Here is a 72,089-nt window from a genome sequence, read left to right as displayed (position 1 = left end):
GAGCTCAAATATTTGAAAATATATACAGATATGAATTTGAATTCTAATTTTAGTACCTTGCTATTTTTTAAAAATATTTATTTTATTAGGTGTAGATGGACACAACACAATGCCTTTATTTTTATGTGGTGCTGAGAATCGAACCCGGGTCCTGCCCATGCTAGGCGAGCACTCTACCGCTGAGCCACAATCCCAGCCCCAACCTTGCCATTTTGTAACACAACAGGTAGTTTTTAAATTAATTTAGAAATCATAGTTTTCTTTATTTCTATTAGTTTATGCTGTATTGAGAGAAATACATCCATTTTAGCTTGGCAACTTAGAATTTAGTGTAAGGAAATCTGAAAGAACTCCCTAGATACTTCTGTTCTAGAACATCAAAACATTGCTTTATATTGTGTGTATGTATATATATACACTAAAATATTTACATATATGATTATATGTATTTAATGTGTACATAATTCACAGTGTTCTTTGAAAATTGCATAGTATACATTGTAAGCTAACAAAAAAGTATTTTTTTATTCCTTTTCACAAAAATCCACTTTTTCTTATAGATGCACATCTGAAAATAAGATGGAAGTAGGTATAAATATGCACTTTTGTTTTAAAATGCCATTTTTAGGGAAAAATATAAACTAGACTGATCTCTTATTAATATTGAATTAGCATAATATTTATAAAATGTTTTAAGGATAATACAAAGTTTACTAAAGTTTTCACTGTGATGAGACTGGAATAATATTTCTGCAAAATAGTTGAAATTCTAATGTTATATTTATTGTAGGAAAATTATATATTAATTACATTTCTAATGATGGCAGATAAAAAAACTACATAAAAATTACTGTCATCCTTAATTAAATGTGCATTCATTCTGAACTTTATTGAGATGCTTATGCAGTTCTACTAAAGAAACAGGTGACAATGTCATGGAGAAGAATTTACCTACAGCTTGTTGTTCTGCTGCAAGGTGCTTAATGTCATGCCTGTAAGAACTTGAACACCAATGTGTTCTACTGTTTAACTTACAATGCATGTACTCATCCATAAGATGTCACACGTTTTTTTCTGTAACTTCTGGCAGGATTTTTAGAATCCTGCCCGTGAGGCCCCCAGCCGTAGCCACTCCCTGGACCAAGACCCTCCAAGTGCCATCAGCCCCTTGAGTGAGGCCTGCAGTGAAGGACAGTGCCCTCCCACAGCCTCCACAGGGGAGGCTGGTGGGAGAGACCAGAAGCCCCTGAAAGGGCCCAATCTGTCTCTATCACCTGCTAGAGACTCAGGGCCTGCTCAGCAAGCGGGGTCGTCCAGGCTGGGGCAGGAGGCTCCTTCTTGTCACCCTGAGCAGGGTTCTGCCCCCCAAAAGGGCTGTGGCCCACTGTCACCACAAACTCATGGCTGTTTGCCTCCAGGGTCTGTCAAGGAGATACTTCTGGAGCCCCCCTGCCCAGCCCAAACAAGCCCCCTGCCAGGCTCTGAGAAGGAGCCTGGCAGCATCTCTCGACCTGGGGGGCCTTGGACCAGCTCCTCCAGCTCCCTGGAACCAACCTGCCCCACAGGCATGGAGTCCAGCCCTTCTCTGGACACTGGCAGCCTGTCTCGGAGGCTGACCATTCCCCTGACCCAACACCCCCCTTACCAAGGCCTCAGGAGCAGGCCACCACCCAGAAGTTCTCCCTGGGGTACCGTGGGGGCTATGCGGGGGTGGCGGGCTATGGTACCTTTGCCTTTGGTGGGGATGCAGGGGGCATGCTAGGACAGGGTCCCTGGTGGGCCAGGATGGCCTGGGCCGTATCCCAGTCCTCCAAGGAGCAGGACGAGGCTGCAGTGGGAAGCCCTCAACCCCAGGCCGACTTGGGGCCAGTGCCTGAGACCAGAGGGGCTACCCTGAGGGCTTCCCCAGAGCTGACCTCGTGGGAGCAAGATGGGCAGGTGTCCCTGGTGCAGATCTGGGACCTGTCAGGGGATACAGAGGCTGCCGACACTGTGTCCTCAGACATTTCAGAGGTGGATCCTGCCTACCTCAACCTCTCTGACCTGTATGACATCAAGTATCTCCCATTCGAGTTCATGATCTTCAGGAGGGTCCCCAAGCCCTGGGAGCAGCCAGAGCCACCCTCTCCTGAGGCTGAGGCTGGGGAGGAGCTGGCAGAGTTCCCTGAGGCTGCGTGGCCCTGGCCAGGGGAGCTGGGCCTTCGAGCTGGCCTGGAGATCACAGAGGAGCCGGAGGACCTGGAGGCACTGCTGGGGGAGGCTGCGGCCAGCAGAAAGCGCAAGTGGTCCCCCTCCCGTGGCCTATTCCAGTTCCCTGGGAAGTGTCTGCCACTGGAGGAACCCCTGGAACTTGGGCTGCGCCAGAGGGTGAAGGCTTCCATGGCTCACATCTCCCGGATCCTGAAGGGCAGGCCGGAAGGTAACCTCCTCGTCCTATCCCCTGGCACATCCCTGCCCCTTAGGATCACTCACCCTTTCGTGCTCAGGGTCCTGCTGGGCCCCCCCCCCCTCTGGTGCTGTTGCCCCTACCTCCCAACTGCACCCACAGCTCTACCTGAGTCCTGGGGGCACCTCTGCTGACCTGAACCTGCCTTACTGGGCATGTGAGGCCATCCTGGAGACACCTGCAGGGAGGGCACCTGGGGAGAGGGCAGCCAGGATCCCAGGCCTCCCCCACTGTAGACCCTCTGACCCAGGAGTCTTATGGCCCCACCCTCAGTGACCTCAGACCTTCTGAGCCCAGTCCTGTGGCCCCAGATCCTCCTGACTCCAGGTCTCTCCTGATCTCACAGCAACTCGACCCTAGGCACAGCTGACCCCAGCTTCCCTGACCCCTGAGCTGCCTGGAAGTCCCAACTCCAGAGCAGCCTCTGTGACCCCCACCCTCCTGACCCCAGCCTGACCCCAGCCCCAAGCAACCCCCTCCTGCACTGTAGGCCTTAGAGCCCCCAACAGCCCACTGCTGAGGGAGGTGGGAAGCAGGTCCAGTTTGTCTTCACACCCCAGTCCCTAAGACCTGGGCCTGCCAGGAGGACAGGCAGTGTGAAATGAAATCTGATTAAATAACTGCACATGGAAGTAGCAAGTATTAGGTTTCAAAGATCTCAAGCAATATTAACCCACAAATTCTAAATGTACTTCTGATTGTGGAATCCCATTTTAATTACAGCATAAATTAACAATCTAAATAATACAACTATCATAAAGCTAATACGCAGCTCTGAGTTAAAAGAATATAATACCACAATCTATTGCATTATCTGACATGAAAGCAAAAACATAATACAAATTTAGGCTTTTCTATCAAAATTACAAGAACTAAACTTTCTATCCAGAAGAATCCAAAGACACACAAAAGCATCTGGATTATTTTACATATGAAGTATATGGAAAAAAGTCTCTCGCCAAAGTAGTAAGAAACAACTTCTAATTTCCTAAGAAACTTGTATTTTACATTTGTTTTTTTCCTGAATCACTTACCCAGCCACAAAGAAACTCAGATTAGAGAAGTTAAAAGATGTCCTTTTCAATAGCCAACAGTCACCAAAGACCATAACAAAAGAAAATAGACATAAGTATTCCATGCTATTGTGCACAAGCAAGCCCAAAGTTTTACTGCTTCACTAGTTAAATCACTAAATGTTAAGCATTATTTCATGAACTTAAATTAAATCTGGTATATAAAGAGAAAAATATACCATAAGTGAAACTTACTTTCTATTTCACAGAAAGATTCTACTCCATCTAAAATAATCCTGTGACCTTGTGGAAACAATCTTGGGTTAAACACGTAAAGCAGATTTCTTTATCAAATGCACCAGTACATTACTTCTCTGACAGCATTCAGTATGTTTACTATGCTCTCTAGATGTATGTTCATACACTGGTTTAAGCCATTTGCAGAAAATCAACAGAAATCCTTAAAAATGTTTGACCTGACATGCAATTTTAAGACATGTGAGTTTTAAATTGAAAGAGCTTTACATCTTTCGTAATGGGAATAATCAGAATTTTTATTCTGCAAGTTAAATGATTCTTCCATAGAGCAAATTTAACTTGACTTCCTTAAATGGCTACAGATCTGACACACCATTTAGAAGGCTAAAAGGAAACACTGATTTACTTCTTCTCTAAAGCAATACTGTTCAACAAAATTATAATGCAAGTTACACACATAATTTTGAATTTTCTAATAACTATGCTAAAATGGATGAAAATACAACTTTTAAAACACTTATTAAACATGTCAAATATTATTTCAACATGTAATAAATATCTTTAAAATATTTATTCTTTTACAACTTGTACTAAGTTTTCAAAATCCGGTATGCATTTCACACTTATAACATATCACATTTTCAACTAACCACAACCTGGTCAATAGTCAGAATGTGGCTAGTGGCTACATTATTGGACAGTACACTTTTTAAGTAATATTTTGAGATCTGATATACTACTCTGTTTATAGTTAGTTCACTTTCATGTCTCCTTTTTGAACTGAAAGGGCTGCGGCTACAAATATAAGCAAAACTGTTAATTCACTGGATAAATCAGGATCAGATCACCTTATCTGAGGATCTGGTTAACACACACAATAAGCAACAAATGGATTATGCCTTATTATGTCTCAAGTAGACTTCAGAGATGCTTCTGATGAACACGAGAACATACTTTGTAGCAAAAACTCAGGTTAAGCACCAAAACATTTTTATATCAAATCTTAACACTGCCTTAATTCTAGCATCCCTTCCCTCTCATTCTTGAGCACATACTTCTATGCAAATTACTTACAATATTGCTCTCTAAATTTGATAAGATTTATCAACTCTACAGTCACCATTCAAAAATAAACAGGACACTATATAAGACAAAAATGAACAAAATGAGAAAAAATTATCAACTAGCTACTTTTAATACAACTTATGTCAACCAATCTTAAATTATTCTGAGTTCCACTGAAAGTGATTTTTCTCACAATTCCAATTAATTTACTGCTAAGGATTTCCCCAAGTCATTAGGACATTTGCTTAAAATGTAAATAATTTCAACAATGTGTTTTCTAGAAAATAACAAATACAACCATAGATTAGCACATAAAATTTGTCCTTAAGTCAAGTTACTGAATAAATCAAACAGAAACAACTATACTCTTGTTTAATGCTTTTACATTTTTATGACACCACATTCAGCAATTTCTAAATTTGGAAAGTCAGTTCAGATTGCACACAAACAATAACTTTAAAACTTAAAACTTTACAAGTTTCTACAAAATACTTGTGAATAAATATATTCCATAGAAATACAACAGAAAAATCAACACCACTCAAACAAATCTCAGCAAGGAGCACAAGATCAATACATTAATAAGTACTGAATATATGATACATGCTAAAGAGTATTTTTCTCCTAATTTAATTTAATTCACCAGACAATTTTTGTTTAATGCACTTGCAAAGCTGCAAGGAAGCAAATGTAGCCTGGCTAGCCTCTTCTGCTGCACTTATATACAAAGATAATACATTCATCTCCTGATATCTTTCCACAATTTAGAAATCAAAATAGCAAAATTTTTTTTCTTACCTGCAGTTAGGAGGAGGATTAAGGGTTATTTCAGCCAGCTCCTTCTGAATTCTGTTAGTGAAATGGGAACAGACAAAAAGGATTTGAGATAGTCTACAGAATAACTGGCAAATCAGACTGCTCTCTACCGCCATGCAGGTAAATGGAAGGCTGGTTTTGCCTTCAGTAATGCTAACATGACTGCTTCCTCTTTGTTCTCAGAGGCATAACCCAAATTCCTTAGCAGAAACTTTGCAGCTTTTTTCTCACTTGCTACTGTAAATAGGTAAGTCGTTTCCACCTGATTTGAGAAAGTCCTCCACTACTACTCAACAAAAGGATATAAAATCTATTTTAAAACTCTTTTTACCAAAGAAATTCTCTTTTCAAGCTTATATGCAAATGAGACAAAAAGGGAGGAGGGAAAGCACTAGAATATTTTTTACAATGACTTCAAGCCACTTTTGCTGTGGTAAAAATAAGCAAGCTATTGCAAGAGCATATTAATAGTTTTGTCAATATTTTATCTGTTTAAAAAAGGTTTAAAATTTACAAATACATTTACCAATGAAAAACTTCCAAGGACTATTTTAGCAATCTTATTTAATCATTTCTTTTCTCTGATCATAGGTACAGCATGTAAATTTAATAATCTTAGAGGAAAGAGGGCCTTGAGGTAAGGGGGAAAAGCATTTCTTTGATTTTCTTGAAATTTAAAATGTTTTCAAAATTGTTTAATGTTACTCTCCACAAGATTACAACACACTGAGAAGAATTTTAAATTATTTCAAAGACTGCTGCTATTCAATATAATATTCTCAAGTTCATTAGTGTATGAATAATGGTACAATGATGGTAAAAATGTATAGAAAAATAAGAACATGAATCACTATAAAATTCAATAATTGATCAGTTTTTATATTTTCTTTTTCCTTTAGTTGCTATCATTGAAAAATCAACAAAACATCAAAACTAGGTAATGCTATAGATACATTTTATGTTTGATTACAGGAGTTCTACTCCATACGATCACTATCACTGATGGAGTCCCATTGATGGAATCATTTTTTTTTTTTGCCATCATAGAAAGTAAAAGTCAGCAGGAAACAAATAATCTTTCACTTACACTCAACAAAACGTTTTTCCCGCTGTTCATTACTATGTCAAGAACACCTACAAGTTTTAAAGATGTGCAAAGACAAAGTTTTCAACAGCAAAGTGACACCTGAGATTGTAAATGGCTATTTTTCAGTTTTATTTGCCCTCACAAGAACAAGGAGGAATAACTATAATATAACTACAAAAAAATCATACCTATTATGCAGTTAAAGCCTTGTTTGTAGAACTAAGCAAATTTAAAATCTGCTTTCAAAAAAAGCCAAGGCCTGACATTCAAAATTTTTTAGCAAATATAAACTTTTTTGATCATTTCCTTTCATGAAAAGTGACATTACTGATCTCTAGACGTGCCAATTTCACTCAAGAGTATAACTCACAAAAGGGAACATCCCCAATGTACCATCTAATTCAGTTTCACCAAATTTTCCTTGCCAACTCCTTAAACTGTCAGAATGAGAGTTCAGTCTCTAGGACTCTTCCTGAAGTTACCAAAGAACAGGATAAGTTTGCTTAGAAGCATAATTTTAGTGAGGACATTTTCATGCTCCCTAAATGATGAAAATTCATTCAAGTACAAATAAAACTGATCTTGAAGTATTTCTGGAGTATTGTTTTTGATGTAAAAATACAAGCATCCAGTTGTTTGGAAGAAAATCTGACAGTGTTACCTTTGCTAGAGAGTTTGGTGCTCTTCTTCTGCTGGGTGGCAGAAGGTCCTTTCTTCTTGATCTTCAGGCTCTGGAGCAGCAGGGTCTTGCTGGTCCGCATCTGAGCATCTGAACTGCCTCTGCTGGTGCTGGGGCTGTCATCATCAGACTTTTGCTTATCACTGGCCATCTTGATGAAGTTATCACTTGGAAAACTTTTTTAAAGAGGAAAAAGAAAGAGTCAAAAAATGTTAATCTAATAAATCAATCAACAGCATTTCCTTACCTTAATATCCCCAAATTGTATCTTTATAAAAAGGCTTCAAAAATGTTCACATTTAATGTACGGCAATATTACTGGGGAGACGATGAGTCTTACAATGCCAGCATTCAGGGATTTACCGAACTCAAGTTAGAAAATCCACTCACATTTTTTTCCATCCCTTGAACAATCTATCAATTGTCTACTTTCTCAGAAGGTATGAAACAGATTTGCCAGGGAACTTAAGTCAACGAACATTAACAACATATGACACACTGTAAATAACAGATTTTGCTCAAAAATGTTAAAAAGTCACTACACATCTAAATATTCACAGACTGACATGGGTTAGAGCTACCAAATTCCCTTTCCCAGAGGAAAACATACCCTGTTAATCGCCCATATGCTTATTTAAGGTGAACATTCCTCTTCTATGCACCTAAAACCTTTAAACATAACACTCAAACTCAACTAACAAGCTGCCTAGCCTTTTCTATGGCCAGCAGTGAAGATTCAAGCGGCCAAGACCCAGCTGCCACTCTGGGAAAAGCAGAATCCAAACTGCGCTTTATGCACAGCTCCCCACATCACCAAGGTTCCTTGCTCAATCTTTACATCACAGGTGACATTTTATCCAAAATTAATGAAAAGGGGGAGGTAAAAAAAGTTTATTCTTTAAGGGGCTAAATTTGGTCATTTAAATTGGTTGAAAAAGTTTTTAAGTTATTGTAAAATTCATTTTAAATTGAGAGACTTTAATGTTAGTAAGAAGTGGTTTTGTATGTTAAAATCTTTTCCCTCCTGTATTCATTATGCATCTTAAGATATGGTAATATACATGAAGAACTATATTTTTAAAATACTTAATTTAGTTTGAAATTATTGTAAGAAAGAAAAGATCTAAAAAGAGATCAGTGGTTTAAAATTCCATAGTGATAATGAAGTTGGAGGGAACCTCTGTACTAAGTGGATTTTAGTCTAAAGACAGTGGGAAAGCTACACTCAAATAATAATATTGGATAGCATTCAATTTATTTTTGAAAATTCATAGCTTGAGACATATCTGAAATATTTGGATTTTTCTTTCATGTTTTGATTTTCTTTTTGTCAATTTTTACATCATAGTTTAAGATGTGGTTTCATGTAAGGATACGCAACAGTTTTGTATAATACATGAAGCACTGAAGATCTGGGTGGATCTAGCTCTTTTACTTGATGTAAATTTTGAATCTGAGTTTCAGTTCTAGTTTTGCTGAATAGCTAGTGGCCTTGAGAAAGTCTTTTTGCCTTTTCAATTTTATTTTTCTTTTTTTTAACATTTTAACATTTTTAAGGTTTTTTTTCTTTTTTTTTAATTGGTTGTTCAAAACATTACATAGTTCTTGATATATCATATTTCACACTTTGATTCAAGTGGGTTATGAACTCCCATTTTTACCCCATATACAGATTGCAGAGTCTCATCAGTTACACTTACATTGATTTACATATTGACATACTCATGTCTGTTGTATTCAGCTGCCTTTCCTATCCTCTACTATCCCCCCTCCCCTCCTCTCCCCTCTTCTCTCTCTACCCCCTCTACTGTAATTCATTTCTCCCCCTTGTATTATTTTTCCCTTTCCCCTCACTTCCTCTTGTATGTAATTTTGTATAACCCTAAGGGTCTCCTTCCATTTCCAAGCAATTTCCCTTCTCTCTCCCTGTCCCTCCCACCTCTCATCCCTGTTTAATGTTATTCATTTTCTCATGCTCTTTTTCCCTACTCTGTTCTTAGTTACTCTCCTTATATCAAAGAAGACATTTGGCATTTGTATTTTAGGGATTGGCTAGCTTCACTTAGCATAATCTGCTCTAATGCCATCCATTTCCCTCCAAATTCTATAATTTTGTCATTTTTAGTCCCAATAGTTAGTTAAATGTTCATGGTTATGTAAAAATACTTCCTTGCCTGAGAAAATTTTAAAGTGGTATCATTTATATAAATTGCCTTTCTAAAGCAGTATTTATCAAAATACTTCTAAAAGTATAGCATTAAATAGTTAACTATAACCTGCCACTTTAATTGTAAAGTTGGTCCTCTAAATTATGCATTTAGAAAAGTAGAAAAACTTCATTTCTTTTCATTAAATGTCTGAGGATGTTTCAATGCACATCATGATTTCACTAGCAAATGAGTACTAGATGAAAACTTTCTCTAGATAATTAAAATATAAAGCTCTGAGATTTAAATAATTTATCAGTCCTAAAATACTATGCTTGAGCTGTGTACAGTAATCAAATAAAAATAAGGTGATACTACTTGAACACAGTAGGACAAACAGTTGTTTAAACAACAGAAATATGTTGTCTTACAGTTCTAGATACCAGAAATCTGAGATCAAGGGTCAGCAAGATGGATTCCTGGTAAGAATTCTGAAGGACAATCTCTCCAGAGCTCTCTCTTAGCTTCTAGGAGCCCCAGGAATTCTTTGCCTATAGATGGCCATCTCAATGAGTCTTCACAGCTATATGCATATCTGTCTCTCTCTCTCTCTACCTCCATCTCCATTTATCTCTACTGATATAGATACATAGATGGGTGTGTCCAAATTTCCCCTTTTTCATAAAGATACTAGTCATAATGGACTAGGGCCCACATTAATAACTTAACCTTATTTATAAAGACACTATTTCAAAATTTAAGATCACATTCACATACACTGGGAGTGAGAATTCCAATGTATGTTTTGGGTGAGGGCCACAGTTTAACCCACAGCAGGTTCTAACTAAATATCATGAGATCCCATAATCTCTTTGCTTTACCAAAATTAACAGAAAGAGTACCCTTTACCATTGTCCTAAAGATATGTAGGAGGCCATCAGTCCTGTTGGTGAAGCTGTCATCTATACAATAAAGCTTTGGAAGATGTTTAAAAAAAAGGGGGGGGGGGTAAAAGCCCAAGGAAAAACAAACAAAGCACCAAAAACAGCAACAAATTTCTGTGCCCTCATAGGGGAGCCCCGGCGCCGCCAGCGGCCACACACCTCTGCAGCCCTTTGCGGACAGAGCTCACCACGATGGCAGCCAATTAATGGGAGCAGGCAGGCGGCCCACAGCGACTCAAAGACACCTGGGGCGCGGGCGCCCCGCAAGAACTAAGCCGCCGCCGCGGCCGCCGCCCCGACTACCCCCACGCGGACCTCAGCCCCGCCGCCCTACCTTGCCGCCTGAAGGAGCCCCGCTGCCCTGTCTCGGGGGAAAGAAGCCGCTGCCGCCGCCGCCGCCGCCGCCGCCGCCGCCAACCCCACGCGAACCTCAGCCCCGCCGCCCTACCTTGCCATCTGAAGGAGCCCCGCTGCCCTGTCTGGGGGGGGGGGGGGAAGAAGCTGCCGCCGCCGCCAACCCCACGCGGACCTCAGCCCCGCCGCCCTACCTTGCCCCCTGAAGGAGCCCCGCTGCCCTGTCTCCGGGGAAAGAAGACGCCGCCGCCGCCGCCGCCCCCGCCCCCACGCGGACCTCAGCCCTGCCGCCCTACCTTGCCATCTGAAGGAGCCCCGCTGCCCTGTCTGGGGGGGGGGGGGAAAGAAGCCGCCGCCGCCGCCAACCCCACGCGGACCTCAGCCCCGCCGCCCTACCTTGCCCCCTGAAGGAGCCCCGCTGCCCTGTCTCAGGGGAAAGAAGCCGCCGCCGCCGCCGCCGCCGCCGCCCCCCCCCCCACGCGGACCTCAGCCCTGCCGCCCTACCTTGCCGCCTGAAGGAGCCCCGCTGCCCTGTCTCAGGGTAAAGAAGCCGCCGCCGCCGCCCCCACGCGGACCTCAGCCCCGCCACCCTACCTTGCCCCCTGAAGGAGCCCCGCTGCCCTGTCTCGGGGGAAAGAAGCCGCCGCCGCCGCCCCCGCCCCCACGCGGACCTCAGCCCCGCCACCCTACCTTGCCCCCTGAAGGAGCCCCGCTGCCCTGTCTCAGGGGGGAAAGAAGCCGCCACCGCCGCCACCGCCGCCAGCCCCACGCGGACCTTAGCCCCGCCGCCCTACCTTGCCGCCTGAAGGAGCCCCGCTGCCCTGTCTCGGGGGAAAGAAGCCGCCGCCGCCGCCAGCCCCACGCGGACCTCAGCCCTGCCGCCCTACCTTGCCGCCTGAAGGAGCCCCGCTGCCCTGTCTCGGGGGAAAGAAGCCGCCGCCGCCGCCGCCGCCCCCGCCCCCACGCGGACCTCAGCCCCGCCGCCCTACGTTGCCGCCTGAAGGAGCCCCGCTGCCCTGTGGGGGGGGGGGAAGAAGCCGCCGCCTTCGCCGCCCAAAACGCCGCCGCCGCCTTCGCCGCCCTCGCCGCCGCACACGCCGCCTTCTTCGCCCACGCAGCCGCAGACGCCGCCAGCCCCACCCGGACCTCAGCCCCGCCGCCCTACCTTGCCCCCTGAAGGAGCCCCGCTGCCCTGTCTCGGGGGAAAGAAGCCGCCGCCGCCGCCGCCGCCAACCCCACGCGGACCTCAGCCCCGCCGCCCTACGTTGCCCCCTGAAGGAGCCCCGCTGCCCTGTCTCAGGGGGGAAAGAAGCCGCCGCCGCCGCCAACCCCACGCGGACCTCAGCCCCGCCGCCCTACCTTGCCGCCTGAAGGAGCCCCGCTGCTCTGTCTCAGGGGGAAAGAAGCCACCGCCACCGCCGCCGCCGCCAGCCCCACGCGGACCTCAGCCCCGCCGCCCTACCTTGCCGCCTGAAGGAGCCCCGCTGCCCTGTGGGGGGGGGGGGGAGAAGCCGCCGCCTCCGCCTTCTTCGCCCAAAACGCCGCCGCCGCCTTCGCCGCCCTCGCCGCCGCCGCCTTCTTCGCCCTCGCCGCCGCACACGCCGCCTTCTTCGCCCACTCAGCCGCAGACGCCGCCGCCAGCCCCACCCGGACCTCAGCCCCGCCGCCCTACCTTGCCGCCTGAAGGAGCCCCGCTGCCCTGTCTAGGGGGAAAGAAGCCGCCGCCACCGCCCCCACGCGGACCTCAGCCCCGCCACCCTACCTTGCCCCCTGAAGGAGCCCCGCTGCCCTGTCTAGGGGGAAAGAAGCCGCCGCCGCCGCCGCCCCCGCCCCCACGCGGACCTCAGCCCCGCCGCCCTACCTTGCCCCCTGAAGGAGCCCCGCTGCCCTGTCTAGGGGGAAAGAAGCCGCCGCCGCCGCCGCCGCCAGCCTCACGCGGACCTCAGCCCCGCCACCCTACCTTGCCCCCTGAAGGAGCCCTGCTGCCCTGTCTCGGGGGAAAGAAGCCGCCGCCGCCGCCGCCAACCCCACGCGGACCTCAGCCCCGCCACCCTACCTTGCCGCCTGAAGGAGCCCCGCTGCCCTGTCTCAGGGGAAAGAAGCCGCCGCCGCCGCCGCCCCCGCCCCCACGCGGACCTCAGCCCCGCCGCCCTACCTTGCCGCCTGAAGGAGCCCCGCTGCCCTGTGGGGGGGGGGGGAAGAAGCCGCCGCCTTCGCCGCCGCACACGCGGCCTTCTTCGCCCTCGCCGCCGCACACGCCGCCTTCTTCGCCGCCGCACACGCCGCCGCACACACCGCCTTCTTCGCCGCCACACACGCCGCCATCTTCGCCGCCGCACACGCCGCCTTCTTCGCCCTCGCCGCCGCACACGCCGCCTTCTTCGCCCTCGCCGCCGCACACGCCGCCTTCTTCGCCCTCGCCGCCGCACACGCCGCCTTCTTCGCCCACGCCGCCGCAGACGCCGCCTTCTTCGCCCACGCCGCCGCAGACGCCGCCTTCTTCGCCCACGCAGCCGCAGACGCCGCCTTCTTCGCCCACGCAGCCGCAGACGCCGCCGCCGCCGCCGCCAGCCCCACCCGGACCTCAGCCCCGCCGCCCTACCTTGCCCCCTGAAGGAGCCCCGCTGCCCTGTCTCGGGGGAAAGAAGCCGCCGCCGCCGCCGCCGCCGCTGCCAACCCCACGCGGACCTCAGCCCCGCCACCCTACCTTGCCGCCTGAAGGAGCCCCGCTGCCCTGTCTCCGGGGAAAGAAGCCGCCGCCGCCGCCGCCCCCGCCCCCACGTGGACCTCAGCCCCGCCGCCCTACCTTGCCGCCTGAAGGAGCCCCGCTGCCCTGTCGGGGGTGGGGAAGAAGCCGCCGCCTTCGCCGCCGTCGCCGCCTTCTTCGCCGCCGCGGCCTTCTTCGCCCAAGACGCCGCCGCCGCCTTCTTCGCCCAAGACGCCGCCGCCGCCTTCTTCGCCCAAGACGCCGCCGCCGCCTTCGCCGCCTTCGCCGCCTTCGCCGCCCTCGCCGCCGACGCCTTCGCCGCCCTCGCCGCCGCCGCCTTCGCCGCCCACGACGACGCCGCCTTCTTCGCCCTCGCCGCCGCACACGCCGCCTTCTTCGCCCTCGCCGCCGCACACGCCGCCTTCTTCGCCCTCGCCGCCGCAGACGCCGCCTTCTTCGCCCTCGCCGCCGCAGACGCCGCCTTCTTCGCCCTCGCCGCCGCAGACGCCGCCTTCTTCGCCCACGCCGCCGCAGACGCCGCCTTCTTCGCCCACGCAGCCGCAGACGCAGCCGGAGACGCCGCCGCCGCAGACGCCGCCGCCGCCGCCGCCGCCGACGCCGCCGACGCCGACGCCACCGCCGCAGACGCCGCCTTACTTTGCGGCAGGAACGAAGCTGCTGCCTGGCTGATGCCCACAGGAACCCCAGCCCGCTGCCTTACCTCGCGGTGGAAACGAAGCTTCCCGCTGCCGACCCTAGCTGTCCCCCACGTGGACCCCAGCCCCGCTGCCTTATGTGGCGGCAGGAACGAAGCTGCCACCGCCTTCCCGGCTCCCCATATCGCTCCACCCTGCTCCCCAGGAGGCCCCTAGCCCCGCGACCTTACCTGGAGCGTGAGTAGTTTCACTTGTTTGTGAATAACTACCCCCACAATAGACTTTTGTCATTTAAGAGTGCTACAGGAAATCTTTGCCTGTTTTTATGTTTAGGATTAAAGTTACAAGGAAAGTGTGAGTTTCTGCATAGGTGCACTCATAGTTATGTGCCCACCACATTCATTCACTGACTGCAGAACCATGTCCTGTGCATCAGACAGAAAATATGTGCAATATGTATCTCAGCAAAGCTAAAACCATCACCCATCACAGACTATTAGCTACTGAGAAAGTGTGGGAATCAGGAATGTTTATATTCTAAGGGTCTCCCTATCATATGTAATATATAAATATATATGTGATTTCATTAATTCTAACATGTGCCTTTTATCATCTCTAAAATCAAAATGTACCATCCAATAAATGATGTTTTCAATCATTCTTAGCCAGGCAGCAATTGTGACGCAATTATCATTGCCTGGGACTGCATGAACTTGTCCATTGCTCTTTATATTGTGATGTATGATAAAAAGCCAAGACCAAATAAGTTATTTCAATAAACATAACAAAAATTCTAAGTAACAAAAATATTATTACAGTTTAATTGGTAGTGATTTTTCTTTTATAATGGCACATAAAATAATGTTGCATCTTTGAATTAACTCTTTAATTTGATATTATAATTTATGCCATTGTTTAGCTGACAACAATTTTTCTTAGAGGCAAAATAATGATTATTTTATAATCAAACTTTCAATTTCATGTCATACGGCAAAAACACATACTAATTTTTAAGACTAGTCATTTATCAAATTGTTGGCTACGTTAAAGAACTCAGAATTATTCATATAGTTTAATGCATTTATCTATTAAGCTGGGTGTTAGACATTACAAAATGTTTATACTAGATCTGGAAAGATGATTATAGCTAATAGTTCTTAAGCACTTACCATATGTCAAGCACTATTCTCAGTTCTGTACATGTTCTAGGACTTAATCCTTTTGCAACACTATAGGGTTAATATTATAACTATCCCCATTCATTTTATATATTAAGAAACTGAGGCACGAGAGGCCAAAAATTATCGAAAGATACATAATAAGTGTGGAGACAGGATGTACATTAAGATTGTCTGACTGCAGAAACTCTGATCCCACTTAGACACTATAGTCACAAATAAAAATATACCAATTAAGTTTAAGAGTAGTGCCATAATGGAGTTAGATATAAAGTTCAAGGGATGTTCAGGAGAAGGATCATGTAAGTTAGTTTGTAACAACATATTTGTGTATAGTTATCTAATAAATGTCTTATTAATGAGTCTATAAATCATCAAGAGGCAGGGACTTTGTTGGTTCATTGTTGTATGGTAAGCTCTTGACACAATACATAGCACTTAATTGTTTTCATTTTGCCTCAGGGAGTGAGGAAGGCTAAAGAGAAGTAATATTCGAGGAGACACTCAATGAACATGCTGTATGGTTTTTGTAAATTTAACAATATGTTTGAAGCCTGTATAGTAAGCAAACATGTTGGCCCTGCAATTTCAATGCTCATAATTCATCCTAGAAACTATATGTAGTGCTGAGAATCGAACCCAGTGCCTCACACATGCTAGGCAAATGCTCTACTACTGAGCTACAACCCCAGCCCCCTCATTCTAAGGAAATAATAAAAATTAAGGCTCACAAACTCTAATACTTTTGTTCCAGTTGCTATTAAGGCTAGGTTTGTTAATGTAGTAGTGCATAGAATAATATACCTTTTCCCATGAATAGATGTCTGAGAGTTTGAGAAAGAAGGCTGAATCAAATAGCTTTTGAATTAGCTACATATTTTAGTGTACATGTTATATCTGTTCTTATAATACCATAGATAATGGAGACTAAGTTATACTGCCAAATGTATTAGGCATTTCATGCACCAAAAAAATAAAGCCAAATCATTATCTCATTATAACTCTGCTCCTAAAATTACCTTATTTGTTTATGGAATTCTGTAACAAATTTATGTTTGAATCATTGCACCCAAAAATCCCATAGTACTACTGACTTGGGAAAGGGGATTGGGAGTGTGCAGTAATAAGGTTTGAAATTTATAACTTGCCATGTTAGGCTGTAAACCTAGCCAAGTTTTTTAAAAGACAATTTGAGACACTAATAAAACTTCTGCCAAAATAATCTTTTGCAGAGCCAAAATAACTTTAGATATGATAAACTGGCCCCAATACATGAACTTATGAAACAAATTGGCTATCTGTAGTTCTGATATTGCTCTTTGCTTGAAAAGTATATATGGGAGAAAGCAATATTTTGTACAGCAAGTGGCAGAAATTCAGTCAGGCTTCCAAATAATGATAATTTATATTCATATAGAATGTGTAACTTCTAAAGATTCTTCACAAAATTCTTTATTTGGTTTCTATGGTTATTTAAAGAAGTCACTTCACTTTTTTTTTCACTTCACTTTTTGGTAATATTCTTTCTTTTTCTTTTTTTTTTTCCAATGCTGGGGACTCAATCCCAGGGCCTCATGCATGCTAGGTAAGTGCTGTACCACTGATCCACATCACCAGCCTGATAATACTCTTTATTAAATAAATTTTTATAGCTCAAACAGTGTGATAATAAGGTAATTTGAGAGAGAATTTATGATTGGTTGTGAGAAATGATCACCATGCTGTCAGGAAATATAAGGTAAGTCACTATAATGTTTATATCTGAAATTATTGCTGTTTCTAATTAGCATATTTATCTCTGCCTCAGATTCTACATCATTATCCTTCAAGACTCCACTTTACATATCTCCTTAATGTTATATTCTCTAAATAGACTATTGGCAACCACAATAATAAACACTGCATAAGAGGAAAATTTTACCTCTTAAAAGGAAAGAGTTGTCTACTGGGACTTGATGTGAACAAATGAATATTCATTCAAATAAACATCTATTACTTCTGCAAGCCATTGCAATAAATCAGTTTTAATAGGCTGTACAGAGATGAATATCATATCACCCTCCCTCACCCCAAATCAATCTCTTATAATGGGATCCCTTTGTTTGGATTTTATATAATACACACTACATGAAAATACACTGTAGTTACTTAGCTCAGGCAACCTACAGAGCCTGTGCATATGCTTCTGATATCAGTCCCTAGTGGCTGTTTGCAATTATTTGGTATTTGCAACACACAACTTAGGTGAGTTTATTAAGTTTTGTGGTTGTTAAGGCTGCAATATTGATCCTCATTTGCAGTGTCTTTTTAGTAAGCAGGTGCATGTTCTTGTAGCAAATTGAATACCTGTGCACACACAGATAAATGTATGTATATGCAAACTCATATATATATATATATATATATATATATATATATATGTGTGTGTGTGTGTATATATATATATACTCACACACACACTCACACACACATATATAAACTTTGCTTTACTAGAGTGATTACCTCAGATTGAGTTATTAATTCAAACATTATTTATATCGGACTAGGCATGGATTGCCAGGTGCTGCTTGGAATTTTCCTCAAACAACAACCTTACATGACTGTTATTTGAATATGCTCACATAGTTAATGTACAAATATAATTTATTAGTATCTTATGTTCTTCAAAGGAATTAAGAAGTTTTATAATTCTATAAACTATTCTTCTTCAACCTACATTATGGATGTTTTGTGACATAAGTAGGTAGAGTAAGCCATTAGCCTTTGGAGATTAAATTCAACCTTTATCCTTTCTTGCCTTCCCAGACTTGAAGTAATGCAGAGGAAATTTCTATGCCTCTAATGATTCCTTAATCTGTCTGGCAACCAGCTCTCATCTTGTGGGCATGTAGAAGTAGCACTCAGTCACCAGTCCTTATGAGTATACAGAAGGCGCTTAGACCACTGGAGATTTCAAAGGGTGTAGGAGCGATGAGTCAAGAACCAGGTACAAATACCTAGTATTTAATTTTTATTGTACCACAGAAAGACATTGCCATTGTTTTTTAAAGGTTTGCTGCCCACCATACATCTTTTGTCCCTGGTTTCCTTTTATACTGTCTTCCTTTATATTTTATTGATTTTTTATAGTGATATGCTTTGATTTCTCTTTCTTTTCCATATCTTTATTGTGATTACACTCAGACTTACCTAAAATATTATATAGTTATAACAGTCTACTTCAAGCTAATAAAAAACCTCAATTGCATTTAAAAACCACATGATTAATCCTTTCCATGGACTTTATATTATTAACATCATAATTTATATCATTTTGTTTTGTGTAGCCATGAACATATTTTATACAGTTGTTTTTAAGACTTTTGTCTTTAACTTTTGTACTAGAATTGAACAGCAATTGCCACAGTACTGTTACAATGTTATATTATTCTGCATTTATCTATGCATTTACCTTCAATAGAAAGTTTTATACTTACATATGCATTGATGGTGCTATTAAGCTTTGGTTTGTTTTAACTTGAAGAATTTTCTTTTAACATTTCTTGTAAGACTGGTCTTGTAATGATAGACTTCTTCAACTTCGTTTGGGAATCTTTATGTCTTATTCAACTTTAAAGGACAGTTTTGTCAGATATTATATTCTTGGTTGTTGCTTTTTACCTTTCTGCATTTTGAAAATGTTCCACTGCCCTTTTGTGTGCAAAGTTTCTGTTGAGACATCCATTGACTATCACAGGGAAGTTTCCTTGTATGTGATATGTCACTTTTCGCTGAATGCTCTCATGGTTCTCTTTGTGTCTGACTTTTCACAATTCAATTGTAATTTCTCTCAATGTGGAATTCTTTGGGTTCATCTTATTTAGATTTCTTTGGATTTCATAAGTCTAGTTGTTCCTTTTTTTAAAAAATTTCAGAAGATTTTTTCCCCATTATTTCTTTGAGTAAGTTTTTGGGTCTGTCTTTTCCTTCTTGGACATTCATTGTATATATTGGTCTACTCAATGGTGTAGTCACCAAGCTTTCATCATTCTTTTTCACTTTTTTTTTTCTTTTTATGCAATTGACTGGGTAATTTCAAATGACCTGTCTTCAAATTCAGTGATTCTTCAGCTTGATCTAGTATGATGTTTTGATGCAGACTAAATTTCTCTATTGAATTTTTCAATGGAGTTACTGTTTTCTTTAGAGTCTAGACTTCTTTTAGCTCATATGTATCTTTGCTAAAATTTTCATTTTCTTTATGCATTTTTCCAAGTTAATTTTGAATACTTTGCCAGGTAATTTATATATTATGTGTCAGTAAAATTGGGGTCTTGTAGTTTCATCTTGTTCCTTTTGGAGAGACATGTTTTCTTATTTGTTCATTTTCCTTGTCTCTTAGTGTTAGTACCTGCACATTAGAAAAAGCAACCACCTTTTGCAGTCTTCATAAACAGGATTTATATAGAACAAGACCCTCAGTAGGAAGACCTGCCAGGGACCTTTCAAACTCTCTATGTATGTGTCTTTGCTGGATTTAGTTGTATAAATTCCCAGTTAAGGAAGTTATTTTTTTTCTATTTTTTTATTGGTTGTTCACAACATTACAAAGCTCTTGACATATCGTATTTCATACATTAGATTGAAGTGGGTTATGAACCCCCAATTTTACCCCAAATGCAGATTGCAGAATCATGTCGGTTACACATCCACAATTTTACATAATGCCCTATTAGTAATTGTTGTATTCTGCTACCTTTCCTATCCCCTACTATCCCCCCTCAAGGAAGTTATTTTTATGTTTGCATTTCTTTATTTCTTTCCTTCATGAATTCACAATCTTCTGCTGCTTCTGGTTTCCGTCTGTGGTACCACTGGTTTTCTGGTGCAGCAGGACCCCTGGACTCTTTTGAGGTCTCAGAGGCACACAGACATCTAGATTATACCAGGTCTCATTCACACTCTGAAAACAGTGAGACTGAAGCCAGTTCTGAATGTATGGCATATTTTTCTTTCTTCTCTCTTCATTGCAGAGATGAGCCAGGCTCTGGGATTCTCATTGATTGTTTTGTGCTGAGCCAGGAGAGGGTGGAAGATGACTGCATAGTAGTCCAAACTTTGCCTTTATTCTCAGTGACCCTCATGTATCTAGAATATGTCTTGTCCCATCAGTGCTCTTAGATAGGTGAGATAAAGTCAGTCCCTCAGATAGCTTCTGAAAATGCTGGAACATTGCATGCTTGATCCAGCTCTTCCCTTGCAGGGAAAAACTGATATTTGTTTATTTCTTTACCCCCTTTATTGAACAACAAAGACAGGATATGATAATTACTTACTTGATAGTCCAAATTGCCACCTTTTCCCCCCTGTGTCTCAGGTATCTAGAATGTTCCAGGTCCCATCAGTGCTCTAAGACAAACAAGACAGAAGCCAGTCTTTCGGCAGCCCCTGAAAAAGTTGAGAACTTATACATACAGTCCAATCCTTTTCCTCCTCAGGAACTGGAATTTGGTGGTTTCCATCTGCTTGCTTTTCAGTTCTACTGAAGTTGAGGGGCTGAGGCAGGTGCATACTTGCTACCATCTTTGTTCTCAGTGTCTCCAAGATGTCCACAGCATGCCAGCTTCTCACTTGCTTCAAGGTAGGTGAAAAGGAACCAGTCCCTTGGGTAGAATTCAGTCCCTGAAAAATTTGGAATGTTGGACACGCAGTCCATCCCTTTCCCTCCCCATGAGGAACCTGGGATTTGGGGGTTTCAGCAGTGAACTCTGCACTGAGCCTTGGGGAGGTTAAAGGGCATACTTGCTTAATAGATATCCTTCACACTGTTCTTTTTGTTCTCAGAGACTCTCACCCAGGGTTCCTTTCTGTTAGGTCAGATTCATGCAAGAAGTAAAGTACCCAAGGGTTACCCTTGGGTAGCCCTTAGGAAAGTCAGAAAATTGGATTTGGATGTACAGTTCAGACCCACCCTTCCCTCCTCAGGAAGAAGTTGATGCTGCAGTTTCCTAGTGATCCTCTGACACTGTGCTGGGAAAGGACTTATGTTGTTAGGGTTTCATGGGTTTTGCTACCAGTTTCAATGTGGCTATTTTTATGCTTCTCACAAAATAGGATTCTTCATTTTTCACAAAGAGGCTTGATCCGTGTTTCTTTGAATCTGTGTGTCCAAGAGGGAAGGAAAGGCCAAAGCTTCTCATACCATTTCTCTGAGGTCACCTCCCAGTTTTTCTTTCTGCTTGGCTTTCTTTGCTTTCCTTCTGCCTTCTCCCTGCGGAGCTGTGTTTCCTCCCAACACTGTCATGTTACTGGACTAGTTTGCCTACCTTATTGCATCTAGCATAATCAAATCTCATGAAGATCTGTCACAGGCTCATATTCATGTACATGTTTATGAATACTCATCTATCTGAATTTGGCAGTATTTACAAATATGCTTTTCTGCATTTTCTGACTCAATAACACATTGTGGGAATTTTTTTTTTTTGAGTTACCAAGTATGGTTCTATTGTATAGTGGCTATGTAACATTCCACTATGAAAGTGCACCATTATTTTCTTCTTTTTCCTACTGAAGGTAATTACCTTATCTCTACTTTTTCCCAGTACAAATATTTGCATATGTGTTTGCAGATACTGAGGCTTTTATTTTGATGGGAATTTTCAGGAGTGGAATTTCTTAACCAAAAGGTTTTTTACCACTACACTTTCCTAATATCCTCCTTTACTGTATTTGCAGGGAAATGTGTTGTTCTCCTGTTCACATCCTCAAATAGTCCCTGTGACTTTTCTGAGCTCCAGGAGTTATTTGGCTGCACACCTCTAGAGAGGATTCAGTAGTCATCAGTTTCCAATTTCGAAGGTGGAACAGAGCAGGGCTATTGCTGACAAGTCAGTTTCTACATTGGGGCTCTTGTCCTTGTTCTTACTGATGGGAAACTCAAGCTGAGCCTGTGCCCACCTGGCCATCCAGTGAGAGCCATCACAGCAGGTGAGAACTCTGTATGGTCATCAGTGTCCTTACTCATAAGTCTGAAAGCAGTCATCTTTGAAATAAATTTATAAAATGAATCAATGAGATATTTATAATCCCACTAGAACTAACTATAGATTCTGTTTCCTTTTAAATAAGAAGTTCTAGGTTGCATGTGGTGAGTCAGCATGACATAAGTCTGTCTACATGAAAGTATGGTTGTCACAGAATTTAAAATGTGACTCCTATCTGAAGTTGAGGGTTGGTAACCAGAAGTAAACTTGAAACACTAGAAGACATTAGCCTAATCCTGGGTAGTCTTGAGAAAAATAGATGTGTCTCTTTTACCTGTCTTTCAAACCTACATACTCAAGGATTATCAAAATACAGACAGTCTGGTACTTAGAATAGTTTGACTTATGATTTTTTCAGCTTTATGATGATGCAAAAACCGCATACATTTGGTAGAAATCATACTTTGAAATTTTAATTTTGATCTTCTCCTTGCCATGCAGGTTTATTGCAAATGCTGTCTTAGTACTAGGCAGCAGAAGCCAGCTTTGTCTCCTAGTCAGCCCTGTGATCACAGGGGAAACAACCTACACTAACACCTTGCAGTGTTCTGTGAGTTCAGTGGGTTTTTTGGATACAGGCATTTGATAAATTAAATGAGATATTCAATGCTTTATTATAAAATGGGTTTTATACTAAAGGCTAAGGTACGTGTTCTGAGCACGCTTAACTTAGGTGAGGGTAAGTTATAATGTTCTGTAGATAAATTAGGTTTGTTAAACAAACTTTCAACTGTGATATTTTCAACTTATGATGGGTTTACTGGGAGGTAAAATCATTGTAATTTGAGGAATACCTATAATTTAAGATATATTTCTTCCTCTTCTGTCAGAGCAAGTACCTCAGATGAAGGCTACTTGTTTTAGATGCAACCTCCTATACCTGTAGAGTATAATATCTTTGAACATTGGGGATAATTTTTCATTTGAGCATTAATGACAATTTGAACTCAACTTGAACAAGGGAATGTCACTCCATGAATGTTGAATATGGAAAGAATGTCTTGCTTATTGGTTTGAAAATCTGGGAGTGAAAATAAATTTTCTTTTTCCTTTTATAAACCAAAAGTTCTTGACCACCAGCATGGTGAGTTCCCTTGTGAACTAAACTGAAGGCACTAATTCAGTCAGTGTTTTGCCTAAATCTTGGTTCATTTAGCATTACAATCTGTATGCAATATTAGCTGGAACTGTTGTTTTCTCATGGATACAGGTTACCATGTGTGTGTGCGCGCGCATGCATTTGTGTATGTGTATACACACATATTTATATATCTGTGTGTGTGTGTATGTATGTATATATATATATATATATATATATATATATATATATATATATATCTTTTTTGTTGGCCATCACTATTATTAAACACTTTTTTTTTTGTTTTGGGAGGGTGGCACTGTAGACTGTGAACCCAGGGCCTTGCACATGCCAAGCGAGTGCTCTGTACTGAACTACACTTCCATCCAGGTTGAATGGCTTTTAAACTTCTACAATGTAATATATACTATTTTCTCCCCTTAAACAAAATGAAGATAAATCTCTCCTGGTATTTGATGCTTAAATTTGATATAGATGAAAAATAAGACTGAATACAAATTTTTTACCACATTTTTAAGTTAGAAGCATTACATGGAAAGACAATAAGAATTTTTTTTCCATTTAGAGTTCTTCTCCTAGCTCTAGGGTTACACAGTTTCTTTCTGAATTCTATTTCAGAGTTAATATCATCAAATATATTTTAAGCATCTAACCTAAATACTCTTATTCTTGTTTTAGCTCTTCTAACTCTCTAGAGCAGGATCTATGATTTTGGGGGGTCACATTAGAAATATGACCTACATAAGAGAATTATGAGTCCCCCAAACCAAGTCACTAGTGAGAGACAAGCAGAAAGGAGAAAGCTGGTTTGAAGATCATTTGTAGGACTTTATGTGCTCATTGGACAAGGAATACTAAAATATGATAATTAGATGTAAATTGAACTTCAACAGGAAGTAAGACCATATTTTATTTGGAGATTATCTCTCCACTGGGCTATTAAATGACATCTGGCTGGGCATGGTGGTGCATGCCTATAATCCTAGCAACTTGGGAGGTTGAGGTAGGAGGACATGAATTCAAAGCCAACTTCAGCAAAAGTAAGGTACTAAGCAACTCAATGAGAGCATAACTCTAAATAAAAATAATAAAAAATAAGGCTGGGATGTGGCTCAGTGGTTGAGTGCCCCTGAGTTCAATCCCTAACCCTTGCCCCAAAACATGAAAAATAAAAGATAAATAACTTCTGTTTCTATCCTTATAAAACTGTAACCAAGGAGTGGGGTAGCTGGGTTAAATGGTGGTTTCATTCCAAATTTTCTAAGGAATCTCCATTTGCAGTCAGTCCCACCAGCAATATATGAGTGTACCTTTTCCCCATATCCTCACTGACACTTATTTGTATTCTTGATAACTGCCATTCTGACTAGAGTGAGATGAAATCATAGAGGAGTTTTGATTTGCATTTCTCTAGTTACTAGAGATGTTGAACATTTTTTCATATATTTGTTGATTGACTGTATATCAGCTCCTTAGCCCATTTATTATTGGGTTATTTATTTATTTTTTTGGTGTTGAGTTCTTTATATATCTTTATATATCCTGGAGATTAGTGCTCTATCTCATGTGTGTGGCAAAGACTTTCTCCCACTCTGTAGGCTTTCTCTTCAGATTATTGGTTGTTTCCTTTGCTGAGAGGAAGCTTTATAGTTTGACTCTGTCCTATGTATTGATTCTTGATTTACATTATTGTGCTTTTAGGCAAAAAAAAACTTCATTCTTCATACATACCAGAAACATATTTGAGGTTTACAAAAGAGAACTGTCCTTTTTTGTGCCTGATTACTAAATATTGTGCTGTTGTTAAAATGTCCTTTGGCAAAAGTTGGTCACATGCTCAACTCAGATTCAAGGCCGAGATGTAGTCTGTGCCTGTGTTTGGAAAGATCTGCAGTGTCACATCACAAGGGTGTGAAAGGATGGAGTGGAAATGTGTATCTGCCTATGGTCATTGTAAGCAGTTTATATCCTGGTCATGTATGAAATCAATCTTATGATTTTGTGAGAAGCAAAACTTTTTTTCTGATAAAGAGAAGCATTGAAAATGTACCTGTCACAAATGCATGAGAACTAGTAGCATGTACTGCACTTACTGACTTGTGGTTGAAAGTTAGTTGACTTTGAGAATAGACTCCACAGTATTTGGTCCTGTTGAAATGTTTCTGTTGACTGTTATCCTTCATCTTTTCCTTTACTATATTAGTGTGAGATGGACATTTTATTTTGACTGAATATGGAAACAGAAGTGTGTCTATACTTCTTTAGGTATTTGCCCAACTACTGTGAACATGGGGGTAAATGTTCCCAGTCTTGGGACACTTACTCTTGCACCTACACTCACATTTGCTATGTGGGAACCACCTGCCAGTCCTGTAAGTTCCACTACCCCCTGCCTCTCCTTTCTATTCTGATGTCCCATTCATTATTTGGTGCATATGTGTTTGTGTCTGTGCACCTATGTACCAGAAAATAAGAAGCAATAGTTTTTCACAGACTCATTTTTGGCTGGTTTAATTTGATCAATTTTATTTCCCAATGATATTAAAGTAGCTTTAAAAATTAATAGTATCAAATACAACAGCATAGGGAGAAAAAAGTTTAAAAAAAGAACCAGCAAATGGAAAATAAGTGTGGTAAAATAAAATATAACGGGAAGTTAAAAATAAATAAACTGCAACCAGAACACACAGTGAGATATCTTGTTCTATTCCTCAATCTGAGCACACATATAGCTCTCAGTTCTTGTCTTCCAAAGACAAGGTGTGGCCAGGATGTCAACATGAAGTTGAATGAGGAACACCTCAGAAGTACCAGATAGGGTGCAAATGTGGCAGTAGTTCTCAATGATGAAGAGAAAACAGGGAAACTTTCAGGTCCTGTCCAGTATTGCTCTTGTTTGATGGTGAAGGAGATGGAAAGAATTAACACATCTGCAGAATTTACCATATGCCTTCCCAGTTTTAGTCCTCTGCATATTTTAACTCCTTGAATCCTCAAAACAAGCATAGGAGGTAAAGTCATTATTACTTACACTTTGCACATGAGGGAGGAAGGAGGCTGAAGAGATTGACAGTGACTCATAGATCTGAACCTGGAGCCAGGGATGTTAACTGCCACCCATCTTCTTCCTCAAGAATTATTCTATCAGTTTTCAAGCTAACAAAACTTTATTGACCACTAATTATTAGCTTCTAGAAGCATATGACCGAGCCCCTGAAATACTCATGATTTCTAATTATTAACTTTTATTCTGTTTGTTTTAGAATTTTTGTTTATTTCTTTGTTTTAAATTTGTGTGTCACTCCTGATGTTTGGAGTCCTGTCTCTACAGCACTTCCCTTCTTCTTTGGTCTTTAGAGGAGGAGCATGACATTTCAAGACTGCCTCCTTCAGTTTCTCCTGCTGGGGGAATACCACCATTGTACCATTAAAAACCCTTCCACGGACCTGGTGCATTAGTACATACCTGTGAGAGAATAAGACAAGATGACACTAAGTTCAAGGCCAGCCTTGGCAACTGAACAAGAGCCACAGCAACTTAGTGAGATCCTGTCTCAAAATAAAAACTATACAGGACTGGGGATATAGCTTAGTGGTGGAACAGTTTTCTAGTATGTATAAGGCCCTGGGTTTAATACCCAGAACTGGGGGGAGAAACCCAACTATTCCATGTGAATGAATTCTATTCCCATATAAACTGTGAGATGTAATGCAGAACTTTGTATGAACTGAATCCCAGGGATCTAGTGTCAGTTTGGAATGAGACCCCTGGGTTTCCAAATGTGGGAGTTCCACAGAGAAGCAAAAGAAGGTGACTCACCCCACTACATATCCAGTGATAAGTTCCATTTGTATGTCCACTTACTTTTACTTTTCTAGGTAAGAATTTGCTAAGGAAATCCTCACTTAAAAGAGACCCTCATTGATATACAAAATTACATATAAGAGGTTGTGAGGGGAATGGGAAAATAAACAAGGAGAGAAATGAATTACAGTAGATGGGGTAGAGAGAGAAGATGGGAGGGGAGGGGAGGGGGGATAGTAGGGGATAGGAAAGGTAGCAGAATACAACAATTACTAATAGGGCATTATGTAAAATTGTGGATGTGTAACTGACGTGATTCTGCAATCTGCATTTGGGGTAAAATTGGGGGTTCATAACCCACTTCACTCTAATGTATGAAATATGATATGTCAAGAGCTTTGTAATGTTGTGAACAACCAATAAAAAAAATTTAAAAAAAAAAGGGACTGGGGGCTGGGGATGTGGCTCAAGCGGTAGCGCACTCGCCTGGCATGCGTGCGGCCCGGGTTCGATTCTCAGCACCACATACCAACAAAGATGTTGTGTCCACCGAGAACTAAAAAATAAATATTAAAAATTCTCTCTCTCTCTCTCTCTCTCTCTCTCTCTCTCTCTCTCTCCCTCCCTCCCTCCCTCTCTCTCTCTCTCCCTCTCTCACTCTATCTTTAAAAAAAAATAAAATAAAAAAAATAAAAAAAATAAAAAAAAAGGGACTGGACATCTGATCTCGGAAACTTTGGGCTAAGGATATGGCCACAGTCGCAGAGTTAGAACTGAGATGGTTTCTTTTACTCACAGGCTCTCCCATCACAGTAGAAAAGTGTTTTAGACAAAGCAGATACCTACTAAATGTGTTTGTTATCAGTAGCTGATCTAAACATAAATCCATGTAATACTGAGGAAAAATGAAAACTTGACTGATAAATGTAAAGGATCTTCACTCTATGGCCCATGATTTGGTTTGTTAACTGATTCAGTTTTATTGTGATTCTTCTAATGGTACACCAAAATAAAGTTGGATAATGCCAAATCAAAACCAAGTGATCCTGGGGCCATTATTTTTTGGTGGAGTACAGGACAGGGATTGGAGTTCCAAGTATAAAATTAATGCATACATAAATTCTCGTTTAGATTAATTTTTCCCAATCATCCTTCCTCTCCCTTTGTTCTTATAGGCAATTTGAACCCCAGCCCAAATGTGTGCATGCATCACTCTGGGCTATTGTCCTAGGTGGTTATTAGCATGTTTGTTTATTCATAGAATGTAAGTGGCCAAAATTCAAGCATGATGGGGAAGGATCCATGTTTTCTGTACTTCCATCAGTTGGAGATGGTATTAGTTGGACTCTTGATTTGGAGTTCTCTGATTTGACACATTGGATCATTCCTTTGTCCTCCTTATTCTGTGAGATGAGAGAAAAGAAATTTCTATACACATCCCTGGGTCATTCTTAACTATTTGAAATGAGGGGAATATATAATGTTAAACTATATATATATATATATGTTATATATGTGTACATATATAATATATGCAGATACATATATTTATGCATATATAAATACACAGTACTATATAAATACATACTATGTGTGTGTGTGGATATATGTTTATATGTGTATATATACACATCTGCCTATACATACAGAGAGACAGGGAGAGCAGTCACTGTGGAATGGCCTAAGTTTGTATCCTCAGTCCTACTAGAATCTCTTGTCTTGATGTCACTTGCATAACCACTGCCCAAGTCTGTCTGTGTGGACACCTCATCTGATGCTTTTGCATTTCTTTCCTGGCAGCTATGGCCTGCATTTGAGGTTTTCCAAAGTGTTTTCCCATCAAGGTAATGTGTGACCCACACAGGAAATGGCATAGGTTGACTATTCATTTAAAATTATGCTAAATATTAATTAGGTTCACCATCTGGAGATTTTAATCACTTGCCTTGTACATAACAAAGATTTATTGGTTGTGAATCAGGATAAATTAAAATGAAAAAGACAAAAATATTTTTAATTTCATTTTTTGATAATCATTTGCAAAGCATTTAAGAAAGTATCTTTTTAAAATGAACTTAAAATGGCATGAAGAGTCACTGATGTGTACAGTTCAACTCATTGGAAAATTTGTTTTAACATATAAATTGTTTTAAGTAAGCAAAAGGTGTAATTACTGAGTAAAGTGTAAAAAAAAATCAATCATCAGTAGATAAAAACAGTATTTAGGCAGGTTAAGCCAAAACACTTGAGATCCTTGGACTAGACTAGAATAAGTCTAATTTGCTTGATTTTGAAAATAAGGATGTGTAGGATTTTGATCAGTGATATCCCCAAATCTTTCACTCTGTGCCTCTGAATCATCCTGCTGCATAATTGAGATGAAAGGACACTGTCCTAGAGAAGACGTGACCAAGAATGATGCAGGATGAGTCTTGTGGGAGAAAAGTTCCACTCCATGAGCAACATGGAGGGGCCCATTTTCTCAAAGCCCTCTGTAACACTGTGTCTTCTTTGTAGCCCTGTACAAGTGGTCATCTGAAGCCTACAAGCACAGCAGAAATTCTTCAGGCCTCTACTACATTGATTCAGATGGAAGTGGCCCTCTGGGACCAGCTCTTGTGACAGGTATGTTAAGCTCTTCTGTAGTAGTTAAATTCCAATGAGTGTTTGGTGTGTGCAAAACCAAAATTAAGAAAGTCAAGCATTTACTTAGTTGACATGCTTGTTAAATGTGCATTGTGATTGTAATGTAATGGCCAATAAATATTAAGAAAATGTTGGAAAACAGTTAAAATGTGGTGTTGAAGGACAGTTTTGGTGGGTATTTTATTATTGGTTAGAAAGTTTACTTCTGTTACTGTTGTTTTGATGCCAACACTGTGAGCACTTTGGTTAATAATCCACTGATATTCCTTTAAATATTACCTTGTATTTGATGTTCTCCTTTTAAAGTTATTTCTTTACCTCTGAGAGTTGACATGTTGATTGCAATCTGTTTTTGTTTGTATTTCTTGGATTCATGATATCATGACACATTGAATTTTTTGAATTTCAATATTTATTTTATCCCCCAGATTTAGGAAGTTTATAACCACTATTTCTTTTTTTTTAAGAGAGAGAATTTTTTAATGTTTATTTTTTAGTTTTTCGGTGGACACAACATCTTTATTTTATTTGTATGTGGTGCTGAGGATCAAACTCAGTCCCACGTGAATGCCAGGTGAGCACGCTATTGCTTGAGCCACATCCCCAGCCCACCATTATTTCTTTAAATAAAAAAATGTGGTGTTCAAAAGATTGTGTCCTTATTTTCGGCAAATGTTCTTTCCTTGTAAAATAATAACTGATATCTTTGCTTATTAGTCTAAAAGGAAAATGGATAAAAGAATTTTATTACATCAATAAATGTGAAAGACTTCAGAGAATCTTTACTATTTTTTTTTCTATAGTGATGGAATGGAGATAGAGCTTGCGACTTCACATGTGCTAGGCAAATGCTTTACAGCTGAACTTCATTCTGAGCCCTCTATTCACTTTCTAGATTTATGAAAATGTCCTCTTTACTTTCTTTTGAATCTTTCTAAAATATTTTATTTTATTCTCTGGATTTATTGAGGTATAACTGACAAATAAAGTGATATGTACTTAAAATATACAACCAGACATTTTGAAATGTGTAAACATGGTGAAATGCTTGCCCTTGTTAAGCAGTTAGCATAGTTATCACCTTATGCCTTTTATAATTCTTTATTTCATTCTTTCTTTTCTTTGGTGAGACAATTGAGATTTACTCTCTTAGTAAATAGCACCTAAACACTACAGTGCTGTTATTATAGTCATCATACTGCATATTACATTATCAGAGCTAATTTATTCTTCATATCTGAAACTTTGTACCCTTTGACCAACATCTCTCCATTTCCCCCTTGCTCAAGCCCAGAAACTGCCACTCTACTCTGGGTGTCTTATTTAGATTCACATAAGCACATGAATTTTCTGGAAGATAATAAATATTTCTAAATCATACATACTTCATGTAACCATGTATTCATGTGCAACAATGAGTAAGTAATACCTAAAGAACCAGTTATAAAATAATTGTGTGGTAGAGAGCAATAAATATATGTTGTACAAAAATTCTTCACTCTTCCTATTTGACATCTGCTTCTACAAGTACAGGAGCTCAGAAGGACTAAATTATCAAGTCTAGTGGATGACAACTACCCTAACTTAATTGGTTTGAGCCATTGCCTCTCTGAACGTACAGCTCTTGTCCATTCCTCTGTAACTGTATCTGTGTGTTCCTCTCCTCCTCAAAATTCTTTTTTTTAAAGATAGAGAGAGAGAGAGAGAGAGAGAGAGAGAGAGAGAGATTTTTAATATTTAATTTTTATTTTATTTTATTTTTTAATTTTTTTTAATATTTATTTTTTCAGTTTTCGGTGGACCCATCATCTTTATTTTATTTTTTATGTGGTGCTGAGGATCGAACCCAGTGCCCCGTGCACACCCGCTTGAGCCACATCCCCAGCCCCTAATATTTAATTCCTAGTTTTCGGCTGACAGAACATCTTGATTTGTATGTGGTGCTGAGGATTGAACCCAGTGCTGCACACATGCCAGGCGAGCGCACTACTGCTTGAGCCACATCCCCAGCCCCTCAAAATTCTTTCACCAACCCAAAAGGATCAACCCTTCTTTGGGAAGCTGTTTCTGTATTACCCTAGTGGTATAGAAACAGGTACTTTAACCTCTGCAGAATTTGACACTGCACATTCTGAGATAATGTTCAGAAAAAGATCAACTCTAGGTGATACTAAGGTAATTATAAGTTAGCTATAATTTGGTATTCCTATTATTACTACTCTTTACTGCCCTGATAGAGTTGCAATTTTGTTTTGCTGTTCTTTCTTTCAACAACAACAAAAAAAAAAATGCCACAGCCTTACCATGAAATGAGACTGTTGAACAACAAAGTACAAATGCTCAGAACCTGGCTAGGTTGCCTTAATAGTATAACATGTCTAGAATGATAACTTTGGATCTTTAGGTGCCTCTTGACCCAGTCCCTTCATTTACTAAACATGGAAACTGAGGCTCAGAGAAATTCATATTTTTTCTTTTCTAAGATTATAGACAATAAGCCATACTTTTCTATTGACAAAGACATGGTGTTCTGTCCATATCTAATTTTATAAGTGTATACACAGTGCTCTCTATCAACAAATGGTTTTGCTATAATGCCATATGGAAAGTTGAAATTCAAAGGGTGACACTAATAATAATACCATCTGATGTTAACTGAGAATTTGGGATATGACAGGCCTGGAAAGAGATCAAGCACATAAGAGACTGTCTCAAGAAAGCAGAAATCCTTCTAAGTGTAAAAGTAGACAATCACATGTATGAATGAACAGACCCTCATAATTTTTTTCAAAGTGAAATGACTAACCTTTGAATGTCCATGAAATGAGGCTGTACTGAACAGAAAGCTTTTGCAGGAGAGAGCTGATGAGTGATAGGGATATCTAGGTGCATCTCATAGCATCTACTTGTGCTGAAAATATTCAGGTAAATCATGGAAAATCTTAAGACTTCAGAACTATGACAAGAAGGGCAGTCCTTGAATGGCCCTAATATAAATACTAATTTAGAAGGACCCCATGTGTGGGGACATGACAGGTGCCACCCCTGTGCTTTCCCAGGGTTCTGGGGTCCGAGCTGGGATCTGAAGGCTATCACTTAGAGCCTGAAAGCTATCACTAAGAGCTGATGCCCTTCAACTCAGTAAGGCACAGATACCAAATCATTCTTGGATTTAATAAATGGACAATGTGGTGGGGCCCAGTAGCTCTGAGATTTAGGGCAGAGACAGGAATTGGTTGACCAGTGACTTTATGTGCACATGAATGTACATGATCTAGTTCTATTTTCTATTTCCTCCTGGGTTTTTGTCATATGAAATATAGGATAGGGCTTAGTTGGAGAAGGTACCTAAGAAGTCCTCAGACCTCTGCCATCTTTGAACATCTTTACTAATTCAGAAAGCTCAGTGACTAGCCCTAGGTTGCCCAGAATTATGTGGTGGAGTTGAATTATTTTGTTAAGTTGGGCAAGTAAATTTTTCTAGGCCTCCATTTTCTCACCTGTAGAGTAAGAGTTGAGCTGAATAAAGGATAGCATCTATCTCTAGCCTGTGTTTCTCTCTGAATAGGAACATAGTGGAAGAACTTCTGAAAAAGGTGGTGTGGGGCTGTATTTCTCAGAGGAACAATACTGGAACCAACTTTTCCTTGTAGATGCAGGATAGCTACTAGTGATTTTATTATTGAGTCTCTATTAATGATTCTGAACGCAAGTTTTTGACCAGTTCTTCATCTTAAGATAGAATATGACAAGTTACATCATCTGAACACACTGCTGTCCTAGCCTTCTCTAAACTTGTACACACCTTCCCCATCAGAGGAAATGTAGGCAGGTGGCTTCATCTCCAAAGAGGTAATGTGTAGAAATATATTGGGCTTCTTTTCTTATATACTTTTTCTTGAATCAATTCCCAAAGTGACAGAATCAATTTCCAAGATTGACAGATCCATCAGTTGTAAAGACATCCTATTTTTTTAATGAAATATTTCTTCTTTATTTTGGGGTAGGTGGACATGAGCATAGCAGGTATGCTTTGAATGTATGTTTATCTGAATGCAAAAAATAAACATGTTTCTTTGTCATCAAGCCACTTTTTTTTTCCTGTAAATGTTCCTTACATAACTTGAAGGTTTATTACTCAGTGTAGAAAGTTTCAAAAATAGGAAAGCAGACATACTTTAGCAGAATAAACAGAAACCAATGGGGCTGGGAATGTGGCTCAAGCGGTAGCGCGCTCGCCTTGCAAGCGTGCGGCCTGGGTTCGATCCTCAGCACCACATACCAACAAAGATGTGTCTGCCGAGAACTAAAAAATAAATATTAAAAATTCTCTCTCTCTCTCCTCTCTCACTCTCTCTTTAAAAAAAAAGTTTTAAAAAAAAAAAGAAACCAATGGATGTTGTGTGATACATCATCAGTGTTGTTGTTTGTATCTGGCTTAATCAAACCAAACCGTCAAGTTAAATTAGCTGTAAGTTTATTTGCCTGAACTTTAGAGGGTGGATTAGGAGCCACCAGAAAGGGGCTCCAGTGAGTTGGAGGAACATGTTTTCATGTGGTGGGATTTAAGGATAGTTCAAAAATCCTTTAAAAATTTGTTCACAGTTACAATTAATTTCTTCAGTCTTAATTTGCTATTCAGATTACAGAGCAGCTATTTGTTGTTCCAAGGTGTTTTTCTCTTTAATTATTTGGTCTGTTTGCTCATCCTTGAAAACTAAGAACAAATTATGTGATCTCAAAGTTCTCTGATAGGTAATATTTTTTTTGAGATTTGTGAAAGTAATGTGTTGTGGAAATGGTGTGTCTTACTTGGGGTCTTTTAAATAATATCACTAGAAAGGGCAATCATTTGAATTATGATTTTTTTCAGAAGAATAGTTTGAGAGATTATTATCAGTCTTCTCCTCTTCTGTACGAAGGTATTTTTACATTTTAACCATGCAAGATCATAAATTATCGCACTGACCACTAGTCTATATGATATGTTTCGGCACATCATTTTTTTATATGTCAAAAACCATGCAACTAAATGACAGTATGGCATTGTAATTGATGAGCTCCTAAGCCTCACACAGTCTTCTCCCTATTTTCTTTTACACTGGTAAATCCTTCTGCAGGTGGGGTAGGTAATCACAGAAACTAAATGCCTAGCTCACTTAATACAAATTGCCCAGTAAAAATATGACTAAAGGGGAAAAAAGTAACTATGGAATTCAAGTGGCTATGAGAATGCTCACAGCCTCCTTTAGCCAAGAGAGAGAGAGTGAGATAATTTTATATTCAATTTTCTAATGCAAATTGAATATAAAATGGACATTAGTCCTGCTAAGTTCAGTTTATTCCAGTTCTTGCTAGTTTTTGGATATTTTGTAACCTTGCTCTTCACAGGCTTTGAGCCAAAGTTCTTTGCCCTGGCCATTGGAGTTCTTGGATTTCTGACTGTATTTGCTGCATTTTAGGCCTGTGTAAACAGCAGTGTTGCTGAAAGATTTGTCCCTTGCTACATGGTATGGAACATGAGCCAGGCATTGGGCCTCCACATCAGGGGCAGTGTCCTGTGGGGACTTACCAGAGGGATCCTTGCAATATTGTTTCGGTGTTTTAATCTTGTTCATGTAAAAGTGATAGCATTGTATTTGTTCATATAGCAGCACAAACTCTGCACAGCTATTTTGTGTCTTCAGTAACTTGGAATGTTTCTATATGGAGAAAAACTCATCATTTTTACCAAGTTCACATTATACAGAGGTGGTCATGTGACTTGGTATTATAGACAAGAGTTAAGGCAACTTCAAGACTCCTTTATACTGCTGAAATATAGGCCCTTTATACTGTGTAAGCTTTTATAGGTTTATGATATAAGATGAATTGGGGGGAAAGTGAGAGAAGTCAAAAGTTTTTTCTTCTGTAAACGTTTTGGAAGGCATTTTAATTTTTTGTAATTTTTTAAATTAAGAAACAGGAAATATATAGGTAATATAACAGAAATCTGTCAGAATTTTGCAGCTGATGTTTGTGTCCCTATGGTTATTACCAGGAATAGATATATTAGATATTCAAATGTCTCGTGTATTTTAGTGTTGGCCACAGAATGAGTTGCTGATAGATTTTTGGTCAGTTTTAGTCAAAAAAAAATTTATTTTAGGGCTGGAGCAGTAGCTCAGTGGTAGAACATTTTCCTAGTATCCACAAGACCCTGAGATTAATTCAGCACCTCAACATAATTACTTTATATTGTGTTTCATGATCATATAGCCTTTTTGTTCCTTAGATGTATCTGTTATCCATATATTTGAATATTCCAGAAAAAGATACTCACTTCATAAAGGACTATGATTATTAAAGAGATAAATATTCATAATTTGGGGTATTAGATTACAGAAATTCAGAAATGGACCCTTTTGTAATGGTGATTAAATTGTCAAAGAGATTTCACCAAAGATAATTACTGCAAATATATGGTAATGTAAATTTCAAATTTTAATATTGATATCTTAAGAATTCCAGTTATGTTGATCTTAATCTCAAAGAGATCTGATGATTAAAAAACCTTAATTAGGATAGAGATGCCTGTGATGTTTATATTCATTTCAGCCTAGTCATGTTCTACTTCCTCCCTCCCCACCCCTTTCTGCCCACAAGACTCTGAATGAACTTGAGTGCAGCATAATGGCTCCCACCTGAGTCAAAATCTCTCATGGGAGAAAGCCCAGAGCCTGTGATTTTCAATTACATGGCTTACAGGGACCAACTCCAGGCTGTAATTAACCAGGTGGAGCACTGCCAACAGGAGCTGGTTTTCCACTGCAGGAAATCAAGACTTTCAGCTCACCTTGGTAAGTCATCAGCCATTGCAGACTTTACTTCCCAGGAGCTTTCAGGAAGCAGCTGTAGATTCATGAGACTCCTGTATCCACAGCACGAAGGTCACAGCCTGGAAAGAGCAAAAATGCTTTTGCCTGGGGACAAATAGCAAGGGCAATAGTTGCTCCTCTTTTCTGAAAGCTGTGAGTGGTCTGAAGTTTCTTCCCAGCCTCATTTGAGAAACTGAGTAATAAAGACCTTCTGATAAGGCCCTTGTTATGCAGTGTTCATGCACTATGAGGGGCAGTGTTGCCTCTCTTGTGTTTTATCTCAGAAAATATTGCTCACAGAATGGCTTAGTTATTTGAAGGTGATTATTCCATGAGATTCTCTCTCAGACTGAATGCAATTAGTGTTCTGGATACTTGGTAATTAGAGAACAGAGTTAGTGTTGTATAGTTCTTTCAGGACTCCAGGTAATTCTGTGGATGCCTGATTATTTATTTTTAGTCTAGCCTGTAAAATTCTGTTATGAGTTTTATATCTTCTTTCTTTGAAGACATCCATTTTGTGAATATGTCAAACCCTGCTGCCTTGATGAAACCTCTTTGGTTTTCTGGAGGCTGGTCTGTGTTCTCTGAGGTCATATTTAAAGTCTGTTACTCAGCAGCTTGAGTTTGGTGCATCCTAGGATCTTTATGAATTTTTAAAAGTAAGATACCCATCTCTCTAAGATTTAGTAGTGTAGCATCTATAAAGCATGTGAAGTAAATGCTGCTTATTCACAGCTCTTCAGTGTGTTGGATTTATAGTTACTGCTGGGAGTCTTAGTACTTATTGTTAGTTCTAGGAGGCTTAGTACTTATTGTTAGTCAATTGCTACCACATAGATCACTGAACTAAGATTGTATATTCCCAGAAGAATGAGAAAGTTGGCTCCTCGAGAATAAATCAATGCTGTAGAACAATCAAAGTTGGGTCACTTAAACAGAGAAAATGAGGTAAATTGAGTAGTTTTTTTTTTCCTGAATATTAGTTAACAAATAACAGTCAAAAAGAAAAAAAAAATCACCCAGTGAGTCAGGGAGTCAAATTCATGTATCTCCCACATGTAATCTATTCCATAAGTGGAGCAGTGCCCAGATAGGTAAAAAATTACTGCATGAAGGACCAGTGTGTTCCTAGTGATTTGCAAGTGTTTGATTGTTATTATTTCTATGTACATATTTAAAACAACAAGAGTGACAACCAACTATTTTATTGGGCTTAGGAGAAAATATGGACAGAGAAAAGAATTTTAAATTTGTTAAAGAAAATAAAGGCAGTACATTATACACACTCAAAATATATGAATTTTTTACATGCTGTCTTTGGAGAATTCTTAATAGACACTTAATTCAAACAAATTCAGTTACAGACCCATGTTATCTCCAGAAGCTCTAAACTAGAGATAAGAGATAGGCAGCTACTATAGCCTAAAATTCCTTCAAATCCCTGCACTAATTGGCTTTGTATCATCAATCAATGTAAATAGGTGTGCAGAACATTGGATGCTACTCTTGTTCAGAAGGAGTAATGTCAACCAAAGTCTTCAACTGGAGCCTTCCTTAGAATGCTGCAGAGTGAGAACACCACAGGATGACTGTGATATAGGGAGCAAATAATGTCAGAATAGATGGGCAGATGACATTCAAAATATAGTTCCATTTTATTTCCAGAAATTTTTATGAAACAAATTCTCAGGAAGTATTGGAAAAACAATACCTTGAATAATCACAAGAGGAGACTCAGGAACAGCAAGACTAGAGCCATAATTTAGTGATTTTTTTTGTGTGTGTGTGCAACTGGCCTAGAGATGAAAGGTTGGGCACCAAGAAGGTGAATCTTTATTAAGATTCCAAATAAAGAGCCAAGCCATGCCATAAAGGAAAAAGAATTAAAAAGAAAAAAAAAAACGTGTCTCTATGCAATTTTTAACACACAATAGGGAATGTCAGCATTATAAAGATGCTTTTTGTCTTCCAGGTCTCTGTTTTAGAGTTTCAGGGGCACAACCATGGGTGGCTGAAGAGGAAGTGTGACAGTGTTGACACAGTGGAATAGTATTTAGTCACCACATTGTGAAGAGAATCAACTCAGGGCCAACATACTTGAGGAAGTAGAGCAGTATTCCTTGTCTATTGATACCTTTCCTATTTCTCTTCATTTCAGCCTCTGAATCCTTTTGATGTCTTTTAAAATTATTCTCCATAGAAATCCTCTTGGTGAAATAAATCTTGAATGGAGTCAAAGGCATTCTGTACCTTTAAAAACATTCATTAATTCTTAATTTATAAATAAAATGATGAACTCCAATATAAACACAAAATTGTTCATTTGTATATAAGGATTTCTTTGCTTTTCAATCTATGAAAGAATAAATATGGAATAATTATGTTTTAAAAATAGAATTTTAGAACATATATACCAAATATGTGTTAAAATATCTGCTCCCTAGGAATAAGTTTGCAGCACATTTTAAAAAAGGAAAAAGGTGGTTGGTACTGATTCTTTGCACATGCTTCAGCCACTGGTCCACAACAAAGATGTTGTGTCTGCCAAAAACTAAAAAATAAATATTAAAAAAATTCTCTCTCTCTCTTTAAAAAAAATTGACTAAAAAATAAAAATAAAGGTATTTTGTCCATCTACAACTACAATATTAAAAAATAAAAAAAATAAATGCTATCATACTTAACATATTTGCATTAAAGGCCACACTATACATATCAAGTTATTTCATGATACTATACCATTAATATAACATTAATAACTAAATACCACAGGTATATAACATGGATTTTGTTATGTACAGTACAAAAGACCACAAGGCAGCCACATTATCCATTTTTAAAGCTATAATATGGATATTATATCAGTATTGAGGGCCACAAGGCAGCAAGCTTATATGTTTTTGATGCTGTATTGTGGATTTCATATGAGTATAAAGTCCATAGGGCAGCTATGATGTCATTTTTATGTGCCATAATTTGGATAACATCTCAGTATGAAAGGCCACAATGCAGCTATTTTATTGGGTTTTGATGCTAATTTAATTTGATGCTAGAACTGAAGAGCACAGTCCTGTAAACAAATTGATATTTTAGTACAAATGTCTACAAAACATCTCTTTTCTTAAATTTGGATGCTATAATGTGAATATTATATTAACATTAAAGGCCTAAGGGAAGCTATAGTATTAATTTAACTTGCTTCATATTGATAACAAAGTACTACTAAAACCAGGATAAGTTACTAAATTATTTTTATTTGCTAAAATATGAATATTTCATCAATATCAAAGCCATAGAGAAGGTATTGTATTAGTTTAGATTCTGTAGTTTGGATACTATATTAATATTAAAGACCACAGGAGATCCATAATAATATATTTAGAGGTCACAGTATGAATATTATATTAATACTATAGCCATATTCTAGCAGTTACATTAGTTTATAGTACTATAGTATGGATATCATGTTAGTATTCAGGTCCACAGGCAGGTATTACATTAATTTTATATACCACAATATGGATATAATATTATATAATATGAAAGGCCAAGAGTACATGTTATATTAGTGTTAGATGCTACTACATGAATATTACACAAGTACTACAGGTCACTATGTGGTTATTATATTAGTATTAGTGGCCAAAGTGTGGACATTATATTAATCTCAAAGTGAACAAGGAAGCTATTAAACTAGTGTTAGAAGCTTCAGTATGGATATTGTATTTGCATTAGAGGCCACAGTGTGGACATTATATTAACATTAAAGACCATTTGGCAGCTGTTATATTAGTGCTCAAGGTCATCTATGGACATTGTACTAGTATCACAGGCCACCTGTGGACACATTAGCATCAAAGTTCACTAGAGACAATGCATCAGCATTAGAGACGGCATATGGATGACACATTGGCATTATATCACCACCATATCCATATTATTACACAGCCAAGTATGGGAAGGTGGTGTGCACCTTCTGGTAGTCACTGGAGCTCAGCACAGGATGCTGCAGTTCAGTGGTACACATAAACTCCATTCTAGCATTCCTGAAAAATGAATGATATTCAATACTGTATTTGGTTTATTTAAGATCATGATTTTGTAAATTCAAACTGAAATGAAATGTATTACCCATAATTTTTCAAATAGTTGTGTTTGAACAAGTTTTTGAAAACTAGAGTAAATGAATTAATGTATACACAAACTGAAATTCCTACAAAAATTGACTGTATTAGTCCAAATTTCAGCAAGAAATACTATGGGTACATTTTCTACTTTTAAGTTCTAATGTTAAAATATCTGACAGTACCATTTACACATAGATAACCATGATCTACAATTTTTTTAAAAGTATCATTTGTTTAACCAAAGGAAAACATCAAGTTGTCAGGAAATTGATGATACAGTATCATCTTTTGAAACTTTAAGTGCTACGTGTATTTTTTCAGGGGTCATTATTTAGTCTGCTACTATTAAACATTTTTAAAATTAATGATTGGGGTGATGAACTGGAGTGTATCTTTATTAAATTTGCTGATGACACCAATTTAGTAGGACAATTAGCACATTTAAAAGCTGGATTAAAATTCAAAATGACCTTGATGAGTTGGAGAGGAGCCTGGATATAAACAAGATGAAGCTGATTGAGTTCATGTGCCATAATTCACTTAGCCTATTTCACATTCACAGTGGCCAAACCATTATGCAACCCTGATCGGAACTTTTAATCAAAGTAGTTTGAACAATCTGTCTTCATTGCAGTGCAGTCACAATGAAAGTGAAGTCAAGAGTTTTGTGTATCCAACTGGCATAAAACCTGAGTTATTACTTTAATCAAAGTGATGTAGCTGCCAGGGATCTTCAAGGCATGAACATTAAGTTTTATTTCCACATAAAACTCACATGGAATAGGTCAGTCTTTCTTAGATAAAAACAACAGATACTCGCATGTTGGAAATGCCAAAATTACCATATGACCTGACAAATGTGCTAGAAAATTAAACAATGCTATAAGTATGAATAGAAGAGAGTTTGAAGAGCATGCTATGTTAATTGATGAATGCTTTGAGGGAAAATGTCCCTAACTTAATTATAGTATCACTAATTCAAATTTGATTATAAGTGAATAAATTGTTACATGTGAGTGAAGTGACAAAAAAAAAATAGTTATGAACAGTTAAGAAAGTAAGAATTGACTTAAACATTAACAATAATATTCGCACTTTAGGTATGAAATCTTTAAAGTCAAGGTGTATAGTGAGAATCTCACAGAAATTTTAAATGACAAGGATAAAAATTTTCACATAGATGTCAATATTCTTAACTTATTCTTGGCACCTTTTCTTTGATCAATATATCCATGAGCAGGCATGTGCATGTATACTTGTGTGCATAGTATTTATATATGTATAGTATTTATATATTATATATGATATAAATTACATAGATATTTTAAATGTAAACATATATTGGTATATAGATAGATAGGTAAATATAAGATAGATTAAAGAATATCTCAATGGTTTTCAGCTTTGGTAATCATAAAAAAACCTACTATAAAAAATAATGCATGTTTTTTTTTTTTTATAGACATAAATTTTCAGTTTTCATCTCTTTGGAAAAATATCCAGAGTGCAACTGTTAGATCATATGGTTAAAGTATGTTTAAATTTGTTTAAAAAGTTCCACATCTTTCTTTCAAAGTGATTATATCATTTTAAATTCTGATCTACAGTGATTTAAAGTACTTTTCCTCTAGTCTCTCTATTTATATTGTCATGGTTTGGGATTTGGTCCATTCTAATTGAATTGTCATGGGATTTTGTTGTTTTGATATATAATTTCCTAATTATATAACATATGATGAGCATATTTTCACATGTCTACTTTTCTCTCTTCATGTCTTCTTGAGTAAGGGATCTATTCAGTTTTCTTTTTCCGCCGCATCTGACCCTCCCTTTCCTTATTGATAATTTTAAAGAGTTACTTGCACACTTTAGTCACAAGTCCATTTTCAAACATGACTTTTGGACACACTTCCAGTTCATGGATTGTAATTTCTTTTTCTCTTAATAGTATTTTTTTTTCCACAGAGTTGTTTATTTATTTATTTATTTAATATTCTTTCAATTGTGTCTGCCATCATTTTTTTTCATTAGTCCTGCTTTTGATGCATATAAAAACTAACAGCCAAATTCAAGGTCACCTATATTTCCTTCTTTGTTAACTTGACAAGTCTTAGGTTTTGTGTACTATTCATATTTCCCATATTTCCATTTTCTGATGCCACATATAATATTTTACTACTACTATCCTCACAATAAGAATAAAGATGAGCAATCCGAAAATCCAAAATCCTTAGTTCCATGAGATCATTGGGGTAACCAAACTGCAGCCTTGAAACCTGGGAATGAAGGCAGACAGACATAGAATCAAGGTTAGATATCCACATTCAGAGAAATAAAACTAAATACCTATCTCCTACCAGTGACAAAAATCAATTAAAAATGGACTAAGTATTTACACGTGAGATGTAAATCTGTAAAACTTATACATGAAAATGTAGGGGAAATCTTTCAGGAGACTAAAACTGGCAAAAATTTTTTGAACAAAACACCCAAATCAAACAAAAGCAAAACAGAGAGAAATCAAACTACATCAAAATAACACCATTTTGCTCAGCAAATGAAATGATCAACAGAACAAGGAGACAATGCACACTATGGGAGAAAGCATTCCAAATTCTACAAGAGGTGGATTCCAAAAATATACAAGAACTTGAAAACACCTCAGACCAAAGCAAAACAGAAACAAGCACACCAATGAAGAAATTAACGATGGACCTAAAATGACATTTCTTAAAAAAAAAGACATACAAATAGCTAACATGTGTATAAAAAAGACTTGACTTCACTAACAGAGAAATGCAAATCAAAGCCACACTGGTTTATTGTCTCAACCCAGCAGAATGGCTATTATCAAAAAGTCTAAAGGTAACAAGTGCTGGAGAAGATGTGGAAAAAAGGGAACCCTTATAAATTTTCCTCTATCATGGAAAAGAATACAGAAGTTTTTCAAAAAACTGAAAGCAGAGATACTATAAGATACAGCAATGCCACTACTAGGTAAACATCCAAAGGAAATGAAATCAATCATGTCAGAGAGACATTTACACTGCTATGTTCTTTGCAGCACTATTCACAATAGGTAAGAAATGGGAACAACTTAAGCGTTCGGCAATTATTGATGGATAAGGTAAATATTGCACACATACACAATGCAGTACTATTATGCTGTAAATAAAATGGAAGCCTGTTATTCATGGCAACATGGGTGGAACTAGAGGTCATTATGCTAAGTGAAATAAGCCAGCAGAATAAAACAATTACCTCACAGTATTAGTCATGTGGAATATGAAAAAGTGGATTTTGTAGAATTTGTGAAGAAAATGATGGTTATCAAAAAATAATGATGCTAAAGTCAAGGGTAAAATAGAAGGAGGGATCTTGGATAGAGGTTGATCAGTGGATACTCAGGAGTAGGAGGTCCTGGTGTTCTATTGTACAGAAGGCTGACTGATTATACATAATAAAAATGTACTGTATATTTCATGGAGGTAGGAGAAAGGAATTTGAATGTTCTTAAACCATAAAGAAATGATAAATGTTTGAGGAGCTAGATATGTTTAACTTGATTAAAAATTACACTATATGTATCCATATATCACAAAGAACAACAAAAAAATATATAATGTTTATGTTTTGTAACAGTACAGAATAAATAAAAAAACCTGGGAATGAAGGGAATTTGCTGTTTTAATATATAATTTCCTAATTATATAACATATGATGAGCATATTTTCACATGTCTACTTTTCTCTCTTTAATTTCATAAAATTTGCCAACAGAATTGCTATAGTTCAACAATAATAGATATTTGATTGACAATTACTCACCATGACATTAGTATCTCAGTGTTATTATTTATTAGAAAATGCTAACTAAAATCGCAATGAGATATCTCTACACCTCTACTTGAATAATCAAATTTAAAAAGACTCAATAATTAACAAATTTTGATGGAGCATTCCCTTGTATTGCCATACAAAATGGGATAGCCACTTATAAAACAGTTTGACAGTTTTGTATAAAATTAAAACTATCTTTCTCATGGCATCAGCAGTTTCACTCTGAAGTAATTATGAAAGTAAATTAAAGTATATGCACCCAGAGACAAGACCCAGATACTTACAATAGTAGTTTTTTTTATATTATATGAAAACTGGGCAAATAAATTTTGTATATCTATATAATACAAATCAACACTATAATTTAAATTCATTTCTGATTCATGAAATAGTTTTATAAATCTCAAAGATATATTTAAAAAGCCAAAACCTGAACACTATATCTTATATAACTTTATTTAATATGGTGTCAGGAATAAGTTTATTCATTGCTGGTATACAGAGCATATGAGGAGAAGACTGCTTATAGAAGTGCACAAAGGACTTTGCTGATGATGGAAATGTCCTGTATAATCACTGTGGCTGTAATTAAATAATTGCAAACTTTTAAGATATCATCAAATTACAAGTTAGAAACTGTTTACATTAAAATGATACTTTAGTAAGACCTAAATTAAAATAAATAAGGAGGCAAGCCACCTAACTAAGGACATTTTTATAGTTTGGGTACAAATTGTACCCTAAAGATTCATATAGGAAGCCTTCGTCCTCAGGTGGTAGTATTGGTAGGTACTGTGGACCTTTATGAATCGAGACCTTTGGGTGGGTTCTAAGTACATTTTAAGTACACATTTAAAACAATTATGGGACCATGCTGATCCTCTTTCTCATTCTGCTTTGGTTTAAAATGTGAGTTTGGGGGGCTGGGGATGTGGCTGAAATGTTAGCACGGTTGCCTGGCATGTGTGCACGGCGCTGGGTTCTATCCTCAGCACCACATACAAATAAAATAAAGATGTTGTGTCCGCCAAAAACTGAAAAATAAATATTAAAAAATTCTCTCTCTCTCACTCTCTCTCTCTCTTTTAAAAGAAATGTGAATTTTTCTCTGATCTTTATTAATGACCATTAGCATCAGCATCATGAGGTAATTTCATTAATCACTGACTATTTCGAGGTCAGTACTTTGAGCCTCTGAATTTTGGGTTGAATAAGTGTTTTCCCTTTATGAAGTTAAGTATTTCAGTTATTTCATTATAGTGATGCAAACATGACCAATATATTCAGTTATTTCTAAGGGTAAAATATTTGCATTATTCTATATTTCATTCTTTGTCAAATGCCATGACATGAAATTATAACCATTATGGTATGTCCAAGAAAGATCTAATTCTTCAAGGCACTAACAGGAAGGTGATCCTTTCCATTAATGAGACTCTGTTCTATAAGTAACAGATCAGAATATTCATTCCAGTCTGGTGCCACAGACAGATTGTCTCATTTTGACACTTTATATACCTGATTCTAGATCTCAATTTTAGTTTTATTTGGGGCTATACATTTTATCTTGTCTTGTTACACCTTCAAGCACCACAGAATATTCTATTCCTTTATTAATTGTCTGAAACATGGCTTTAGTCACTGTTTCCACCCCCATATATCTAGGATTTAGGGATTCTGTGTCCTGTCCTTAAAATCCTTTTATTCTATGAAAGATCCACCCACCAAAGCTTATCATTTGTTGAATATACAAAAACGGAGAACTTCCAATAAAAGTTATTGGTATATAATAAATTCTTCATGTATGTGTCTGTGTGTATTAGAAACACTACATTTCAGAAATGACTTATTGTTTTGGTATTTGATGAAAGGCTATCCAAATTACATGAAAACATGAATTATTTCAGGATAAATTTTACAGTTTAACAAGGAAATAAAATATGCTGTGGTAAATTTTTAGATGGTGAGTTAAAAAAAAACTCTTGCCTTTTTAATTCATGAATGATCTCTCTCTCTTACTTTTTCTGCCCTTCATTGCAAAATGAAAGAAAGACAAGTATTAAAAACAAAATGGCACAACTGAAAATTTTGACTATGTAAAATGGAAGATAGAGCCAAAATGGAATGTCTTTAAAATGGTAGAGCCAGAGAGGCATTGTGTTGAACTTCATACAAAATGTCATCATTTTTTTCTCACCTTCTCATAATAAGTTTTGTTGACTTTCTAAAGGGGACAAAATCATCCTGGTTTTTGGATGAAAATTTAGCAGGACTGTCAGAAAGATCAAATTTTTCTCAAGTATTATTCTTTGTCACAAAACTCAGAAGTACCAGATCCCCTGAGGCAGATGTAAACAGCCTGCCACTTTTGGACTCTGTCTGCTCCACTGCTATGTGATGCACCATCTCTTGGGAAACAGACCTGCTTCACTGACTTCTCAAATATTTACTTTGTACTACTAAATGCTAGGTTAGAAAAAGTCAAGGTGAAATGATTCCTCACAATTTAGAATGGATATTTTAGACTTGGGATTCTTTAACATTCTTAGTCATCAATAAAGATCCATTAATTAATTAAAAACAAAAATATTATAAATCAATATGAATAAAACAATTAATTTTATACCATTAAAGCAATCATTGGCATCAAATAGTTAACACGTAAGAGAGAGATGAGATAAAAAGTGTTTTATTCTCAACTAAATTATGATGGTGAAACAAATCCATGATTATTTCATTATTACAAAAATATAAAATAATTAGTAAAGTTTTCAATATTTCTATTTGAGAATAATATTGCCTCAGTAAATTATCAAAAGCAAGGGTAAAACAGGAAAGAAAATTAGCATATATAAATATAGGTCCCAATAGATATACCTCACGGCACACACTACAGAATAATATTTAACTTTATTATAAGCTTTTAGACAATAAGTATCTCAATAACTGAGGAGTAGTAAATAAAACTTTTACAGGGAAATACAGGTGTTTTGCACACACACACATAAATACAGTACACAAAACCATAGCCATAGGCACAAAGTCCTAGCTTCATTCAAATGTCAAGTCATGGAGATATTTATTAAATAATTGCCATCTCATTTCATCCTCAAAGCCATATATCAGTGTATGTGCTCTTTCACTTGTTTAATAAATTGAGGGCACCAAGAATCATTGATTTAAATAGCTTACACAATCTTGTAAGTGAAAAGGTTGTATTTAAAACCAGATGTGACTTTATCCATGGTTCATCATATCATAGTTACCCTGATGCCACCTTACTGCTGCTTTCTGAGAGAAAAGATATAAAAGTGAAAAACTACAAAAGAAACACAAAATACACTGATGCACAATAATGTGGCTAACAAAGCATTTCAGAGTTTCACCAGATTGAACTTCCCTAAAAAGTCTTATTTTTAAGAAGTCAATGAAGTTAAGAAAAAATTTCTCTGTATAATCTTCATATTATTTATAAAGAAATTTAAAATAGTAATGTGGATCCAGCAATACCACTAAAGTTCATATACAAAAAAATGAAATCAGTAGATAAAATAAGTATCAGCTCTGCCATAATTGTTTCACCATTATTCACAATATCCAAGTGATAGATTCAAAAGTATCTATGAACAGATGAATGAATCCAGAAACAGAGAATACACAGGGATACGCAATGAAATACTACTCAGTCTTTAAAAAACAAAGAAATCCTGGCATTTACAATAACATGGATGAACCTAAAGATCAGCATGTTACATGAAATAAGCCAGGTACAGAAAGAGAAGCACCACAGGATCTTATTTACATGTACAATCTCAAAAGTTAAACATCATAGAAATACAGAGTAGGATTGCAGCTACAAGGGTCTGACAGAATTGGGGAAGATTGAAGATTTTGGTTAAATACTACAAAACTTTTTTTTTTTTTAATACAGAGAAATAATTTCAAGAGATATATTATATAACATGACAACTGTAATTTATATCAACATATTATTCTTGAAAATCTCTAAAGACTAGAATGTGTATGTGGTGTGAGACACTAAAACCAGGGTCTCAGACAGGCAAAGCACACAGACTTACCATTGAGTTACACAACCAGCTTCTAAATAGTAGATTTTTAAGTGCTCTCACCAACAAAAAGAGGTGAGTAGGTGAGATAATATGTATGTCAAATATTTCAATTTAGCCATTATACAATGTATACATATTTCAAAGCATCATGTTTTGCCATGTATCTGTGTTTTATCTATTAAGAAAACAATGACTTTAAAGATAATGAAACAATGTTGAACAATCAGATCTCTAAAATAAATATCTGAGTGAATGAATTAAAAACTAAGGTAGTTGTGTTCAAATTGGTTTAGGCTCAACTGTCAAAGCAATCAAATTTACACAATTTTTCCAATCTTCTTTTTATGACATCTCTAAATAATTTCATATAGATTATTACATGACTAAAATTATCTTAACAAATTTTATGTGGGAAAAAGTTTTCAATTTTAATGAGGCATGCCTAGTTTTACAATTATTGCACCATATGATACAGTATTTAACTGTGTCAGAAATGACCAAAATGGAAGCTGGGTGTGGTCAAGCACATCTGTGATCCCAGCTACTCAGGAGGATCACAATTTTGAGACCAGCCTTGGCAATTTATCTGGACCCTGTCTCAAAATAAAAATGGTTGAGGATTTAGATATCCCTAGTAAAATAACACCAATAAATTTAAATATCCCTAGTAAAAATAACACCAATAAATAAAACTAAACAAAACAAAAAACATAAATAAAAACAAACCAAAAAACCCTGCCAAGTATCTTTTATATTTTAAAGCAGCTGTACCAGTTTTCATTCCTACAGCAATGCATGAGAGTCTCTGTCTTCAAGCATTCTCATCAGCACTTGGTAAGAAAAATATTTTATGTACTTTTTATAGTGTATAGCAGTGCTTTATGCTGTTTATTTATGTAAGTTACTATTTTTTTGAGAAATTTAAGGTTTACTCAGAAGTTGAATGGAAAGTAGAGTTTCCATATGCCCTGAGACATGCAACCACCAAACCACCTTGGTTTCTCCTAATATTGACATCTTGCATTATTGATGTGCCTTCTTTAGGATCAACAAGTGAATCTTGAGACATTGTTATTAATGAAAGTCTATGTGAGTTTTTACTCAGTCTTGTATCTGTGATGAGTTTTTTTTTTAAAGAGAGAGTGAGAGAGGAGAGAGAGAGAGAATTTTTAATATTTATTTTTAGTTCTCGGCGGACACAACATCTTTTTTGGTATGTGGTGCTGAGGATCGAACCCGGGCCGCACGCATGCCAGGCGAGCGTGCTACCGCTTGAGCCACATCCCCAGCCCTGTGATGAGTTTTGACAAGTATATAATGACATGTATATACCCACTATTGTAGAAGCATATCAAATAATTTCATTGATTCAAATGTTTTCTTATTCTGATTTATAATTTTGGTTATTGTGCTTTGTTTGCTAGTAGTCCCCTTCCCCAGGTGAAAACACTTGAGTCTGGATTTCTTAAATGCTTAATATTTCTTAATATATTATTTTTAAAATTAATTTATTTATTATAATTTGTTAAACATGTCAGAAGAATATATTTCAATTCATAGTATAAATATAGAGCACAATTTTTCATTTACCTGGCACTTCATAAAGTAGAGTCACACCTTTTGTGTCTTCATACATGTACTTAGGGTAATGACTTCCATCTCATTCCACCATCTTTCCTACACCCATATTCCCTCTCCTCCCCTCCCCTTTGCTCTATCTAGAGTTTGTCTAATTTTCTCATGGTCCATTATGAATTAGTATCCTTATATCAGAGAAAATATTTAGCCTTTCGTATTTTTTGATATTGGGTTACTTCACTTATTCTCCAACTTCATTCATTTACCTGCAAATGTCAGGATTTTATTCTCTTCTAATGCTGAGTAATATTCCACTGTGTATATATATCCCACAGTTTCTTTATTCATTCATCTATTGAAGTGTATCTAGGTTGGTTCCACAACTTAGCTATTGTGAATTGTACTGCTATAAATATTAATGTGGCTGTGTCACTGTAGTATGCTGGTGTTAAGTCCTTTGGGTATAACCCAAGGAGTTGGATAGCTGGGGCAAATGGTGGTTTCATTCCAAGTCTTCCAAGGAATCTCCATACAGCTTTCCATATTGGTTGCACCAATTTGCAGATCTGCAAGGGAATTTGACTCAGTGTTGCATTGTTGGTCTGTTTCTAAGACTCAGAACTTTCTAGACATTTGTTTAATAGCATATCATAATGCTTATTTGCTTAATTCATGGATAGCTTTGGTTATCTGTGAGGTAAGGATTGTCTTTATGGTTTCAAAGACTTTATCACGAGGTTATTAGTTTCAGAAATTCTCTGGGTAAGAATTCTTCCAGAAAACCCTGTGTGAATCACATTTACAGAAAGCTGGTTTCCAGGCAAATGATAAAATGCCAAACATTACACAAAGTTTTCCCCAGCTTCAGTTTCCTCAAAGAAGTTCCTAATTAAGTTTATTTCGAGTGCATGTATTTTTTACATGAAAATCTTTTTTATTTTTTATCTGACTGAGGGTGGAACAAGAATGTTAAGCAGATTGACATATTTTTGTTTGTAGATATATATTTCTAAATAGTGTCCATTACATGGAAGTTTCTCACTCCTTCCCTTGATGTTTCTCACATACCTCATGTATTTAGTGGGCACATTGATTATTATCAATGGAACAGTTGGGTGTAGTAGCATTTTCTACTTCACTTCTCAATCACTTCTAATATGACCTTTTAACAAATTATTTCATTAAAATAATTCCCCCAATAAAAGTCTACAAAAAATCTAGAAAACAGTACAATGAATAACTTTCTATTTTTTACTGATATTCCTCAATTATTAAAATTTGTCTCTTTAGCCTTATTTCTGGTGAAACAAATTTTCTGTACTAATATTTTCTTTATGACACTTTGTTTGTTTGAACTGGCTTGACTTTAGTATGATAGTTTGTCTTGCTTTGTTTCTGAATAAATTATGTCTTTAAAATAATAATTATTATTTTTTATTTCAAAAACTTGATAACAAATTTTTTTAATCAGAAAAAAATACTTATTTTGAAACTGTTAGGTTTAATTTTGAATTTTATTTTTTAAAAATTTATATCTTTGAACAACTCATCTTCAAACATCCTTTTGTCTTTTACTGACCCTGTTGGTATAGATATTATGCTCAATTCCACCGTCAATACATCTTCTTTAACCAGATGCATTATCTTCTTGAAAGTTCTAAAGTACTACTTAGCATTTTTGCTGAGATCTGATACATCCATATATTGATTTTAAAGTCATTAATTCTGCAAATTCATGCACAAAAATATAAGAATTTATGGAGGATAAAAGATATGACAGAGTAATTAAAACTTTGGCAGCTTTGTAATCTGGGCTTCAACTAAGCTTCTAACTATCCTAATAATCACACAAGCATATGAAACCTCCACTGGCATTTCAGCCCAGGATCAGCCAGTTCATCAGAAGCAGACAATTCAGGGCTTTCTGCCTCTTCCTTGGAGACTGTCAAAAGAAGCATGGATTCTATCCCAATTAAAATTTTTATAGAGCCTACATTTCTATCAATCAGGTTTTATTTAAGTATTTATTTTTTGCACAGGGGAAATATCTCTGCATTTATTTTATTTCTATTTGCAGCATCACAGTGTCACCAGAGAGCTTGACATCATTGGGAGAAAAACACTGTTTCCAACCACTAAAATGAATACCATTGATCTTAGAAAAACACACTTGGCAGATATTTCCAACTATAATTTTTCCTTTTCTTTTTTTTGACAATTGTTTTACTGATTTTTATTTAATTAGTTATACATGACTGTAGAATGCATTTATGCACTTTGATATATAATACATAGATGGGATATAATTTCTCATTTTTATGACTGTACATGTTGCAGAATCATATTGGTCTTGTAGTCCCATATATACATAATGTAATAGTGTCTGTTTCATTCAATTATCCTTCCAATCCCCACATCCCCTTCTTTCTCCTCCCATAACTTCTCTCTACCTAATCTAAGGTAACACTATTATTCTCTAGTGCCTCCCACCTTATTGTGAATTAGCATCTGCATATTAGAGAAAACATTTGACCTTTGGTTTTCTGGGATTGGCTTATTTTGCTTAGCATAATATTTTGCAACTCCATACATTTACTGGCAAATGCCATAATTTCATTGTTCTTTGAAGTGGAGTAATATTCCATTGAGTATATATACCACATGTTCTTTATCCATTCATCTATGAAGGACACCTAGGTTGGTTCCATAGTTTAGCTACTGTGAATTGAGCTGCTATAAACATTGACTTGGCTGCATTACTGTAATATGCTGATTTTAAGTTCTTTGGATATAAACTGAGGTACGTAATTTCTCCTTTTCTTACTTGAAATTTTGGCATGTGTTCTTTTATGGTGCTACATATTTTGAGGCTTAAAATCATTTGTTTTTTCATATTTCTCTTTATTTGTTATAATATTGCAATAGGAGTGTGGACATTAACAGTCTATAAAGAAGATTTTCTAAAAAATTTGCATTCTTTCTGAATTCGGATGCTATCATAGCATACCTATGTGAAGCTATTAAAACTCATGCATTATTTCATTTTATTTATGGATAATATTGTCTGTACCATAAAATGCTTATATGGTGAATATACAGTGTGAAGATAAAAATAAATTCATTGTAAGCTTAAATATGAGTAGAATAATTTTAGAAACCTACTATGGTTTATCTATGGTTTTTATATGTCACTCAAAGGCTTGTTTACTAGACCTTGGACTCAGTCTGAAGATATAGAGTCAGTGGTTTCTTTAAGAGGTGGAATTTAGTTCAAAGTCACTAGACCATTGAAAGTACTTCATTTATAAGGTATAGATGCTGTACTACTAGGATCCTGGTTAATTCTTATGAGATGATTATTGTAGAAAAACAAGCCTGGCCCCCCTCTCTCTCTCTCTCTCTCTCTCTCTCTCTCTCTCTCTCTCTCTCTCTCTATCTATCTCTATCTCTCTCTCTGTCTTTCTATAACCTGTCCCTCTCACACACATTTGGGCCATGGTGATGCTAAGATTATCCACTATACCCTAAGATGTGAGTGCCATGCCTCTGAAATTCTAGAAAAGTGAGCTTAATAAGTATCTTCTCTTTATACTTAAGTCACTCAAAGTTATTATAGTACAGCAAAGGACAACCATTTATTTATATATTTATTTAAGTAACATAGCTATACAAAAGTCTTGAAAAGTTGATTTGGGGCCAAGTAACTGAAGTCTAGCTATTGAAGTATAGAAGAAAGGAATATACTTCAGTTTCTAGGTTTGACTCTTAAGCTTTCCAACATATGATCCTCTTCTTCCTATTACATCACAAATCTGAAGGCACTACCAAAAATAGTAACTTCAATCATGGGAAAGCCATACAAGCAGAAAAGTATAATTCTAACAGCTTGAAATGAACTCTGGTGGTGGAAAATTAATTGTTATTATACCTTAACAACATATTTGCACTATTTGTTTCAGCATGCCTAATATAATGACAAATTGCCAGAAGAAGAAAGTGGGAAGTATAAGAGGAGAAATAGCTGATTTGAAGGCACCTCAGAAAGTGTTGACTATGTAATAATTTATATTCTCCAATTCAGTGAGGGTGGCAGTGCTGTCCCATGCCACCCTACAACATCAGAAATTAAATCCAATGCATTTTTTCATATGGATATTTTTATAGCTACTGTCTATCCACAAGTTTGGTGGTTCCCTATGACTTATGATAATGCTTCTTTGTGCTTTGTGGCAACTGCTGTCCTCAAGAATGTTAAATTTGCTCTATAAGCAAACCATGATTTACTAAGAGGAAACAACTTGAAACAATAAGTATTAGATTCCCAATTTTTGTAATCTAATTTAGAGAAACCTGAGAAACAATTCCTTATTTCAGATGCCATAAGCCATGTGAGAGGTAGAACTTCTAACAAGATCTGTGAAGAATCTGATATTTTATATAACATGTTTAGTTTAAATTTATGTAGTGCATCTCAAAGGTATTAACTCAGCAAAAAGAAGGAGGTATATAATTGAATTTCTATAGAACAATGGCTCAAATACATTAGGATTCCTTGCTAAATCTAATTTTTTTATATGTGAATATAAAAAATAAATAAATAGTTCAGAAACTATTTTATATTTTGACATGTTCATTGACATGTCCTGAGTTCCTTTCAATGAAGAGAGACTGACCCTTTAACCCACTACATTCTAGTTTTCAAAAACAAAAGAAAACAAACAAATTTTAGAAGCGATTATAACCAATATGTTATGACAAATCAGGTGATACACCCTTGAAGACTGCACACAGGAAATTGGTATGTTTAGTTTTGAGGAAGAGCTGCTCCTTAAGCACAGATGTTACAGCTCACACAAGGGAAGCATGCTAGGCATACACAGCCGCTCTCTCAGTGGGGATGGGCCACCTCAATTTTTGGAAACTGATTTTCTTTGCCAAACCTAGGATGTATTATACTCACTGCCTAATTTTCTTTGCAGCATCTAATTTTCTTGCCCTCAATAAGAATAGACCCATTTTCTTGGGTAGAAGAGTATTTATATCAACCCTAGGTCCACATATTTGAAATAAACATTCTTTTTATTGGATAGACATAGTCCAGATTGAGCTTCTCACAGGATTACCCCCTTGTTCCAAAAATCATTCATTCAATGTAAGTCCAAGTCCCTGGATGATCCATAAGACATAGTCTTTTTTTTTTTTTTATCTTGTGTAAAGATAAAAAAAAATTTAAAAAGGGGCATATAAGTCAACTGGCAATCATAAGACACAAATCTGGACCTATTGGTGGACAACTTAGTTTTCACTTTGAGAATGCCTTGAAATGAAGCAAATTCAGTTGGAAATGATATAGAGCTAGAAAAAATAAGATTCTTGATGATGGTACTCAAACATCTGAACCCAGTTCTGGTAAGTTTTAGTTTTCTGTTGTTTCATTGGTGGGTGTGTGTTTATGTGTGTGTTAGTATCAATACATTTGTGTCTTTTGTTTAAGTCAGTTTGAGGTTAATAATGTAGTCTGATTTTCTATAAAAATCTGAAACTTGATTGTCTGTTGTAGTTTTGTTTTATCTTTTGACTAAAGAAGGAGAGTACAGCAGTATGGTTAAGCTCTGGTCCATACAGAATCACTAACACGAACTATGTCATCAACCTTACCCAATATAAGCAGAAAACTGAATGTGCAAACAGAATTGTTTTGGAAGCAAGAATCAGAGGTGGTGCTTGGAGTGGTGGGATGCAGGCAACCTGGGTTTGGTGCAACTTTGTCCTTCTTTGGCCACAACACTTTTATGTACTACAAAATATATTTAATTTACCATCTGGATTCACCTTCGTACCCGCATATGCACTTGCTGTTATTTCTTCCTTCTTTTAATTCCTCTAGTCAAGGGTACCTCTACTGGTATCTGATATAAGAAGATAAGTGACCCTAGATTTCTGTGACTATGTTTTTAGAATTTATATCATGACATCTTCTGCCCAGTGTTTACCTTCTACTTTCACCAGTTTATAAACCATCAATTCAGCTACGCTTATTACACAAAAAATAACAAAAAGTATTGCATGAATATTAAATATTTTTTTCTGGAATTAAAAAGAAAATTTGTCAGTTTACATTTTAATGAGAAATAAGAGAGAGAGAGAGAGAGAGAGAGAGAGAGAGAGAGAGAGAAGCCTGAGTTTTCTTTGAAGTTCACAACTTCTCTAAAATTGTATATTGATTGCGGGGTTAAAAAGCAAAGATTTCTTTTTTAAAGTTCAGAAAATGCTGTATAAAACTGATAATAAAATCCTATACATCTTTTTGAAAACTTTCATGTAACATAATATAATTATTTCAAGACCAGTCTCTGAAATTTCTAAACAAATGATTACTGTGATCTACTTCCTTTAAAATATTATATTCTACATCACATTATGTGAAATATTTATGGGCTTATTCATTATCTCTTCCTATAGGACTATAAATTTCCAGGAAATTGATCCTTTTATAGATTATATTTCACAACAATACATGTGAAAAGTCATTTTAATTGTCCACTAAGCATTGAGGACGTAAAAAATTCTTAATATGGACATACCTTATGATTAGAATAAATTTTTTAATATTTATTTTTCTGTGATATTAACTGCCTAAACTATTGATTTCACAGTTTTCCATTTTGGTTCATATTAGTCTCAAAACAATTCCTGATTAAAAAACAGTAACAACAGAGATGTTCAACTGGGTACAAATAGCAAAATGTTTTGTTGTTTGGGAATTCACTGAAGATAAGTGCAGTCTCTGGGGATGCTCAACGTGATCCAATGCTGCAGCCTTCTGCCCAAAGAGCCTTATTGCAGTAACAATCCTGCCCAAATGGTCTCTGCTTTCATTTATTCCTAAAAACACTGATAAAAATGCCCCTCTTATAAACTTCCATTTTTACCCCATATACAGATTGCAGAATCATTCATAACCCACTTGAATCAAATGTATGAAATATGATATGTCAAGAGCTTTGTAATGTTTTGAACAACCAATAATTTAAAAAATGCCCCTCTTAATATTACTCATAAATGTGAATAGTGCATATTAGAAACTTTGACTTTAAAACAAATGATACTTTCAAAGCAGCAAATTCTGAAAAATATTAATAAATTGTTAAAATAAAAATGTATTCTGCACATGTATTTTTTTAATGTTCTATTTTATAATGGACAAACCTATTCACATATGTACATCCTGTTATAATATTCATTATACTTCTTTTATAATCATAATTTTAATGTTGTAATTACCAGCAAAAGGATTTTTTTTTGTACCAGGGATTAATCCCAGTTGCACTAACCACTGAGCACCATCCCTAACCCATATATTTTGAGACAGGGTCTCACTAAGTTGTTTAGGACCTAACAAAGTTGCTGGCTTTGAACATTTGATCCTCCTGCCCCAGGATCCTGGGCCACTATGATTACAGGCATGCACCACCCAACCCATCCAGGAGAAGGATCTTTATGAATTTGTGCGGATGGGATAACTTTGATAAACTTTGGTGTGAAAGAGAAGTCTTACATTACTTGTGCTTCCTGGAGAAGCTACTCTTGGTTTAGCAGAAATAAAAACCCAAGATTGAAAAATAAAGCATTCCTTTGAGTACTTGCATAAAGAATATAGGGTCCAGAAAACAGGGAAATGGAATAGGAAAATGAAAAGAAAATTAGTTGGGGCATCTTTACCTTTACGCACTAGTGTGGCACATGCTGAGTCCACTGTATTTCTTTCCTTATAAAGAAAATAATATGCGAAAAAATGAAGCCTTTATTTTACATTCTTCAAAATATGTGGCTCTGCATAGCAATTGAACTTTAGAAATTTTAATGTAAGAAAAATTTGTATATCTCATTCTGAGAATGAATGCCACTTTTGATCACGTCTTAAACCCCTTCGATATTGAGTAGAACCTCTGAATATGACAGATGTCATTCTTGGGACTGTGGCACATTGTGTGACAAAGAGATTTTTGGGGTGGGTTCCATGTGATCGCATGAGCCCTTTGCAGACTGTGACCTCCAGATGATGATAGAGGAGGAGTCAAGGAGATTTAAAGGCTAAGAATGACTCACAGTGCCACTGCTGACTTTGAAAATGCATGTGGCATTACATTGACCTTAACATTTCCACCAACTTAACTAACCTTTAGAAGATTTCTTCTTCTTGACTGTGGGCCTCTGATTTACCCTTTGTTAGAGCACATATTTTAGAATTTGTAATTATAAAATCTGCCTTTGCCTCATTTAGATGTGAATCCTTTGTGAAACTAGAAACATTGAGATGTAATCATCAAAATCATCACATTGAGATGTAATTATCCAAAGAGATGAGAAAGCATCTTTTCCCCCCAAGTCTTGGAAGGCAGGATAGAAGCCCAACTTCAAGGAACAACAATCAGCACACTTGATGGCCAGATCCTACTGGCCAACCCTTCTCCTGACATCTACCACTATTCCATTAGCTCAACCCACCAATGAAAATCTTCCTAATTATTTTTTTTTCTGGAGAATTAAATTTAATTTCTCACCTCTGTGACAATAATGGCGTTCCCCTATCCCAATAGTCTTGAATGAATTCTTCCTTTAATGTTTAACTGATCTGATGCAACTTTTCTTTTATAGAATAAAAGAACTAGACAATGACATCTAGGAGCTGATAGGAATGAATGAGGGCAATAACAGTTAAAAAGTGAGCTCAACTTTTTAGCCTCGAGAAATAAACTACACCAACATTCCCAAAGAGGCTGAAAGTAGATTCTTCATCAGAGTCTTCTGCTAAGAGCTCACCTTGATTTGGCCTGGTGAGAACAATTAAACACACACCTGGGCATCCAACCTACAAAACTTATTAAAGCCACTGAATTTCTGGGAATTTGCTATAAAGCAATAGAAAATGAATACATTTCATTTGAATCACAGATAATTTAAATTTCCCAGCTTAAATATGCAGAATGAAATAAAGATTGAAGACTTTTGGAATGCAATTTAAATAATTTGGTCTGTTTGTAGCTACATTAAATGGCACAACTGAGGATTGTTTAGGCTTTATTTTTACATAATTCAGGTACTTCAATGTTAAAAAAAGGTCTTAGATTTTTATCAACTTTTTAAGATAACTTGTACATACAAGTCAGTTTATTGATCACTATATGCAATAAACATATATAATAAACATAATAAAGATCAACAATAAAATAGATTATATTAAAAAATAAAACATCACATGTATTTTAAAGCTTTCCCATATTGTTAGATATGCATGCTGGTAAGATTAGTTATTGACATGGCTTAAAATGGGCAAATGTTTAGGTGTTAACTTTCATTTAAAAAGGAAATATTTTTAAGAATACTTGAAATATGTTAGGATAATCTGATATAGATTAATTAAGGAAACATAAAAAAATTAATCAATTTTGAAAATTCTCCAAAAAACTCCAAAATATACATGTAATGGATGATGTACTGTAAATCATACAGTATTTATATATTGAAAATGAAGCCTTTCAGCTGCTCATTTCTGGGTTACATTTGTAAAGAAAAAAAAGAGCCATTCATCAGCTAGAGTCATTCTTATGCTTAGCATGTCTCTTGATCTAAAAATGAATGTAATTCATTAGGCCATCAACTAGAGTACATTAACAAAATGATGTTTATCATAACTACATTTTTTTTAAAGAGAGAGTGAGAGAGGAGAGAGAGCGAGAGAGAGAGAGAGAGAATTTTTAATATTTATTTTTAGTTCTCGGCGGACACAACATCTTTCTTTGTATGTGGTGCTGAGGATCGAACCCGGGCCGCACACATGCCAGGCGAGCGCGCTCCCGCTTGAGCCACATCCCCAGCCCTCATAACTACATTTAAAGTTGAAATTTTATGACTGCATTCATGCAATGCAGAGCACAATCATACAAATTATTTACTGAATCATAACCTAGCTCATATTTCCAAGAAGGCAACATGTTGTTTTTTTCCTCTGAGTATTATTATATAATTAATTCTGGGAACAATGCATTTTAAAGTGTGTTATACATTTTATTACACCAAATACAGCTGAAGTACTGAGTCTCACCACACTTTACACACTAGTCCAGTGTTAGTGCTGCTTTGTAGAAGCCATTATTCAATCATACCAACTGCCCACTTGCTGCATAATCAGACTTTGGTCTTTGAGTTTTTCACTGATTGACATGAGACCTGGAACTGGAAATGTTTCCAAGTCCTCTTTCTAGCTTTCATTTATTCCATCATTGAAACTTCTTAGAATATGGAGTTTCCAATCGGTTCTTAAACCTTTTGTAAAGGCTTCAATCTTACTTTCAGTATTGGTGAAAGCTTTGTCCTTAGCTTCAAAACAGAGCTCTCTTAGTGAAAGACCTTGGTACAGCCTTTGATAGAGCCACTTCTTATGTTCAACAGCCTCCTTTTTTATTTCTGATATCAAAACTATTGACAAATTGATGAAAGCATGGAATATATCTTATTCTAACTAAATAAATAAATCTTTAAAAATTTCACAAATGGTGTCTATGATTAAAATAAGTTTCCATTTCATTTTGTACTGATCTAATTCAATGCTGATTGAATTCCAGTCATTTTAATAAGTAATATCTTGTGATTATTTTTATTGACCTACTGTTTCTTAAGCATCACTGAACTCAGAGCACTATAACAAGCTCTTACAGAGACCAACTTGTGTGCCCAGAGAAAACAGCACCTCAACAAAATGCATTTGTGGATTGGTATTGGTTAATGCCTACCAAGAAAAAAACTAAGTTGCATTATGTAGGGTTTAAGATGACAATGAAGATCTAGCTAGAGAAAATAAAAAGAGGAAAAGTATGCTGAAATATAGAGAATCATTTTAGGAAGTTGGCTATACATTGAATGATTTAAAATGATATGATCAGAAAATTACTTGACTATGACTACACAACAAAAATCACCAGTTATTATTGTAATTAATTAACCCTGGAGAATTTCTTCCAGGCCATTTATTCTGACTGTGAGGTAAAAGAAGCAATTCAGACAGTTCCTTTTAATTTTCATTAAAAATCAGTTTTTGTTCATAAATCAAGATGTCCATCTCACCATGATTGCCTAATCTTCAGCATGCGTTTTGGATTTTCCCACTTAATTCAAAGTGGTCTGAAAGGAACAAGTGAGAATCATTCTAAAATCTTTCCCAAAATTGTTTCACAAACTTTGTCCATCTTTTTTTTAAGACCATAGTCAGGAAGAATAGTTAAACTAACAAAAGTTTGGTTTCTGGAAAGCAAGACAGTATGTTTTGAAACATTTTGTTTCCTCTATGACAAAAAAATTAAAGTAATATTTTTGAAGCTTAATAGAATAAGCCTAAAGATATTACAAAAGACAAGTGTAGCCTTAAATTTATATTAAGGGAAGGAAATCTAGTTAAGCCACAACTCCCACCACATCAAACATTATTATTCAATAAGCCTGTAGTTTAGGCAGGAGGAAAGTAACTTTAGATAATGCTGAGTTGTTTATGGAATAAATTACAATAAAAATTGTATTTATAGAATATTAATGAAAGTTGACAATTAAAAACCTACCACCACATAGAGGTACTTCAAAGAAAAGAGCAGTACCAAGGTGATGAGAAAAAAGATAAAGAATCTCAAGAATTTAGAGGTCCTTTATTTAGAGGTTATTAGATAGGGTGACACAACTGAAAAAATCACATAATATCATTAAAAAACATAATGAGGTCAGTGATTCTATGCTAAAAAGCAATTCTATAATTTCACTTGCTTGACAAACAAAAAGTTTACTTTAGATAGATACTATGTGACCAAAATAAATCAAGGAATGGAACTGCTCATGGAGTTCCCTAGGGACACAGGCTAATGGATTTGATTGATGTGAGCATGTACATATGATCTCCCAAGTTGTGGGAAGTAAACCTGGTAAGTTCACTTTTACTTGGGGATTATTTCCCAAAGTGAATCACATTTCTTCCGGTCTTATGCCATTGTCCAAGAAATCAGATGACCATAGAAAACTTAAACAATTTTTCAAAAAATTATCTTCAGTATATTTCCATGTAGCTACAAAGAAAAAATCTGGAAAGATTGTACTAACAACAACTGATGCATGTCTTAGTCAACCTTAGTACCCAAATCACTCTTCCTTCATTCAGGTGAAATGCTCTCCAAATATAACATCTAGAGATGGAAACCACCCTAGACCCAAAGACCTATAAATGGAAAGGAAAAAAAAAAAATCCTTTTCACACACACAAATTAAAATTGGAAGAATAAGGCCCCCTGTTTTGTATTTTGTTTTGTTTTCATAAGTCTCTTTTTTTCCTCCACTCACATGTAGAAAACTTGTGACTTAATGATTTTGGGGTCGATGTCTGCATTTAATGTCTTTTCTCAATAATCTTTCTCTCAATGGAAAAAGTGTGTTGAGTTCTACCATAACACACTCAGAAGTATTAAAAAAGAAATTACTAATGTAGTTGATGACTTCCTCTTTGTAAAAGGGGTAAGCATAATCATTCCTAGTTATCAAAGTATATGTCAATTTTTTAAATTATTTAATAGTTGAAAAATCCTTTAGTTCTCTCAATATTTTGACTATTCTGTTTGGTTTCAAATTAGCCAATGGTATATTTCTTTCTGAAGTCAATAACTCTGAAAATATGTTGCTGAGCATAGAAGATGAAAAAATACTACTACATTCAGCCAGGTATCTCAATAAAAAATAACCAGAGAATTATTATACCATTCAGTAATCAGATAATACATAGCATATAATTTGTTTTCCAACCTACTTGTTGCTACTTATGCATTATAATCTTGAAACTATGCATACACACACACACACTCTATGGTGAGGATTTTATCTAGTATTTTGGCATTACCACAATGATCACCTTGTAATGAATTTGTATCGTTTCAATTTTCATTACCATTTTCTCATTGTCCTTCAGGTGCTTGCCTCTTTATTTGTTCTTAATTTTCCTTGAACACCCTGTCTTACTGGAAATAATTTACATTTTATATGTAGTCAGAACTTTGCCAAATGTATAGGAAAATAAATAACATAATAGAAAAATGAGCCCAGAAATGGGTACATAAATCGTTTTTGATTCTATAAAAAAGTGCTCAACATGGCAACCAATAAAACTATCCTCACAATAAAAAACAAAACACACACACACACACACACACACACACACACACACACAACTTCAATTTGGATAGGAGAGTCAATTAGAACAGTTACTTTGAAAATAAGATTGGAATTTTATAGTAACAATAAAAATGTGCAAAACATGGGCACAAAAATCCCTCTGCCTTGTATCATAATAGATCCAAACTGGAAAAAAATAATAAATCCATCAATAACAAGATAAATAATGTAGTTATTACATACTTACATAATTAACTGTTACAGAACAATAAAAATAAAATGAATCTTTATACAATAACAAATAACATTCACAAATCAGTTGATTGAAACAATTAACCAAAGAAAAATATATATAAAATAAAACACATACTATGATTCAATAAACAAAACAGGCAAAACTTTGATAACAGTAGGGATGGTTAATTAGGTGAGAAAATTTTAAAGAAAATTAAGGTGATAATTATCACAAGCATTGGCACAGATAGGGTAACATCAAGGTCAGTTGTACATTTTCATACAGATGGAATGTAGCTAAGCTTTTCCTTAGTCCTAAGTATAGTAATAACCAGGTCTTTTCATTTTAACTATTTGAACCAGCATATATATATATCATCATGTATGCTTCTTTAGGTAAGTTACAATCCTAATAAGTATTGATAATATAATATAAAGCTCATTCTTTGGTCATGCAATTAAATAATCCTATAATTCAACTGCATCAGAAACTAAAATCTTGGGGAAAAAGTAAGAATACAAAATTTCAATGAACCTTCTGGTATTCTAGAAGAGTTTTCTAGCTGCAGTATGTATTAGCTGTTTGAAATTGGCAAAAATAATTTGCACTGCTGAGCTCGTTTCTAATTTCAGCAACACAAATAATAAGGGAACTTATATCATTTGATTGTTGTGAGGAATTGATATGTGATATGAAAATTGCTTCACACTGTGGCTTATTAATATTATAATGTGGTTATTATTGTTATAAAGACCACATAGTTAATTAATAATTGAATTGATTACTCTTGAGCTTTCCTGTTTGTCAATAAAACCCTTCATTCCCTTAACATATTCTGCTTTTAGGTTCCTCTAGGGATCAGTGTAAATTAGTTATATTTTCAAAATTATAAATTATTTCCATCAAGCCTTACATGCCTAGGCAAACATTCCATTATGGTGAGATTAAATTTTAACTTTTTTTAGAGATAAATTATATCAAACAAGAATAAAACTCTCATAGAGAAAATGATTTCTCTATGAGTTGATGTCAATGTTTATGTTGAGGACATGATCAGCACTCACACATTTTAAGTAAACTCTGCCTATCAGCAGAGTTAGTTTTGATGATTTACATCTCTTTGGAGATTAGGATTAATGATGTTTGTAAATTAGCTTTACTGAAAACTAACTAGAACATAGCTTTTTTTCATTGCCAGATATAAGTAAATACAAATCTCACTTAGGCTAAAAAAATGCTAAATGATACCAAACAATCATCATTGTTTATTTGTCTATTCTGTGAGTTTTTTATGATTTTAATGTTCATAATGTTAAATTCATTTTTATACAAATGGATGGTTAAGGCAAAAAGAAATGCATACTTGTTTAATTTAAAAATAACACCATTGGCTTTTATTTTATAATAAACTTCAGCTCATTAATTTAATTTAATACATTTTCTGCTGTGTAACCGAAATGCTTAACGGGCTCATAACAACAACAGAAATGGGCAAACTGCATACAATTATTTTAGATTATTTTGTTAAGACTTAAAATTTCCACCAGATGGCAGTCCATCCCCTAAAATGAAGAGCTTACTAGAAAGCGAACTTAAAATAAATGTGAAAATTTAATAAGAATGTTTCTAAAAATATTGAAATAATCAATTTCAACTTATTTCATCTCTTATAATACTTTGAATTATGTTTTTTAGATAGGTAAGTAGATCACTATGTTAACATTTAGGTATTTCAATCTTGGTTATATTTCACAGTGAGAGATGAGAAGTTTTAAAAAATATTTTAATTAAAGATCATATGTTATTTTCAAAAATAAATAACAACTTTCACTACTATGTTATCCTGAATGATCTGCACATTTAAAATATTAATCATGTATGTAAAGGTCAGTGGAGGAAAGTATGTGAATGAATAAATATTTAAAAATTGCATCTTTTTGCAAAAAGCTCACACTGTAGTATAAAAACACCATGTTTATACTATAGTTTGATAATACACTATGATTAAGCTTTTTGAGTGCAACAATTATTTGAAAGGGAAATTAATTTTAGTGCAACAATTATTTGAAAGGAGAGAGAAGATTTTCACATAGAATATACTGGTATAGTCAAAAGTTAAGGGAGGTAAAATTGGCATTTTTCCATCTGTGAAATACATTTAAGGAAGGGAGGCCAGTGTACATAAAGCCAAGGAAATAAGGAAAATCACAAGTTGTTTGTAAAAGCTGTCAGTTTAGGAGTGACCAGAGACTAAAAAGGAGAACTGCAAAGTGAAGAGAGAGAAGAGTGGAAAGATAGTAGGGAATGATTCTGAGAGCATTGAAAATGTACTCAATTTTATGTAGTGTGAGCTTCAGTAAGGAAAGCACACTGAAAACTTTAAAGCAATGGAAGATTAATTAGGAAGTTGCACAGGTGGGGACAAATTATTTAGCCTGGCAATGAGCCTGGATCACACCATGGGAGGCCAAGTGAATGAAAGGAAGGTGAAAGAGACAAGAGCTCTCAAGAGTAAATGCTCATCTCACAGGTGAGGTTGCTGCACTGCCTCAGTCAGTAACATGAAATGACTCCCTGCCATGGTCAGACCTTATCTATGGTGATCCTTTATCGCTTTCACCTATTTAAAATGGACAACAACCATGTGAGGGAGAAAAGGCAAGTGTTTTTGAAACTTTGGGGAAGATCCATGTCCTTGTAGTAGGTGTGGAAAAGGCATGGGTAAGAGGCCATGATGGTTATAAGTGGAGAAAGGGGAAAAGTGGTAGTTATTTTAGATTGGACATAGTGTTCTTTTGAAGAACAACCTAATCATTCTATTGAATAGGTAGCTGGAAATATGAATAAAACTGAAACTTCACAGACATCAGGAATATAACAAAGATTTAACAGTCAAATCTGAAGAGCAACTTTTATAAAATGAAGAAAGAAGCATCTGAAGAAAATTGACACTGAAGTAGAAAGCAAACACAGACATCCTTACAAGCATGTGTGTGAACAGTAATAGTATATTAATAATACCAAATGTGTATGGAAGATTTATCATGTGCCAGGTACTCAAATTAGATGCTTTAAATTTACTAGCTTTCTCACCCTCTGAACAACTCCATGATATAGGTATTAATTTTATGCCAATTTTATAAGTTAAAAAAATAGAGACAGAGATATTGCAAAACTTCTCCAATAACACAGCAATGATTTGACAGTGCCGGGTTCTAAGGTTGGGTCAGATGACTCTGAATTTTGAACTTTTCTTCCCAAGTTGTCTTGTACTATAAGCCAGAGTTCTGTATAACCGCTCATGTGTTTTCCTTCTTATGTCCAATGAAATGATTGGTTTTATTAATAAGCAACAAAATTTCAAAGCATTATTTCATTTTGGTCCTGCTTTTGATACAATATTATCTTTGCTTCATTATTTATTGTTTCTTCCATTATTTTTTGTTCTTTTTCTCTCTATAAGTTAGGTTTCAGTCATTTTTCTTGTTTTTTCTTAGATTAGTTTGCTAAAAAGAGGTACTGGGAATGTAGATAGTCTTTGTATTTCTGCACCTTAGTAATTGGAACAAATTATCATAACTTAACCACACATGTGTGTTATTGTAGTCATTACTGTCGCTGCTGTGGTTCTCTTTGATTCTGGATGGGGATGGTTTTCATTTGATTTTAGACTGAGATAGGAGAAACAATCAGGGCAGAGGTTGACATTACAGGGAGGAGGAGACTAGATGACACCTTAAGGTACTAGAGAGAGCGCTATGGAAAAGATGTCAACAGGACACAGCTTGGCCTTGAGGTGGACGTGTATATCTTTCAGAAAACAAACAATCAAGAAAAGCTAAACTACACAATGAACACGGAGACGAGTTTCTATTGAAAATATATGTCTCCTGCAACAAAATTGCAATAAGCACAATGAAAATAAATATGGACCTGGGTTATTACCCAAGTCGTTTATTCAGAAAAAAAATATTGATATAAACCAGAGGCAGAGAACTTTTTTAGGGGATAAAATTTTATCTGTTCTGAAATATTATGCTATGCATCTCAAGCACTATACAACAAAGTTGTATCCAAACCAAATTGCAATTTGGGGGAGATTACTTTTCTCTCTCAAGAAAGTCTATGGTGCTGTGGTATCCATCTTTTATTTGGAAAATGAGTAATAACAGAGCACACACATATTTTAAACAATGTTATTGTGTGTTTACTAGTGACATTTTGATTATTGATCATAAGTAAAAGAACAAGAAAACATATAAACAAACAGAAAATAAAGAAAAGCAGCAAAAATGAGTGCATAAAGTATCCTACATAAATACAAAAGGTTTATATATCAACTATCTTTCTTTCCTTTTTAAACTAAGATTTACCTTTGTTCAAATTAATAACTATTGGTTATGTTAATCTTATCTATGCAATCATATATTGTAACCACTGTCTACTAGCAGTTGATTAAATTAATCTTAGCTAAATTTAAATTAATTAAATTTTCAATAATTAAGTCCTGATAGCCACACTTCTAGAACTTTGTAGCCTCTTGAGTCTAGTGGCTACTATTTTGCCCACAGTAGTGACAATGTCTTTAACACTCAGAGCAGCCTTAATGTTCCTCTCAAAATTGACTCAACTTTATAGATGGCTTTTCCCTTCATGTAGCCTCTGATTTTGCTTTTATTGCAGCATTTTTTTAGAAAACTTATAATTGTAAATACTGTCTCTGCCCCTTTTAGATACATGTAAATGTATTTAAAAACCTCTCCCCAGGTTTACAATCTGTGAATGTCTTTCATAAGGACCTTAGAGCCACCTTTTAGAACCTAAATATAAAGAAAGGTAAGTACTCTCATCTCTCAGTTTGTGGTAAGGCAGAAACCTAACTGCATTGGGAAGCTCACTCTTGGGAATAAGGGGAAGTTACTTGTGTGGGGGAAAGGCCAAGTAGCACACACTGTCAACTAGCGCCCTCTACCACAGCCTTCAAAGTCCTTCTGCCCTTTTAATCAATGGAGTTATGTTCAGACTGCATTTTGGACTCTTGAAAAATGTTTTCCTTAAGAATTGAACAATATTTTCATGAAAAATTTTCTTTGATGTCATCAAAGTAGAAAATTATAGTACATAGCAATAATCTATGCTAAGACTGAATTAAAGAGAATATTCTGATAAAAAATTGGCCAAGGTTAAAACACAGACAATTCTGAACTATCAAGAAAAAAAATGTCATTCCCTCTTTAGATATGCATTTTTGTTCTTTGTGATAGAGCACTTGTGCTCAGTGAAGAAAAAATGGAAGCATTTGCCTCAAAATGTAAGATATCTCATGGCATAGTGCCTTAAGAACAACAAGAACAATTATTCTTTAAGGTACATTTTTACACTTCACTTTTCAACACAATATTATTGAGCACATATAGAACAGAGATAACACAATTCACTTTTCTATCATTATAAACAACAGTAAATCTTTCACCTGAGGTATCATTTCGAGAACTCCAAACCTGTCATCCTATAAAAGTAATTGGTGAGTAAAGTCAAGGATTTTTGTTTTGGTTTTCTTTCTTGTGTCTGCTAGGATAAAATCAAATAGAAATAATAGTTGGGTCATAGTAAAACCTTTACTTCTTTGTTTGGCTTTATGAGTTCTAAAGTAAATAATAGAAAATTACAATAAATTGGTGTGCATGTGTGTGAGGTGAGTGGTAGTGGTGTCCAGACGTATGTGTTAATGGTGTGCATGTATGCATACATACATCTACAAGCAAGTGTTTATATAATTTATTATAAAATAAAACATATTTTTCATGAAGTAAAAATGCATGTTTACAGGTGCATGTTGGCTGAATGACATTTGACATCATCACCATTGCATAAAACATATGATATTTTAGTTATTATTATTAGTTTAATTTGTTCACTGGGAAGAGAGAATGGGTCAGAGCATGGCAGTCTAAGTGTGAAGACCTTTCTTATTTTTACATTCTCAGTTTTTCAAATCTCTAACTCATACCTTATTCCCTTATGTTTCATTTGTTACCTTACAATTTGATATAAAATAGATTGTAAAAATAAGAAATTCTGCTGTTTCAAATATATTCAAATTTTTCTTCATAATATTTGTGTGTCATTGCTGTAATTTTAAGCATAAGTTACATAATTGGCTTTGAGGAAAAGTCATCCATATTTTGCAAATGTTAATGTCATGTGCTAGAAAAAGTTATTGTCCATCTAGAGGAGAGATGAGCTGCCACTGGCATTTGATGTGCCCTAGGCATCAAATTCATATGCTTTACACAGGCAATGGGGATCATTGACTGGTACAGCAGATAGTTAAATGAAGAAGCTTTGCTAATAAACTTTGTAATGTTTAAAGTTAATCTATTGAGGAAAATCATTCTTACTTGAATTATCTTGATTAACTGAATATACTAATTAAATATTTCAAGTTTTTTTATAATAACTTATATATACACAATATTGCATCATAAAAATCTTCTTTTTCTTTTCTTTTATTTTTTTATTGGTTGTTCACAAAATTACAAAGCTCTTGACATATTATATTTCATAGATTAGATTGAGGTGGGTTATGAACCCCCAATTTTACCCCAAATGCAGATTGCAGAATCACGTCGGTTACACATCCACAATTTTACATAATGCCCTATTAGTAATTGTTGTATTCTGCTACCTTTCCTATCCCCTACTATCCCCCTCCCCTCCCCTCCCATCTTCTCTCTCTACCCCATCTACTGTAATTCATTTCTCTCCTTGTTTATTTTCCCATTCCCCTCACAACCTCTTATATGTAATTTTGTATAGCAATGAGGGTCTCCCTTCATTTCCATGCAATTTCCCTTTTCTCTCCCTTTCCCTCCCATCTCATGTCTCTGTTTAATGTTAATCTTTTCTTCCTGCTCTTCCTCCCTGCTCTGTTCATAGTTGCTCTCATTATATCAAAGAAGACATTTGGTATTTGGTTTTTAGGGATTGGCTAGCTTCACTAAGCATAATCTGCTCTAGTGTCATCCATTTCCCCGCAAATTCTATGATTTTTGTCATTTTTTATTGAGGCATAGTACTCCATTGTGTATAGATGCCACATTTTTTTTTATCCATTCATCTATTGAAGGGCATCTGGGTTGGTTCCACAGTCTAGCTATTGTGAATTGTGCTGCTATGAACATCGATGTGGCAGTATCCCTGTAGCATGCTCTGCATCATAAAAATCTTTATTCCAGTAGACATTAGTCGATCTATTAGAACATAATTAAGATTTGCTTTTCTGCATAGTGATGACATATATTTGAAAGCCAACAGTTAACCATAAATGGATGATATATTACAGAAACTAAATGATAGATATCAATGTATGGCAAACATGTAAAATAAAATTAGCATATCACTTGCATTCAAATTATGCCACAATGTGAGCATTTCAGTATCTGAATATTTTAATTACAATGATACCTATTCATTGGCCATTTGAGGAGCCTCACTGCAGAGTAGGACAGGCTACTAGAAAAAAAAAAAATGGAAGTCAATGTAGAATCCGAGGCATGTGATACCCAGCTACATATCTAATAGGCTACTAGCAATAAATTCTACATGGTTAAAAAATGAACTTTCTCTATAGTGGTGGTATATTTTTCCTTTACAAGGAATTACATTCCCAGGTCTTTTGTTAAGAATGAGGATGCTATTCCAAATTCACAAATGTTCATGGATATAGGCTCACTGTATAGCTTGGTCTTGCTGGTGGGCATTGTGGAAAGAGATTGCCAGGTTCCCTTTCCCTTTTCTTTGGTGGGCTTCTCTTATATTCTACATCCAGCTCTACCTTTGAATTTCCTGCTCCAGTTATTAAAAATACTTCAATTCTTCTGAGATTAATTTTACCCAGTAATACTAGACATATTCCACAAAGTAATTTCTGCCTTTCCTGGAAAACTTCAATTTTCCTATTTCCTTAAATACCAGTCTCCTCAATATTCGCAAGTTATGCTTGTTGATTGAAATCCTTGTCTGCATTGGAGATATGATTCTGACCAGCTAAAGAATGTTAGTTTATTAGAGATTATGGTAAATGTCACAACCAATAAATGTCAACTAAGTTGAGACTTCATCTTTGTATTATATCAGAGTAGGATGGGAAAGCATACAAAAGAAACCTAAAGTTCTGATACCATTACAAATATTCCCAAAGAATTATATGATTGGATGGATCTGGAGACTATTATGCTAAAAGAAATAAGCCA

The 72,089-nt window shown here is 36.6% G+C and overlaps 1 protein-coding gene and 1 long non-coding RNA gene across 4 annotated transcripts in view; one reads left to right on the top strand and one right to left on the bottom strand.

Moving 5' to 3' along the window:
- LOC308649827 (obscurin-like) overlaps positions 1-1,487 on the bottom strand; it is a 520,968-nt gene extending 519,481 nt beyond the window's left edge. Inside the window, exon 1 of the mRNA XM_081295667.1 lies at positions 1,293-1,487. The gene's annotated coding sequence lies outside the window, so the exon portion shown is untranslated. The remainder of the gene's footprint in view (positions 1-1,292) is intronic.
- A 16,730-nt stretch (positions 1,488-18,217) lies between these two features.
- LOC308651730 lies at positions 18,218-60,244 on the top strand. 3 transcript variants are annotated; one of them, XR_014022654.1, is made up of 5 exons: positions 18,218-18,336; positions 21,820-21,905; positions 22,068-22,319; positions 29,797-29,904; positions 60,175-60,244. It is a non-coding gene; the product is annotated as an uncharacterized lncRNA (long non-coding RNA). The 3 variants fall into 3 exon arrangements; XR_014022655.1 differs by lacking the exon at positions 18,218-18,336 and adding an exon at positions 20,849-20,970; XR_014022656.1 differs by lacking the exons at positions 18,218-18,336; positions 60,175-60,244 and adding exons at positions 20,849-20,970; positions 30,729-30,835.
- The last annotated feature ends 11,845 nt before the right edge of the window (positions 60,245-72,089 follow it).

Source organism: Spermophilus citellus (genome assembly GCF_964194105.1).
Source record: "Spermophilus citellus genome assembly, chromosome: 1".
NCBI classification, from domain to species: Eukaryota; Metazoa; Chordata; class Mammalia; order Rodentia; family Sciuridae; genus Spermophilus; species Spermophilus citellus.
This window is presented reverse-complemented; position numbering and strand designations above follow the sequence as displayed.